At 37.4% G+C, this 72,089-nt stretch overlaps 1 protein-coding gene and 2 long non-coding RNA genes across 7 annotated transcripts; 1 reads left to right on the forward strand and 2 right to left on the reverse strand.

Annotated features, from left to right (window-relative positions):
- Positions 1 to 5,722: 5,722 nt before the first annotated feature.
- On the forward strand, positions 5,723 to 23,325 carry LOC145065460 (receptor-like protein kinase ANXUR1). Of its 5 annotated transcripts, XM_079012444.1 has the most exons (5): positions 5,723 to 5,904; positions 20,365 to 21,320; positions 21,416 to 21,639; positions 21,723 to 22,181; positions 22,654 to 23,325. In XM_079012444.1, exons 3-5 carry the CDS (start codon positions 21,559 to 21,561, stop codon positions 22,852 to 22,854), a joined length of 741 nt encoding a protein of 246 aa, XP_078868570.1. In that variant the 5' UTR covers positions 5,723 to 5,904; positions 20,365 to 21,320; positions 21,416 to 21,558; the 3' UTR covers positions 22,855 to 23,325. The 5 variants fall into 5 exon arrangements, 2 of the variants coding, with proteins under 2 accessions (XP_078868570.1, XP_078868569.1); XM_079012443.1 differs by lacking the exons at positions 21,723 to 22,181; positions 22,654 to 23,325 and having other exon boundaries at positions 21,416 to 21,709; XR_013688429.1 differs by lacking the exons at positions 20,365 to 21,320; positions 21,416 to 21,639; positions 21,723 to 22,181; positions 22,654 to 23,325 and adding an exon at positions 6,450 to 9,765.
- A 106-nt stretch (positions 23,326 to 23,431) lies between these two features.
- On the reverse strand, positions 23,432 to 25,435 carry LOC145065462 (uncharacterized). The gene is made up of 5 exons (XR_013688432.1): positions 25,073 to 25,435; positions 24,706 to 24,968; positions 24,175 to 24,319; positions 23,970 to 24,076; positions 23,432 to 23,610 (listed from the first exon to the last, which is right to left on the reverse strand). It is a non-coding gene; the product is annotated as an uncharacterized LOC145065462 (long non-coding RNA).
- Positions 25,436 to 26,487: 1,052 nt separating this feature from the next.
- LOC145065461 (uncharacterized) lies at positions 26,488 to 27,804 on the reverse strand. The gene is made up of 4 exons (XR_013688431.1): positions 27,468 to 27,804; positions 27,218 to 27,370; positions 26,803 to 26,947; positions 26,488 to 26,620 (listed from the first exon to the last, which is right to left on the reverse strand). It is a non-coding gene; the product is annotated as an uncharacterized LOC145065461 (long non-coding RNA).
- Between the last annotated feature and the right edge of the window lie 44,285 nt (positions 27,805 to 72,089).

Consider the following 72,089-nt stretch of genomic DNA (forward strand, 5'->3'; position numbering starts at 1 on the left):
AAAATTCTTAGTTTGCTTAAACTAATGCTCTGATACCAACAGTGACATCCCCATTTTTACAGTCATTTTAAAACTCTTTAGTTATGCTTATTTCATACATAGTTTATTCATTAACGCAGAATTTGGTTTTGTAAAAGTATTTCCTAAGAAATGTTTCCATTGATTTGTTAAGGCTAGGGATGCCATAATTGATACAAGAAACATAAGCATTAATGGAGACTTACCATGTCTCAATATACTAACGATCTACATCTCCTAAAATCTCTCAGCAGATACATACATCATTATCTAAGAATATTTAATTACCTGCAATTCAAATAAAATGAGTGGGTCAGGTTGGAAAACCTAGTAAGCACATAGGGTTTTTCAATCCATAATATTATATTCTTTTAATCATATAATCTTCAACATTTAAATATCCCAATTACCCTATTCCCGTTATCCTTACTTTCTAATCCTATTATGATGATCTCAAGGGATCATTCATAGGGATCTTCGTCCACAACCATCTATATTTCCTAGATAGTTAGACACGACGATATGTTGGTATATTGGGTAAGCACGGAAGTACAATAGTACATTCGACAAACACGACAAACATGACAATACAAATAGTACTTCAGACAAACACGGTCAAGCCACTGCTTATTAATTTACATAGCTCTTACTAACCATCACACCTGTTATCCTACACAACCCTATCACAACCTCTCATTTATTATTTTTACACAATCTATTACTACCCAATCATATTTTTAAGTATGACATACGATTAGATCAAATAACAATCATATCATATAGTATGAACATATAAAACATAGCAAAAACATAGCACAAAGCATTTAAACATTTAAAATAATTGCATCTATATGTTAGTTGAAAGTAACTATGTTGTAACGTCCCAAAATTCAAGACTAAAAATTTCTTTTAATAAGACATTACGTTAAGCAAATTCATCATTTCAAAACATAAACAAAGTATTAGTTTCCAAAATACATATTCTTTATCAGAGTAAACATTCCCAGGCTGTCCAAACTATGGTGTGTGCCATGCGATCACCCCGAGCTCTTTCCTCTGCTACCGGAAGTACCTGAAAACAAAACTGAAAACCGTAAGCACGAAGCTTAGTGAGTTCCCCACCCTACCACATACCATGCATAACCACATACTGCACATACTGGGCCATGCCCGCTATCCTGGGCCTCACCCCCTACCTCGTGCCTCGCCCGCTACAATGGCCCCGCCTGGCTTCGAGCCCCGCTCGGATACATATCTGTTTCACTTAGGCCTCGCCTGTCACAGGGCCCCGCCCACTAACATATAATAGCACGTAAGCATATCACATCACATCACATAATCTAAACACATACTAACGGATCCTGTTCTAAGGCCTCGCCTATCTCTGGGCCCCGCCCTTGTCCTGCTACTGATGAGTCATGGAACCCCGTCCATACTCTTGCTGATAGTGAGGTACGGGCCCAGCCCACCCTCACTCCTTCCCTAACCTGGGCCTCGCCCCTGCTCTGCTGCTACTGAGATGTGGAAATCCATCCACACCTTACTATTGGTGAGATACGGGACCTCGCCCACACCCACCTCCCTACCAGGAACATACAAGTATCACACAGACAACGAGTATAAACTATCACATAAACCATTCCTTGGGCACCCGCCCTCTATCATTGGACCTCGTCCCGAATATCATACTAGCATACTGTGCCTAGGGCTAACCCCCGGGTCTTCTACTCATAACTACATGGGCCGACATTGTGGCCGTAGACCCATTCATACAAAGGGAAACTCACCTGCACTGGCTGAAGTGGCTGATGAACCCACTAGCTGCTGCTCGGCAACTCTCTGAACTCTTGCTCCACTCGCTCCCCGAGCTACCAATGACAAGCAACACTGAGTCTAACTGACCCCCGAAAGACAACCAAGTCAATTCTGGTCTAAGTCAAAGTCCTGGTCAAAGTCAACCTTTCCAGGTCAACCCTACTCGCCGAGTCCACTTACTGACTCGCCGAGTTCACATACTCAGGGTCCTTCCATTCGCGACATGACTCGCCGAGTCAGTCCATGACTCGCCGAGTCCAACGATTTCCGAGTCCTGACCTGACCAACTCGTTGAGTCTCCACCCGACTCACTGATTCGAGTCTCAACTCGAAGGGTTTGGGGGCTTCACGACCTGACTCACCGAGTCCAAGAACAGACTCGCCGGGTGCCGGGCAATCTTCATCCAACTCGCCGAGTTGTTCCTCTAACTCGTCGAGTTCATGCCCATCATCAACCGACTCGACGAGCTGTTCATCCCAGTCGTCGAGTTCCTTCTCATCTTCATGCTACTCGCCGAGTCCACTCGAAGGACTCGCCGAGTTCATTCAGATCTACATACATGCAGAGGACTTTTGAGTCATGCATGGACTCCAAACTGTAGATCTACCCTTCCCAAGCATATTCCCCACGTAAAGTTGCAAACTTTACGTGTAGAGATGGAGATCTAGGCAAAATGCACCATAAACTAGGGTTTAAGGCCAAGGGGCTTCAAAATCGACTCAAGGGCTGATACTTTATGCTTCTCCAGTCCATAACACACTTGGATCTGAAGTAGCAACTCCAGATCCGGCCTCTAACTCAAAATAATAACATTATGGCTAAAAGCCCCAACAACCACTCATAGATCTAGGTGCAAAAAGGGTCCAGGAACTAGTTTATACCTCCAAAAGCTCAGAAATGTCTTCCCAACCCCGGATCTACAGCCCCCTTCTTGCACTCTCAAGATTCTTCTTCTTTCTCCAAGCTTAATGCACCTTCCAAGGCAACAAATGGCTCAAAAAGAGGATATGACGGCTAGGGTTTGGTATCCAGGGCTAAAGAGGCAGTAAGGAACCCTAGGAAGAAGATTAAGACGTTTATATAGGCTCCAAGTCCCGAATTTAGGGATTTCCACGCACAGACCAGACTCGCCGAGTCACATTGGCCGACTTGCCGAGTCGGTCACTTACTCCTCGAACCGGATCCCGCTCTGACTCGCCGAGTCGCCCCTTAACATTAAGGTTTTCTTTCCTTTCTTGGCCTTCAAAACTTTGGGTGTTACATATGCACTCGACAGAAGATTTCCATTTCTTTTATTTTACATAAAGGGTCCTTAGGTTTTATTGAATCTGACTTTTTGGTCTATTTTTGTTTTTTTGATACATATTAAAGAATTTTTGTAGTGTTTCTTGTGAGAGAATTGACTTATTTTACATAAATGGTCTTTAGGTTTTGTTGAATTTGACATTTTTGGTCCATTTTTGTTTTTTATATATCTTAAAGATTTTTTTAGGGAAATGGCTTAATTTACATGAATGGCCTCTAGATTTTGTTGAACTTGACACTTTTGGTCCGTTTTTTGTTTTAAAAAAAAGGTTTTGGGCGAAGCCCGAATCACCTACTAGTTATATTTAAATTAATAATTTAACTATATAATTTTTGTACTTATTTAAAACATCAAACAATATTTTTGTTTTTAAAGGTAACAATATAACTTTTGTATATATAATGTTACTTTTAACTATTGTTGTTGTAAGTTATTTAAAATAACATATTTGGAAACTCTTAATTATTTTAATTTGGTTTCAGAAATTTAACTATTTAAAAAATTATTTGATGAATATTTTTATTTTCTTTGATTTTAATTATTTAAAACAACAAACATTTTTTTTTGTTTTAAAAGATATTATAATTTTTTTATATAATATTACTTTTAACTATTCTTATTGTAAATTATTTTTAAGCTGCTTATTTGAAAACTGTTAATGATTATAAATAAATAGTTTCATGATATTTTTTGTTAATATAGAATTACAATTAGGTCTAACACTATAATTTATAACCTTTAACTATTTATAAAATAGTATCTCGTTTTTTTTTCAAGTTTAACTGAACTAAATTGACTTAAGTTAACCGTTTAACATTATCTTGAAATTAATAATTTAACTATTTTGCATAATATAAAAAATTATACAAAAGTTGTAACTTTAGAATGACAATTGCTCACATACGACAATATATATAAACTAATAGGTTAATTATAATATGTAAAAAGTTAAAATCATAATTTTATAAATAAAAGTAAAATATGATATTTTAATATTATAGTTTAGTTAATTTATGATCAGAATTTAGTTTTTATATTAATTTAACATTATTAACCAATTTATAATAATTATTAAAAAGAAATTGAAAAGTAATGAAGGTTTCAAATACATGTGATACAAGTAAACATGTTTCTTTTGTGAGTATATATAAATATAGATAGATAGTTTGATGACATGTTGTAACAAACTATTTAAAAGTACAATTTATTTGACTAATTTAGATTTATTTTATTAAATACCATAAATATCAATTAATTACTATACTTTAAAAAACCATTCAGTTATAATAATTTAACCATAATAACTTTTGAAAAGTTGTAATATTATGAAGGACTTTCAATTCAGTTAAATACATGGTTTAATTTAAATAATTATACTAACCAATATGGTATTAGCATGATGACAATGATTACAAATGATTAAACTTATAGTTTTTCTAATTATTTATCTATAACAATAGTTAAAATAATACTAAACAAAAAATAACATATGAAATTACTTATGTAAAATCTACATGTAGAAATTACTGAAATAAAATTGTTCAGTATATATATATATATATATATATATATATATATATATATATATATATATATATATATATATATATATATATATATATATATATATATAAGTCATAACAATTTGAATTTTATTTTATAAATTGCATTCAATAAAAAGAACTACTACAAATTTTCAATTTTGAACATTATAATAGATGTCTAATTTTTTTATATGGTTCAAAATAATAAAAATATTATATAGTAAAAGAAATTATTTTTCCACACTTAGTGACAATTAGTTTATTTATAACAATGTATATTTTCTAATTCAAATTTCAACAACATTACAACTAATTTATTGAAATTCAAATTAAAATTTCTGTACAACAATATACCAAGCGTTTATATATGTATTAGTTTGAATAACACATATTCTTTTAGTACTATGTAATTTATTTGATGAACAACATGTTAGAATTCGTCTAGTTTTAAATATCCAAATGACTATCTAATAAAGCTTATTTATTTATTATATAAATTTTTAACAAATTCTGCATATAAAATTTGTTTTCTTTGTTTTATTAGACTTTTAGATATGTAAATATTAACGTAAACATATAATGTATTATTGTCTCGAGTTTTACCTACGCATGATGAGCTTTGGGGTGTGTTTGACGATGTAGGTGGGGTTCAATTATTGTACATACTAGAGGTGCACAAACACCGGTTTTAAATCAGTTCCGGTTAAAAAAACATTTTTCTTAGAAAACAGGTTATAGGTTTCGGTTTTGGAAGAGAAATTTTGTAAAGAATTGTTTTTTTCGGTTTAAAAACCGGTTCGGTTCGGTGTTTTTAGAAAAGCCAGTAAAAAACCGACAAAAAAACCGGCAAAAAACCCGGTTTTCAGTTAATAAAAAAAATCGGTCCCTTACCAGCAGTTTGGTTTTATAAAAACCGGTTCGGTTTTTTTCGATAGATTTAAAAAAAAAAACAGTTCTGAATGTGAATCCTTAATTTAGTACAAACTTTGTATATAAGGTTCGGTGCAATAATTTAAAGACTATGTGCATCATAAAATTTTTCTATCACTTACTTTCTCTTCAATTATTGTACTACTCTCCTGCAGCTTCATGTAAATCCTATCAATTTTCTATCACTTTTTTTCTTTTTTTCTTTTTTCATTACCGCTCTTTACATTTTCATCTTCATTCATCAATTCGGATCACCACCAATCATCCTCAAAAGCTTCAAATCTGATCAGGTTAGTTTTGGTTTCTGTTCTACTCCTGTTATGGATGTGAATTACTGGATGTATTTCATTAAGAGATCTGCTTTTAATTAGTTATTATTTTTTTTTTTGTGGAAATTGATTTTTACTTTTTAGAGCAACTCAACTTCCGAAATCTGAAGTATTAAGCCTTGAGTTTTTGAGCGCTATATTTTGGGTTTTAGTTATTTTTTTTTATTGATTTATCAAGTCTACTTTACTTCCTTTATAAATGAAACCATATTTGAAATTTCCGTAGTTCTGATATTCTTGTAAAATTAGCACAACATGCTTTTAGAGTTTTGGTTCCAAAAAGCTTTTCGTAGTTTTATACGACTATAACTTTTAATCTGTATCCCAATATGGTTCTGATTAAAGTTTTAAATTCATGAAAAATGTTTTTCACTCACAAATCTACTGTGAACTCTTTGGGAGGAATAAAGTTATATGAATCCATGAAAAGCGTTTCTCGAATATGAACCTTTAACATATCCTCTTCCATTTTATTCCTATAATTTAACTTTAAGAACCAACGTCAGCGGTGGATGCGCTTAAAATGGATCTGCTGCTGTGTTAGAAAAGAGGGTAGAAACAAATAATGATTATCATTGGATTCTTCAAGGATTGTGTTAGTTCGCTTTCCCAATCGATATTTCTCTACTCTGGGTTACCAACTCGCCTAGGGTAGTCCTTAAAAGATCCATCGATTTTCTAGGCACATAATATCAATCAAGAACTAGAGAGAATTTAGTGTGTAAAATTCGTCTGTTTCAGAAACAATAGAGAAAACAATGTAACTCCACATTCGATCTTAACTGCATTTGGATAAGACAATTTAGGGTTGAAAACCATACATAATTACATTAGAACCCCGCATTTGATGTCAATGCATTTGGTACATCTGCCAAGGGGTGTTGCCCCTTGGATCCCCACAAGGGGAAGTCATTATATTACTTTTATTTCTCTTTGATAATATCATTTCGAGTTTTTACAAAATTTGAAATTTTATTAAAATAATACTTGTTCTTAATAATAATCAAATTAATCAAATTCATGCTTAAAATATATATTTATGTCTAATAAAATATTGATGAATTGTATTCCTAATAGAAATATTATTTTAAAAATACAACAAATCCATGAATCTATAAATAATTCTGAGAAAAATCTCAAAGATTCCTACAAACCTCATAATCAAGGTACGGTTTTAAACAATAACTATATTTATGATGTTAGATATTTTATAAAAACTAGTATTAAAATTCGTTACAAGCAAATACGTCATCTAAAAACAAAATTATTTGTATTTTAAAACATATAACTTCTAAATATTAATAAGCATTCATTTGTATTATTATTTCTATCCTTAGTATGACTGTCTTTATTTGTCACCATAAACATTATATAAATAATCATCATTATAAGTTATTCAAGCTATAAGTATGAGTTTTTCAGGCCTAAACACAAATAAACAAGAATTAAAATTTATTCGTAAAACATTAAAACAGTCTAAAAAATTTCTTCTAAATTTAAAAATAGACTCTAACATATCAATAATAAATTGTATATCTAATATTGAAGCAATACATATAATAAATAATAGTATAAATTGGAAACAAGAACAAATAAAAAACCTTGAAGATAAGATAACAAAATTAATTTGTTAAATAAGTTTTAAGAAAATAAAAAAAAAAACGTTAATAATAACTAATTCACTAAGAAAAAGAAACTAAAAATTTTATTATATATGGAAACTTTACAAGAAAAAGTAGAAACACTAACTAAATTGTTTGCAGCATTAGAAATTCCGTCTGAAATTCAAGAAAATAATATAAAAGAAAATAATTCAGATAATGATAATGCAGAAGTAATATATAATTTTTCTTCAGATGATGAAAACCCTTATTTAAATCCATATAGAGATTCACAACACAATTTTGGATTAAAACGAAAACAATCATATGTTGAAGATGATTATCAAAGTCAATATATATATGGACCACCTTCGTTAGAAGAAAATTTTTTATATAGACAAGGAATGGTCAAAAATAAACAAAATAAATGGGAAAAAATACCTCCACAATATATACCTAAACTATTTACTTTTCCAACAAATTCAGATATTCTTTTTATTGATTGTGAGCAAAATCCCGAAGCAAAAATTCAAGAATGGAGTAATAAAATGGGAATTCAAATTCAACTAACTGAAGAATTAAGAAATCTACATCCAAAAAAATTTCTTAATTATATTATACATAAAACACAGGGCAATGCATATCGTTTCCTTTCATCTCTCGATGAAACAGAGACGATGATGATAGCTACCACTGACGCCATGGAAACATTTAAAAATGTATTAAATCGGCTTATTCAAGAATTCATAGGAAAACAAATAGAAGATAAAACATCTCAAGAAGCTTTTCAATTAGAATCATTATGGCATCTAACTAATTTTACGAATTTGTAACATGTGTTATTTAGACCCATTTATATGCGAATATTCTGAACATTATTATAATCTGGATTTTACTAGAAAAAAGATAGCATTAGACATGTTTTACCAAAAATTACCATCATTAGTAAGTCAAAGTGTAATAAAAGATTTCCAAGAAGCATTACAACAAAATAAAATTGCAGATACCTTAGGAGCAAGGATAAGTATATTAAAAGCATGGATGCAGAAAAAATGTTTAGAACAAAAACCAACACAAGATGCAAGAATTGATTTATGCTGTGATACCCTATCTAATAAAGTTAATCAATATGGTTGTAAAGATAATAAAAAACAAAAATATAAAAAGAAAATTTGGAAAAAACAAACTTATAAACCTAAATATAAACAATATTATAAACAAGGTGAAAGAAAATATTTTCGAGACAGAAAACAATATAAGAAAAAAAATATCAATCTAACACAAATTACTGTCCATCTAATAAAAAAGATTGTAAATGTTGGATATGTCAAGAAGACGGGCACAAAGCCTACGAATGTCCAAAAAAGACTAAAAAAGAGAAAGAAACAAACTTACTAAAAATTGCATATGATCTCGGTTATGAACCTATAGAAGATTCAGGGATAGATTCAGATATAGATATTTATGCATATACAACTGATACTGATTCTGATTCAGGTAAATAGTCCTATGAAGAAAGCATTATTGGGTTTAGAACATGAGGGAAACCTCATATCTAACCTATCCAAAGTATACATTGCTAAAGCATATATTGGTATGAAAATACCATCCAAAGTAAACAATGATAAAGTATACAGTGATATGAAAATATCACCAAAGCATACATTGATATGAAAATTCTCATATCATCATTTAAAATATTAAAAGCAAGCAACATTCAGTAATCATTCAGGTACCCAAAAGGCGCAAATATTCACTCAACAAAAATATTGAAATGGAAGCCATCATGAAGCAAGTCAAACACCAGCTCAAACAAAACGAGGAGCAAAAGGCATCATTAATCAGACAGCTTGAAGTAGTCAAACGTGCAAAAGAGCAACTACAAAAAACAATACAAATTCTATCATCATGTTCAGCATCTAAAGAAGAAGCAGCCAACAGCTCAACAACAAAGCAACCAAAAGAAGAAATTCAAGAAATATCATCCGATGAAAGTCAACAAACCATGACGCCAAACCATGAGTGTCTAAGACTTGAGTTGAATCTCAAAGTTCTTCTTCTGTTGAAATAATTGTTCTATTTCTGAATAGCAGAACCTTATCCAAACATACCCAAGATTATTCATATAATCATTCTTATAATTTAAACAACGCATCCCGACGAATCATTCATGTATAATCCTATCCTAACTTTTTCTATTAATTCCGTTATGTTTTTAAAATTGGTATCAGAGCTAAGTTTCATTCTTATCATTATGAATATTAATACGTTCGTTCATAAGAAAAAATATTCATTATGCATCATTATAAATGTTATTACATTCATGCATATCATTTGTCATAATTATCATAAAAATTATAATAGTCATAATACACTCTACTATCATTATCATTTTTAAAACTATAAATTTTTATCATAACTTTAATAAAAAAACGTAGTTAAATTATTGTTTTTATAGAATTATAATCACGAGTTTTTCAAGTTTAAATATTAATAAACAAGAATTAATTTTTTTTTTCGTAAAACACTGAAACAATCTAAGAAATTTCTTTTAAAATTAAAAACAGATTCTAAGATATCAATAATCAATTGCATATCTAATATTGAAGCAATACATATAATAGATAATAGTATAAATTGGAAACAAGAACAAATAAAAATCTTGAAGATAAGATAACGAGATTAATTTGTTAAATATGTCTTAAGAAATAGAAAGATCACTAATAGTAACTACTTCGTTAGTAAAAAGAAACTAAAGATTTCATTTACAAAATAAACACGACTTATTAATATGGAAACTATACAAAAAAAAGTAGAAACATTAACTAAATTATTTGCAGCATTAGAAATTACATCCGAAATTCAAGAAAATAATACAGAAATAGAAAATAATTCAGATAATAATGATGCAAAAGTAATATATGATTTTTCATCCGATGATGAACATCCTTATTCAAATCCATATAGAAATTCACAAAATAATTTTGGATTAAAACGAAAACAATCATATGTTGAAGATGATTATCAAAGTCAATATATTTATGGACCCCCTTCATTAGAAGAATATTTTCTATATAGACAATGAATGGTTAAAAATAAACAAAACAAATGGGAAAAATACCTCCACAATACATACCCAAATTATTTACTTTTCCAACAAATTCAGATATTCTTTTAATTGACTGTGATCAAAATCCCAAAGCAAAAATTCAAGAATGGAGTAATAAAATGGGAGTACAAATTCAGTTAACTGAAGAATTAAGAAATTTACACCCAACACATTTTCTTAATTATATCATTCATAAAACACAAGGTAATGCATATCATTTTCTCTCATCTCTTGATGAAACCGAAACAATGATGATAACTATTACTGATGCTATGGAAACATTTAAAAATATATTAAGTCGTCTTATTCAGGAATTCATAGGAAAACAAATTGAAGATAAAGTATCACAGAAGCTTTTCAATTAGAATCATTATGACATTTAACAAAACTACGAACTGTAATATGTGTTATCTAGACCCATTTATATGCGAATATTCTGAACATTATTATAATTTAGATTCCACTATAAAAAAGGTAGCATTAGATATGTTTTTATAAAAAATTACCATCGTTAGTAAGTCAAAGTGTAATAAAAGATTTTCAAGAAGCCTTACAACAAAATAAAATTGCAGACACTTTAGGAGCACGAATAAGTATACTAAAAACATGGATGCAAAAAAGATGTTTAGAACAAAAAACAACACAAGATGCAAAAAATGATTTATGTTGTGAAGCCCTTTCTAATAAAGTTAATCAATATGGTTGTAAAGATAATAAAAGACAACGATATAAAAATAAAATCTGGAAAAAACAAACTTATAAACCTAAATATAAACAAGGAGAAAGAAAATATTTTCGAAATAGAAAACAATATAAACAGAAATATCAATCTAAAACAAATAATTTCCCATCGAATAAAAAAGATTGTAAATGTTTGATATGTCAAGAAGACGGACACAAAACTTATGAATGCCCAAAAAAGACAAAAAAGGAAAAAATAAACAAATCTATTAAAAATTGCATATGATCTGGGATATGAACCTATAGAAGATTCAGATATAGATTCAGACATAGATATTTATGCATATATAAATGATTCTGATTCAAATGCAGATAAATAATTCTATGGAGAAAGTATTATTGGAATTAAAACGTAAGGGAAACCTTATATCTAACCTATCCTAAGTATACATTGAAAAAGTATACAGTGGTATGAAAACACCATCAAAAAGCATACAATAATAAAGTATACAGTGATATAAATATATCACCAAAGCATACATTGATATGAAAATTCTCATATCATCATTTGAAATATTAAAAGCAAACAAATATGAGCACACATTCAGGTACTCAAGAAGCGTAAGTATTCAAACATCAGGCATATTTACATGGAAGCAATTATGAAGCAAATACAACACCAGCTCAAACAAAAGCAGGAGCAAAAAGCATCATTAATTAGACAGTTTGAAGCAGCCAATCGTGAAGAAGAGCAACTACAACAGACACTACAAATTCTATCATCTTATTCAGCGCCTAAAGAAGAAGGAGCTAGCAGCTCAACAACAAAGCAACCAAAAGAAGACATTCAAGAAATATCATCCGATGATAGTCAGTCACAAACAATACATAAAACAGAAAAACAACCTATGACATCAAACAAAGAAGAATACCCACCACTTCAAGCCGATCATAAAAACATAAAGAAATGGTATGTAATTTTCAATGGAGAAAACAAAAGGAATATATGACGATTGGGGAATTGCTAACTCATATATTCTTGGAAAAAATGTCATTCACAAAAGTTACAAAACAAAGAATGAAGCAGAAGCCGTATACAACGAAGCATACAAATCAGTCATAAAAGATAATGTTGAATGTTCAAAAACAGTTCTCCTTACACCACAAAAACCCATATCCAGTTTTACCCCACAAAAACCTGTATCCATCCCAAAGTCTCTTAACCAATTAAACGCAAAAATTGCCCTGGACGACTGGCTATTGGATAAAAGCCCATCTAAGAATGGACTTCGGAGTATTTAATGAGACTATTTCATAGTTGAGCAAATTTTTGAGTAGTTGGTTTTTTCATGGCTTCTTTTTCTTTGGTTGATGGAATGGATTCAAGGGCAATTTTTGCGTTTAATTGGTTAAGAGACTTTGGGATGGATACAGGTTTTTGTGGGGTAAAACTGGATATGGGTTTTTGTGGTGTAAGGAGAACTGTTTTTGAACATTCAACATTATCTTTTATGACTGATTTGTATGCTTCGTTGTATACGGCTTCTGCTTCATTCTTTGTTTTGTAACTTTTGTGAATGACATTTTTTCCAAGAATATATGAGTTAGCAATTCCCCAATCGTCATATATTCCTTTTGTTTTCTCCATTGAAAATTACATACCATTTCTTTATGTTTTTATGATCGGCTTGAAGTGGTGGGTATTCTTCTTTGTTTGATGTCATAGGTTGTTTTTCTGTTTTATGTATTGTTTGTGACTGACTATCATCGGATGATATTTCTTGAATGTCTTCTTTTGGTTGCTTTGTTGTTGAGCTGCTAGCTCCTTCTTCTTTAGGTGCTGAATAAGATGATAGAATTTGTAGTGTCTGTTGTAATTGCTCTTCTTCACGATTGGCTGCTTCAAACTGTCTAATTAATGATGCTTTTTGCTCCTGCTTTTGTTTGAGCTGGTGTTGTATTTGCTTCATAATTGCTTCCATGTAAATATGCCTGATGTTTGAATACTTACGCTTCTTGAGTACCTGAATGTGTGCTCATATTTGTTTGCTTTTAATATTTCAAATGATGATATGAGAATTTTCATATCAATGTATGCTTTGGTGATATATTTATATCACTGTATACTTTATTATTGTATGCTTTTTGATGGTGTTTTCATACCACTGTATGCTTTTTCAATGTATACTTAGGATAGGTTAGATATAAGGTTTCCCTTACGTTTTAATTCCAATAATACTTTCTCCATAGAATTATTTATCTGCATTTGAATCAGAATCATTTATATATGCATAAATATCTATGTCTGAATCTATATCTGAATCTTCTATAGGTTCATATCCCAGATCATATGCAATTTTTAATAGATTTGTTTATTTTTTCCTTTTTTGTCCTTTTTGGGCATTCATAAGTTTTGTGTCCGTCTTCTTGACATATCAAACATTTACAATCTTTTTTATTCGATGGGAAATTATTTGTTTTAGATTGATATTTCTGTTTATATTGTTTTCTATTTCAAAAATATTTTCTTTCTCCTTGTTTATATTTAGGTTTATAAGTTTGTTTTTTCCAGATTTTATTTTTATATCGTTGTCTTTTATTATCTTTACAACCATATTGATTAACTTTATTAGAAAGGGCTTCACAACATAAATCATTTTTTGCATCTTGTGTTGTTTTTTGTTCTAAACATCTTTTTTGCATCCATGTTTTTAGTATACTTATTCGTGCTCCTAAAGTGTCTGCAATTTTATTTTGTTGTAAGGCTTCTTGAAAATCTTTTATTACACTTTGACTTACTAACGATGGTAATTTTTTATAAAAAGATATCTAATGCTACCTTTTTTATAGTGGAATCTAAATTATAATAATGTTCAGAATATTCGCATATAAATGGGTCTAGATAACACATATTACAGTTCGTAGTTTTGTTAAATGTCATAATGATTCTAATTGAAAAGCTTCTGTGATACTTTATCTTCAATTTGTTTTCCTATGAATTCCTGAATAAGACGACTTAATATATTTTTAAATGTTTCCATAGCATCAGTAATAGTTATCATCATTGTTTCGGTTTCATCAAGAGATGAGAGAAAATGATATGCATTACCTTGTGTTTTATGAATGATATAATTAAGAAAATGTGTTGGGTGTAAATTTCTTAATTCTTCAGTTAACTGAATTTGTACTCCCATTTTATTACTCCATTCTTGAATTTTTGCTTTGGGATTTTGATCACAGTCAATTAAAAGAATATCTGAATTTGTTGGAAAAGTAAATAATTTGGGTATGTATTGTGGAGGTATTTTTCCCATTTGTTTTGTTTATTTTTAACCATTCCTTGTCTATATAGAAAATATTCTTCTAATGAAGGGGGTCCATAAATATATTGACTTTGATAATCATCTTCAACATATGATTGTTTTCGTTTTAATCCAAAATTATTTTGTGAATTTCTATATGGATTTGAATAAGGATGTTCATCATCGGATGAAAAATCATATATTACTTTTGCGTCATTATTATCTGAATTATTTTCTATTTCTGTATTATTTTCTTGAATTTCGGATGTAATTTCTAATGCTGCAAATAATTTAGTTAATGTTTCTACTTTTTTTTTGTATAGTTTCCATATTAATAAGTCGTGTTTATTTTGTAAATGAAATCTTTAGTTTCTTTTTACTAACGAAGTAGTTACTATTAGTGATCTTTCTATTTCTTAAGACATATTTAACAAATTAATCTCGTTATCTTATCTTCAAGATTTTTATTTGTTCTTGTTTCCAATTTATACTATTATCTATTATATGTATTGCTTCAATATTAGATATGCAATTGATTATTGATATCTTAGAATCTGTTTTTAATTTTAAAAGAAATTTCTTAGATTGTTTCAGTGTTTTACGAAAAAAAAATTAATTCTTGTTTATTAATATTTAAACTTGAAAAACTCGTGATTATAATTCTATAAAAACAATAACTTAACTATGTATTTTTATTAAAGTTATGATAAAAATTTATAGTTTTAAAAATGATAATGATAGTATAGTGTATTATGACTATTATAATTTTTATGATAATTATGACAAATGATATGCATGAATGTAATAACATTTATAATGATGCATAATGAATATTTTTTCTTATGAACGAACGTATGAATATTCATAATGATAAGAACGAAACTTAGCTCTGATACCATTTTTAAAACCTGACGGAATTAATAGAAAAAGTTAGGATATGATTATACCTGAATGATGCGTCAGGATGGGTTGTTTAAATTATAAGAATGATTATATGGATAATTTTGGGTATGTTTGGATAGGGCTCTGCTATTCAGAAATAAAACAACTATTTCAACAGAGGAAGAACTTTGAGATTCAACTCAAGTTTTAGACACTCAAGCCTCACTTGTTTATTTCATACGGGCAAAGGCCCTATTTATAGGCTCAAGGGAGCCGGTTACATAATTGAGTTGCAATCGTTTGATTGCAAAACGACATACATATTTACAATATAGCCCCTAGACTATTGAGGGTTATACACTTTATTTTAATTCTACCGACACAATATTTATGTCACATTCTACGGACAAATAATAACGACAAATACAAATAATTCTATCGACACAATATTTACATTAATAATATAATCTCTTCCACATTGAAAGGACAAATGTCTTCAATAATAATGGCTTTTACGTCATTGGTTGCGTCATTCCCCCCCCCCCCCCCTCTCCCATAACCATGGACTTACACAAAAGCAATTTAACAGACCAAAACTTGCATATAAATGAAAATGTTGAATCGATTGAATTTTCATATTATTAGTTTACACGTTTCAAATATTTGAGAATCGAGGTGTCCTAAGGATTAAACCCGCCAACCCATTTGAATACCTTATAAAATACATACAAGCTTACAATTCTTAGCTAGTTTAAATAACCTGATACTATTATTAAGTTGTGTGTCATAATCCTCTCATGAATGTATAAAGGCCATGTCCACAATGTTTTGAAGCGTAGCTACACTTCACAATCAAATAGGTAATTCCTTTATATCATGTACTTGTAAAACACTTTTTCAAAGGAACTATTAAGAAGTTAAACTTTAGCCTTACCTACTATAGTACCGAACACGTATTTGGGATGATTCATTATGTGTTCCAATCTACAAGTGTGAGGTTTCCACATTGTATTAGAAGGGAATTGAATGTCTCATCATTATAGAATTAAATGGACCTTAAAATCCTCCCAATAACAAACTTGTGCAATAAGTCTCTTGCCAGACTTTTAGTCAAATGATCTGTTAAGTTCTATTGTGCTCTCACAAATAAAACTAAAACTACATCATTCATGATTAATTCTCTAATCATGTTATGTCTAATATCCAAGTGTCTAGACTTGCCATTATGCACTTGGTTATATGGATTAGCCAAGGTAGCAACACTATCACAATGGATAGAAATATTTGCAATCGGTTTTGGCCATAATGGAATCTCATGAATAAAAAATTCTCAACACTCTTCTTCTTTACCAGCAACACCTAACACAACAAATTTAGATTCCATTATAGAGATCATAATGCAAGTTTGCTTATTAGAAGTCCAAGAGATGGCTCCTCCCCCAAGTAAGAATACACAAACACTTGTTTTTGAATGATCCTCTAAGTATGAAATCCAAATTGCATTTGAATACCCTTCTAGGACCAAAGAATATCCCAAGTAACTTAAACCATAATCATCAGTTCCTTTGAGATACTTAAACAATCTTGAAATCACATGCCAATGTTGAGTACTAGGATTACTAGTATATCTACTCAATCTTCTCACTGCATATGTAATATCAGGTCTAGTTCTTGTCATTGCATACATCAAGCTCCCAATAGCCTTTAAGTATTCCAATTATGAAATAGGCTTGCTGGTATTAGGCATCAATTTCACACTAGGATCCATATGAGCACTCATTGGAGAACAATCACCAAAGTTCAACTTATTGAGAATTTTCTCAATATAATGTTATTGTGTCATAACAATCCCTTTGTTCATCCGTTTAATCCTTATCACAAGGATTACCTCAGCCTCCTCCATGCCCTTCATGGAAAACTTAAATTCCAACAATTTCTTTGTGTCATGTATTTGATCTTGGTTTGTACGAAAGATCAACATGTCATCTACATACAAACAAATAATGACACCCGAATCAATCACATCAAACTTACTATAAATAGATTTATCATATTGGTTTAATACACACCCACTTGATAAAATCGCATCATCAAACTTTTGTGCCATTGTTTAGGCGCTTGTTTCCGCCCATACAAAGAGTTCACAAGTTTACAGACCTTATGCTCGTTCCTGGGCATAACAAAACCTTCTGGTTGTTTCATGTAAACTTTTTCATTAAGTTCACCATTCAAGAAGGTTGCTTTCACATCCATATGATGAATGATCAGATTTTGTATAGCCGGTAAGGCAATCAACAGTCTAATGATAGAAGTTTATGTCACTAGAGCATAAGTACCAAAATAGTCAATACCATGTTTTTACCTAAACCCTTGAATGACTAACAGAGATTTAAACTTATCAATGGTTCCATCAACTTTTATTTTATTTCTCAATATCCATTTGCATCCAAGTTGTTTAGAATCCGGAGGCAAATTTGATAACATCCCAAGTGTTATTCTCGAAAATTAAAGATATTTCATCATAAATTGCATCCTTAAAAAAACGACATCTTGAGACTCCATGGCGTATTAAAATTTCTTATGATTATCTTATATGGTATAGTAATAAGCATACTGAGAGCCAATTTCATCTCTCGATCCTTCCACTAAATGTACATGAAACTCAAAACCAAGACCTTTGGCTATTTGGCCTATTTTGCTTTTCTAGATCTCTTGTTTTTTCGGGTCAACAACATCATCTAATTTTCCTGGATTTGGCACTTTACTGGTGCTAGGAATCAGATCCTTAGGCCGAATAATTGATGAAAACCACATTTCATCAAAAACCGCATCACACGATTCAATCACGATGTGAACAGACACCGAATAATTAGGCTTCATTGTATAGAACCTATAAGCCTTGGAATGGTCAACATATTCGATAAAGATACAATCAATTCCACGCTCACCCACATTCTTTCTTTTGGGTCCTGTTAACTTGAATAGAGGCTTTGTAGTGTACACAAAACATGAGAATCGGAATATTTATCAAGCGTAAAATAGGGGAAGACGGCGGGGTGGATGACTTACGAATCTGAACCTTCAATTACTTTCCTTCTCTGTCATGGGGTTGCCGAATGATTCACCAAAGATGAGGGCTACTGTTTGAAAGTAGTGGACGGTAGGAAGAGACACTGCTTAGAGGTGGGTTTTAGGGTGCTAGAGGTGGAATTGATTCGACTATTGAAATCACATTAGGGAAAATAAGAAGAACGATCCCTTTGTATCAAGATGAAGCATGTTTCAGTTTCATCAAAATGACTGAAGGTTAAGGGTACGAAGGGAGAAAGTTTCAATTGTTATCTTTATCAAATTTTCACTACCTAATTTCTCATAAGGCCTACGAATTTTCCAAAAAACAAAAAACTTATGGAATTTTACTCAATCGCCCTCCACTTACCATTTAATTAAATAAAAATTATTTAGCTTTTAAGAAAAACCAAAATTAGTTTTCTTAATCACAGCCACTAATTTTCATGATCTAAAGGTTTATATAGGTTCTTTTGTTCTCATATTATTTAGTGTTTTTATTTGAACCTAATTCTCTCTCTCTCTCTCTCTCTCTAGCTCTTCGTCAGAAACCACCACAATCGTTGGTTTCCAACATAAATGGTGGTGTCGATGGCGGTGGTTTTTGACGATGCCTATGGTGGTTTTTGATGATGGCGGTGGTTACTAAGGATTGTGGTGGTTTCTAACAAAGAAGTATAAAGAGAGGGAGAGATGGGGGTGAGAGACAGATAGATAGATAGATAGATAGATAGATAGATAGATAGAGAGAGAGAGAGAGAGAGAGAGAGAAGTAGAGTCTTTAATGTGTGGTGGGGGTTGGGTTTAATAAAGTATATAGGGTTGATAAAGGATTAGGGGTAAATATTCTAAACTACAGGAACCGTTCGTATGATTACTCTAAAAATAATTTTAGTGATGCCATATCATGTTTTTATTAGTTTTAGTATTTGTTGTCATAATCATGTATTTTCTATTGAACACTCACATATATATATATATATATATATATATATATATATATATATATATATATATATATATATATATATATATATGTGAGTGTTCAATAGAAAATATATATATGGTTCTAAAAAGCTCGACATGGTTTTGCCATTGCATGCCATGGCTTCAAGTCATTTAACAAAATGTCGTCTTAAGTCATTTATGTTTATAAAATGAATAATAGTCGAAAATACATATAAAAATATTAATTATATACAAAATTGTCAACTTAAGTCATGTCTTACAAACGATGTGGTTTGCCAAGGTTCGTAAAAACTTGAGACTTGACATTGCCGTCAAAGTTACATCTTACGTTATTTAGAATCTTGGTGTGTTATATATATATATATATATATATATATATATATATATATATATATATATATATATATATATATATATATATATATATGTGTGTGTGTGTGTGTGTGTGTGTTTGTATGTGTATGTGTGTTTAATGTAGTCTTTCATGTCCATAAAAAAAAAAAAAAAAATATTAAGAATCCCATATTTAAAACAATTAACTTCCATAAAAAAAAGAAAAAGAAATAAGAAGTATTAAGAAGCCCATTTTTATAACAATTAACCTATAAGTATAGAAAAAATTATATTTAGGATCACATTTTTTTCTTGCAGAGACATTCAAAATTTGGCACCCTCTCAAGGCTTACCTGCTATGAAATTAACAAAATTTGGTGGTTACTTTATCCGCCTCTATTTTAAACATAATTAGTGGTTGCAAACAATTCTGCTTAACATGTGTTTAAGATCTCATTTATTATTCAATTGACAGACATGTGCAAGAGAGTTTAGTTGCATTTTAGCTGTACATCTATAATGACTCTCATGGAAGGAGTACAACACTTAAAAATTTCACGTGACGACATAAAGTTGGCCACCAATAACTTTGACAATAATAATTTTATTGGACGAGGTGGATTTGGGAAGGTCTACAAAGGCGAAATCACCCTATCTGGGCAGCTCAGCACTGTTGCTGTAAAGAGGTTGGACCGTGCTATGGGACAAGGGGACCGAGAGTTCTTGATGGAAATTCAGATGCTTTCGTGCTATAAACACAAAAACCTCATCTCTCTTATTGGGTTTTGTGATGAGGGTGGAGAAAATATCCTGGTGTATGAGTATGCAAAATATGGAAGCCTTGACAAATATATAAGTGACTCTAACCTCTCCTGGATAAAACGTCTCCAAATAAGCCTTGGTGCAGCCCGCGGTTTAAATTACCTTCATGATGATGTGGGACCCCAACATAGGGTTCTGCACCACGATATAAAGAGTTCAAACATTCTCCTAAATGAGAATTGGGAAGCGAAAATCTCAGATTTTGGATTGTTAAAAATAGGCCCTTCAAATGTTGAGTTCACTTTTCTCGTCACTAGTGCTGTTGGCACCTTCGGATATGTTGATCCACAATATGTAAGAACCGGTATTCTAACAAAGGAGTCTGATGTGTATTCATTTGGCGTAGTGCTATTTGAAATATTATGTGGAAGGCTGGCACTTATTGAAAAATATCAAGATGAACGTAGGTTTCTTTCTTCTCTGGCCCAAGTGTATTGTGAAGACAATAGATTAGACGAGATCATTGATCCCAATCTCATGAATCAAATGAAAGTTGGTTCATTAAAGTTGTTCTCAATGGTTGCATATCAATGCTTGAGAGAAAATCGAAGTGAACACCCAACGATGGGTTGGATTGTTGAAAACCTTGAGAAGGCATTGGAGCTTCAAGTAAGTTTCATAAGAAAGACTCTCAAATTAATGTTATTTTAACTCTCTATTTCCACCTTTGACCTTGAATAATTATATATTTCCTTTGATGCTAGGATTTTAGCAAAGGATTTATCGAGTAGGAACTTGGGGAAGACGAAGAAGTGAAGATCCTCAAAATAAGTGGTCTTTTGAACTTGAGAAAGGCCATAACCTGGTGAAGATAACTATTGGCCATGGTGATGGAATAAACTCTCTTATGTTCACTAGTGAATATGAAGGTGTTTTGCACGATTCCGACAAGTATGGTGGTTTGGCCGGTGGAGAAACAGTTTCCGAGGTAAGTTGATCTTAATTCTACAAATCAATATGTATGTCTTTTTGTAACATAATCTTTGTGCTTGGTGGCTTAATATTAATCAGGTAATATTGGAAAGTGATGAGGAAATAAATTGCATTAACGGGACCATTGGGTCTCGAGATGGTTTTACTATAATTTCGTCACTGTCCTTTCAGACGAACAAAAGGACCCATGGACCTTTTGGTCGAGCAACGGAAACCGTTTTCTCTATACCATGGGACAAAGGCTTGTTAGTTGGGTTTTATGGCCTTTCTGGTTATTACATTGATAGCAATATTGGTATATATGTTGAACCTAATGTGGACGAAGTGGTCAAGGTTGGAACATGGGGAAGAATTCTCCCTGGAGAGCCGCATAACATCTGGGATCTACAACTGGAGAACAATCAACATTTGCAGAAAATAACCATTAATCATGGCGATAGCATCAACTTTCTCATCTTCACCACAAAATATAGATGCTTAACACACACCAAGACGACTGAAGTACGTCAGTGGAATCTTTATGAAACAGTTTCGGAGGTAAACATTTCATAACGCAGACAAGTTAACATATGAAATCGTTAAAAAAAATTATTTGGATTTTTGGAAATGCATATATAAAAAGCATGATTGTTATATGATCCTCATAAGCATTTACTACACTGTTTGTAAAGTAATAAAAGAAACTGTTTAAAAAACTACAAATTGTGATAAACTTTTGGTAAAAACTAAAAACATTAACAAGATATAAATCAAAAATACATGTCTAGAAAGATTGTTATGGTATTTTATTAACCATAACATTGTGCCAAATGTCAGATATGCATGTGTAAATATCAAATATATCATTATGTCTTATGACACGTATAATCTTAGTTTTATCATGAATAACGTACTACATCATTCTATGTATTGATCCTACGTAATCTACTATTCATTTTCTAAATTTCTCCATTTTGCTATAATTTTCTAAGTTATACGTTGTTTGTTACTTTTTCCATTGTCCAATCAGGTAATATTTGATTATAATGAAGAAATAAATTCCATCAGCGGAACAATTGGGTCATCAAGAAACGGATTCAGAATAATAAAGTCGATATCAATTGGGACAAACAAAAAAACCTATGGACCTTATGGTAATACAAGAGGGGAGCATTTCACGGTATCATTTGATGATGGTTCTTTTGCAGGATTATATGGCCTTCACTACTAGAAAAAGGTTAATAGAGTACGGTTGAAATTATGAATATAGTACGTACATAGCAGGCGTACTAGTAGAGGGGTGTATTAGATTACATGCATAATAAAGTACGGCTATTTAACCGTATTATATGTATCCTATACCATCCCATACAATCATCTAGTACGCCATATATAAACTTCTAATACACCAAAAACAACCGTGTCTCAAGTATCATCTAATACGCCATATATACACATCTAATACACCAATAAACAACCGTACTTGATGTCTTATTCATTCCTATTCCTGGCTTTGCATTCCAGCCTTATTCCAGCCTTTTAAGCAGCCTTTCCAGCCCATTCTGGCTTTGCATTCCAGCCTTATTAATCAGCCAATTCCACTCCATGGATGCTGCGGAACACATGGATCACCATTCCAACTATTCCAACTGAAACAAACTCTTTAATTTCTGCAAAGCTTTTACCATGTGAATTGTAACCAATTGATCAATCTCTATAAAATACAAACCTACTATATGATTCCATTCCAATCATAAGAAGTGGGACATCATTGATCATGTTTTCATTTTAAGAAACAGAAAAAAAAATTACAATAACCATTTAGTTCATTAAACATAAAAACATTAATATTCTTTCAGAATTCAGACTACAGTCTATACAATCTAAAAGTTGTATACCTAGTTCATTAAACATAAAAACATTCTTAAATTTATTAATGTCACACCTCTGACCTCTATTTACCCTTTGTGGCTAATTCAGTGTATGCCTACAAAAACAAGAAAACTTAGGATTCAAAATCTCAAATAACTTTTAATGAAGAAAACTCAAATTATTGGACATTCATGCCATTAACAACTTCATCTATAGCAATGCAAGGATGAAAACTTCTCCACAACATAAAAATATGAGCAAATACAACATGAAATACAAGGGATGTTTGTGTACCTCCATAACAACAACCTCCCTAACTTGAAATTTGCAAACTTCCACAATAAAACACAAAATATAGCATCCTACTTTTATATATCTCATTTTCCATAAAAAAAACTTTCGTCCAATTCCTCACTAGAAAATGGTTTTTTGAAAAACATAACCAATTATAACAATGTATATAGAACAACTAACCGTTAACTTGAAAAAGACTTCACTTTATCTCCAAAAGTTCTCAGCCATGTTTTAATTCGTTCGTCCAATTCCTCACTAGAAAATGGTTTTTTGTCCTTCCAAATGTTCTACAAACAAATTAAGATAAAAAATTTGTTATTTAACAAAGGTGAGCTTTTAGTACAATAAACAAAAATGCAAAAAAAATAACTAACAATATACTTACATTCGGAAATCCATGTTGTCGAAAAAGTACAAACTCATGCATCCAGTTCATAACGTAGTAACCACACTCCCAATCGGACAATTGTTGATTGCACTAAAACGATTATATACGTATGAGATTGGAATAGTCTCTGAATCTTTTGGTCCTGGACAGAAAATTTCAAAAGGATCAATGTGATTGAAGATTACACAGAAGATGAATTGAATTTGGGATCTAGAAATCTTTTCTCCTATTCATTTTTCTTTTTTATTTACAGAAGGGTAAAATGGTCATTTACTCATTTACTCACATAAAGAAAGTTGATATTATATGATTATATCTTGTATTTGTGAATCGGTTACTTGAATATTTTTCTGAAAGAATGATATCTGAAGAGACATTAAGGAGAAATCATGTCATGCAAAGAAGATATGAAAAACAGATAAAAAGAGTTTACTAATTTACAAATAACATTAACCACTTGTTTTCTAGCCTCAGATAATCAAGAAAAACAATGCATGTTATGTGGAACTGAATTTTGACAAATATTACCTGAGGAAAACGTCGAAGAGCCAATCCTAAGTTCCTTATGATGAATAAATCAACAATTACTATTTCAAGTACATAAGGCCTTTGTACCTTAACAGCAACCAAATCCCCATTTTCCTTTAATCTACCCTTATACACCTTCCCAAGTGAGGCTGCTGCTATAGGAGAAGTTGTGAGCTCTGAATAGATGTTTGGTGAAAGTGTATGATGAGATTATTTTGATGCAGTGCTCGGTAGATTCTCAATTGGAATTGATGATGTTCAACCTGGGGATGATTTGAATCACAACACAAACAAAATCATTTCACAAGGGAATAAAAAATGTGATAATTTCATACCCGATTTAATAAAGGAAACCTGAAGTGCCAACCTGGTTGCAATGCTGCTCAAACTGACAGCCTAAACTACCAACATGGCATCATCAAATCTAACATCATAATAGCGAGACTAACAAGTTCCCTTTTGTTATCTGAGGTTCCTAATGTGGTCATGCTAATCAATTTGTATCATAATGTACAGTGCAAAATGACTATTTTGCCCATTTGGATGCCACCGGAAAAAGAGTTGATTTAGATCAACATCCTGAGCTTACAAAGGGTATTGGGTTTCAACTGTTATAGAGAAAAATTTGTGTCTTCCGCCATATCAGTTGTCTTATCTTGCTTCAACGCAGCAACCACTATCGGTACTAATTGTTCCGACATCTCAGTCATCAACCTATCTTTGATCTTGTCATAAAAGTTGATATTCAACATCCTCGTCTCTAGCTTTTCTTGCATCTGTTCAACATTGGGTAACTCATGTTCTTTCTTTTTTCTTTTATAAATCATTGATTGCTTTAATCCGATATTATGACCAACTGCCCTCGTGCGACCGAAATGTTCCCGTCCTAGTACCTCCGCCAGTAGATCAGACCGAGGTCCAAGCTCCAACACTCCTTGAGATAACAGAATATCTTTTTGGATCTATAAAAATGCAAACAATACAACTGTAAGAGCATTTTATTTAATAAAGAACTTTCAAAGGCAACTATCTTACAATCTTATCTGCTAGAGGTTCGGTCTCTGGCGTTATAACCAACTGCCCCGATGCATTGCATTTTCTCCTGGCATAGAGAAAATTCCTTGCCCGCTTGCTTGATATATTGTGACCTTTTATTGTTACACCAGATGTTGCCTCTTCATCCCATTTGCTTTCATTACCACGATACCCGCTTGGGCCCAACCGAGGATGGTTCTTGTTTTTATTTGCTGCCTCCCTTCCTTTTCTTCTTAATTCCTTTACAAATGAATTGTCCAATTAGAAATAGTAAAACATAATAATATTATAAACTCAAACAGACCTCAAATTCTTCCGTGGATTTTAGAACAATAAACTTTTTCCACATTGCTTTGTCAAGGTACGGGTATTCTTTTACTGGATTGACACCTTTTTCCCACAACTTAAGAAGCGCCGACTTGTAGGCCTTCCATTGCGTGTTGCAATCTCTAAGTACTTGTGCTTTATGATTATCATCTTGTATATGCCAATAATTCTGCTTTTTTAAATAAAAAATGAAGATAACAATTATTAGGTAAATGATATGATACAACTTGTATGATAGAAGAGAATAACATGGCAGGAAATTGTGATTGCTACTATTAAATGATATCAAAAGTGTGTTGAAATGAGTTTTATCTTTATGTTCAACCACAATTGATCCTTGTCACATTGATCCACTAAATCCCAACTATCTATAAGGATAGAAATCATCTTCCTCGTAGTCACTCCACGATAACTGGTGAACTTAAAGCGGTTCGGTCCAATAGCTCTACCGGATTGATCAAACTCAACTGTTAAATTTGATAGATATTCTTTGGAATGATCTCTGATCAATGTCACACTTCTCTTTTTCTTTTCTTTACTGTCCATTGTATGCCTACAAAAGCATAAACACTCGTATAATTAATTCTAAGAGTCTTGAACACCAAAAAAAAACCAAAATTTTATATAAAATTGAAGATGCCCAAGGTAAGTTTATGCTCTTTTCAAAACAAATTCAATGCTTTATGTACTCTTGATTCATATATTAACTCAAATAATGTTTGTTAATATGTATACCTTGCTTCGAGATGTTTCGTTTTGGGTTTATCAACACTTCTTTTTCTGGTTTTTCTTTCTACCATACGGATCCTCCTGCTCTTGGTTGTTTGCACTAGTACCTCATCCATATGTGATGGTAAATTTCCAATGTATAACCTCAGACCTGTTGATAAGAAAATGAGCATAAAAATGATCATAGAAAATAATGAGGGTAAAGATATGTTAAAGATTATGACTTAATCTAACTAATGAGAAGATGATGAAATAATAATCGATACCCCACAGCTAAAGGCACTTGAAGTGAAATTGAATCAGTCACATATGCAAAACTTGCTACACAATTATCTTTAGAACACACACACACACATACATTTGAAACATGATACATTTAAAGATGCCACATGGGTTTAGAGCCAATTGGGTGTTATCTTACTTGAAGTTTGCTGTGATGATGAAGTATCAGAAACCTTAGCTAATGAGCGATATTGGACTTTATAATAACACGATCAGCAACAAAAAATGGGAATTGAAGACCTTTGCCTCGTGGTGTCTCCATGAACATTGAATCACCATAATTAACCCTGTCCTGATTCCATACAATACAGGTTACTACTATTATGTCTGAAACTAAATTACCAAATTACCTCTTTAACATGGAGTTCCATAAAGAAAAATGGACAAACCTGATCTGATCTCTCTCTTCTTCTTTTAGATGAATGGTGAACTTGTGATTCTTCTTCCCTACGAAATGCTGATACTGCAGCTCTCACAGCTATAAGCATATATCTTGGTCAACATTTGATGAAAAATCTTGCTTTTCTAAATATTGGTTTCTATATAATTAAGCAATAAATGTGAACTTTAACAAAATTATAATGTCAAAATCGAATAGTTATAGAGGAGGATGTGTGATCATTGAGTGGTTTTGAAATATTCTTAATATGAAATCTGCACTCAATGGATGCCTGATTATAGGAACATTAGATGGGGCTAATATTGAAATCAGGAAGGAAGTTGGAGAGGACAATTTTTTCTTTTTGGAGCAACATCAGATGAAGTTCAAAACAGAGTCGATGATGCTTTCTAGGGTTATCAACCAGAAATATGAAGTAATATTTCGTACACAGAGAAGACATTGTCATAAACACAACATTAATCAACGAATAAATCAACTACACCCAAAGTCCGAGCGTACCTGTAAACAACGTGAAAGAAGGAGGCAGAAGCGGCTGTAGGTCGGAGTAGGAGACTTCGTTAGTCTCGTCGACTGGAGACCGGAGGTGGAGGCGTCGTCAACCGGAGGCGGAGGCGTCGTCGACCGAAGGCTGAGGTTTCGTATAAACAACTCTAAGTAATAGAGCGAAAATGGCGATGAATTTGTTTGGTCATATGCCGGAAGCGTCTCAAAGGGAGAAAGCGTCTCAAAGAATGAATTCTGCTGCGGGGCTTAATCAAATGAACTTATTTAATTTTTTATTTCAAGTATTTTTACTCATAAAAATATCCTATTGAATTTAATTGCCTCATGGTATTTTCTTCCCTTGTACTCGACATGGAATAAAAGTTCATTAATTGTATTTAAAAATAATCTATAGAGTACACTGTAAAATATAAACTACAAAAGATTCATCCTTTTTACAATAATAATCTAAAATTTCTTATTCTAATTAAATTGGAAAAGTTATTTTGTTTATGACCTTTGGTTATAACAAGCTTTCATTATGTTTAATACAGAAAATAAAACAAAAATTTTAAAGAAAAATCATTTGAATGTAATCTGTTCATTCCATTTGACCATTTTTATGGTCCAAACTTTGCATGTAATCTATTGAAACTTGACCCTGATGTTTGGTAATTTTTTAAAATAAACCGATAACAAACCTAAAATAATAAAAAATAAAAATAAAAAAAGTCACTTGTGTTACCCCACAATTCTTCTTACAAAAAAGGATGAAAATACAGAAAATAAAAACGATAAAATACAGAAAATAGTCAAGTGGCTGAATCAATAAACTGAACAAGAACTGCTACAATTATTATTATTAAAAATTGAGGGGTAATATTGACCTTTTGGCACAGTTAGTCTACAAAACTGCAGCTTTCTGAAGGATGAGGGCAAAATGGGAATTCGATTATTGCTTGAACTGGTTGCCCAAACCTTGGGTCATTCCTAAGCTCTGTCCAAGATCGCCCATTTGTGCTTTCATGGCCTATAAAGGGGCAAAATGGTCAAATTAAAAATATATTACCCCAAGGGTAAAATTGTACTTTTATATCATCATACAAACTTGTACACTTTTTTGATGCACATCTCTATATGTTTCTGTTATGTACCTCTCTTTTCTTTTCTATGACAAGAATGGAATCAGTCATTCCATTCCCCTATCAATTCCATTCCTTTGAGAATAATGGTTTTATATCATCATACAAACCTGTACACTTGTTTCAGTAATTGTAGTTTTTCAACTTAATCTGTCTTTAAGGAGTGTCTTCACTTGTTTGAGTGCAAATTCTGTGATTGGTTTTGCTTCTCTAGCTCCTTGGTAGTCAACAGGAGGTTTTCCAGGGACAAATACTTTAATAGTTGAAAACAGGATCAAAGTTGTAGCAGCAAGGATAAAGGCATTAAAGTTGGATTTCTAACTAAAGAGGAAGTTGATCATGTTTATGTATTAGTCGTACTTAATCAAAATGGGGGCGTATTTTTTTAGTTATTTGATTTTGTTTCTAGTACATCTCATTGACCGTATTAGATGCTGCAATTAACCGTATTAGATGTTGCAATTGTGTGTATTATATTTATTTATCCCTTTATAATACGGGTTTTTTTACAACCGTATTAGATGGGGGTGTACTCTATTACCAATTTTCCAGTAGTGCTTGCTGGAGGTTATCTTGATAGTATTGGTGTCTATTTGAAGACTATAGTATGAGACGAGGGGAAAATATATTTATGTTTTCATTAGATTTATGATGCATATTATGTGGGTCGAGTCTTTGTTAACATCTTTATATATTGTTTTTATATTATGGATTTGATAATCATGGATCTATTATGTTGTGTTTGAATGTGTTATAAAAATGCATTGCATTAATTTCATATACCTATTTCAAATATAGGAGAGAGGTCAAAAGTGAGTAGGACTGTAGGAGCTCATACGGGAGCAGGAAATCTAAAGGAAATCTGAAGTTAGTGGTATTTCAGAGAACAATAATACAAGTTCTTAAACACCAAATGTCACAAGATCCACTAGAGAAACTAGAATCAAGTTAGACGCTTTCCATCACCTAACTATTTTCTATAGTTCAAGAATCATGAGCCAGAGCCTTGTCCAAAGTCATTGAGAATAGAAGACTCCTTGTAGTGGAAGAAAGCTATAGAGGATGAGACGAGTTCACTTGAAAGAACCAATTAAATGTGGTCTTTGGTAAAGTTACTAGCAAAGAATAAAGCACTACAAATCAAGTGGGCAATATTAATTTAGGGTAGGGATAAACATGACGACAATAAAATATACAAGGCTATATTGGTTGGTTAAAGAGATTCCAATAAAACAAAATGATATGTTTCAAATCTTCTCTCCGGTAGTAACTATGACTACAATGAGATTAGTTTGAGCATTTTGGTTGTATAGGACTTGCATATGGAATAGTTAGATATAAAGATAACATTCTTACAAAGAGACATTGAAGATGTCTACATAGAACAAACTAAATAATTCTAGATATCCGGAAATGAGAAGATAGTGTCTAAGCTAAAGAAAAGCTTGTAAGGATTATTGAAAGCACCAAGTTAATGGTATTTAAAGCTTGACAGCTTTATATAACTAATGAGATGGGTATACGATATGTGAACTTGATCACTATTGGTGTTATAAAATAAATGAGCTTTGATACAACTTGCTATAAAAAGATCAAATATTAATGCGGAAAAGCGTAATAAACCAACCACACGAACACTACGATATAAAGTGGAAAACTTAAATTGGGAAAAACCACTATGAAAATGACACTCTTATTAAATGGTTACATGGCTAATAAATCTCTAAGGAGAGATGGGAGAAAATAAGATGTTAGAATGAATGATATAAGACGTTTGTATGACTTTATGTAATAGTCTTACAAAGATTCCTAAATAAACCCTAAAACCTAACAAATATGAAACATTCTTATTAGATAGCTAACTTAATATCCAAGTAAATAAGGTTTAGTATAATTATCAACAAACTCCTTTTCAGACGAATCTGATCTTCAACAAAAATAACCTTCAAACTTTAAAAGACATAATTCGGAAAATAAGCATTGCTAAAGCCTCTAAAGACTAAACTCTCTCAAATGGCATAGCCAAAAAATGGTAAAAGAGCAAATCAATAAAATGCCAACATATACGAACCTTTAAACTTAACGTAAATACTTCAAAAACACCTTTAAGTTGTTCTAAACACAACACATTAAATACAATTGTAATGATGTCAAACCGCTTGTGCAAAAATGGTCTTCATGTCATAGCAATAACATGCCCAAGCATACACTTGCGAATTAAAATTGGTATCTTGCTGAGATAAAGCTTTATCCAAATTAGAGATGAGATATTAAAAAAGTAAAAAATTCAAATCGAATTTTGTAAGACATAACAGTTTTCTGACCAATTATTGACTAACGGTCAAAATGCCTCATGATATTGAAGTACCGGAAAAATACTCTTTGGTATTAAAGTCTTGAAAATGCCTTATAGTATTAAAGTCTTACAATATTAATTTTTTGAAAATATCTTACAAAATTATTTTTTTGAAAATAGCTTACAATACTAAAGTCTTAAAAATCCATTGCGGTATTAAATTCTTGAAAATATATTACGGTATTAAACTCTTGAAAATATCTTGTTGTATTAATTGTTTGAAAAATACCCCGTGGTATTATAATGTTTGAAAAGCCGAACGACTTTCATGTTAATTTTCTTCAGAGTAATAAGATCTCGGGATCCAAACACACACATAAAAAAACAAAAAAAAAAAAAACAAAAACGGCAATAGAAAAACAATAACCCAAAACTCTAAGAGAATACAATCCACAATGAAGTTCCGTTACTTATGGATGATTCCAAACATGCATCTCTCTCCTCCAAAAGAATCTAGTGTATCCTCACAACGAACTTGAGCAAAAAGATCTCTTACCTTTACTTACCAAAGAGTAATTTTATTGCCATGGATTGGAGAAACAAATCACTTTGTAAAGGGTGGAGATCGTAAAGTGGCTGAATAAAAACGATGAAAGTGCTCAAGTGTCTCTAATATGGGCTAAGAACATAATCTGTGGACGATGTACCCTCTCAGAATCTCACAAACGATCTTCTCCTATCAAAACTTATAACTTCGGAAAATTCCCAACTCACAAATTGAAACACATAGGAATCGTCAATGACTGAAAACACGTTGATGAAATCTGATGCTTCACCCTCTATTGATCACCGCCCGCACGAACTACTCACACCGACTCTGCAATTGGTTAATAAATCATCTGCTGCCCCACCTGGAGTATAGATCACATTCTATACCTATCCCCACAAATCCCAACCATTGCACCCTGAACTCAGCGACCCAACCGCCTCGAATAAATGATTGCAAATCTGGAGAAACTCCCTAGCCATAATAAACTCTCTGGCCAACGGCCATATATCGTGGATTCATTCATCCTCCCTTAGGCACATACCCATACATCGAATCAGAAATTCTCAACCGCCGGAACTATCCTTATAGGCCAACCACCTCGAATTTACCATTACAACCTCGAAGAATTCCTAACCACCACAAGGTCTCCAACCAACGGCCACCTGTTGTGGAGACTCTCATCCTTTCCTGAACACGTACAACATTCATTATCTCGCTCTGCACCTCACCTCGACCACCAATAACCCTTGTCTCATGTATCTGTACCGTAGGTCTCTATATCCAGTTCTCTAACCATTCTTTGAACAAATCTCTGATACTCTCAATAAAATACCCGGTTCTCCCCCACTTAGGGTTCAAACCATCACCATTTGGCACACCAACAATCCATTCCATAAACTGTTTTACCAGGTACATCACACATACTCTTGGAAAGTACCACATAACACTCAATGATCATTCCGATGGAAATCAAGCAACTCCGGATATCCCGTAATCTAGACAAAATCTCATAATCCTCCCAACGTGACTGCCTCTAGTCATCTTGAATGCCTCAGACCGACACATCGTCGGATACTCTGACTGTCTCGACATAGTCCTAACTATCAATCTGGAAATAATGCACTATTACACACCTCGTCTCTGATTCCTCAACCAGCCTCCCACTACAAGAATCATCCGAAAATCAAGAGACCTCACTCTCACAGTAGATACACAACATAGACAACGAGGGCCACCGCCCCGATATACTCCTCTTTATCACCTGGAACTGCTACTAAAAGTATGCCTCCCTCAATAAGACACCTCCTTGTTTCCTTCCACATTGGTACCACTAATAACTCTCTCATGGTATAAAAATACCTTGCCGCAAACACGCTGCCCAAATTCTCTGGTGAAAGTTTGCAACCAATGCTACCCCACAGGGTTAACTTCCAAGCATAGAAACCGGGAGCTCAATATCTCTTCTGCTTCTCACGGGAAACGGAAATAGCACAACTCTGATCACAGAAGGTGATGTCTCATATATCGGTCAATTGCTCAAGTCAGACCATAATCCTCCATAAAGCACCATCTCTACTCATCTCTGAGTCTTGCGACTCCAACTGGCATCTCACCAAAAATCTCTCGGAAACTGACTCGATTTCCCTCTCACGGTATGCTCCATTGAAACTCGATCAACATGGCCCTCTGGCCCCACACTCTATCACATCTGATCCCAATCTAATTAATCACATTGGATAACTGGTAAAACCCAAAGCACTAACCGCCACAAATCATGGTACTCAAACCATGTTATCTCCTCTCAATCTACTACGAATCATGGTACCCGAACCATGTTATCCCCTCTCAATATGCTACAATTCATGGTACCCGGACCATGTTATCTCCTCTTAATCTGCTACTTAGAACCTCTACTTTCAGTAGTACGGGCCCATACTACCTGCCACATCTATCCATATTTTCCACACAGATCATCCCAGATTTCCTAAGTAGCTACTCAACTTCTCGATCACCAATATCGTTACACATGCTCGCCCTCCAGCGCATACTCTTCCCCAACAGCATACTCATAAGACTCAAATTACTTACTAGGCTCCCCCAGGTTCTCACACTTCTCTACCATCAGCTGCTGAAGAACACCTTATAATGCCATCCATCTAGCTCCTGAATATCGTCATATTCACTCGGTAGATGACTCCCATTGTCAAGAGTTCCACAAAGCACAAAGCAAGCAGCATTCGGGCATCAAATAACCTCCACCGATACTAACACACCACTCGAGCACACAACTCCACTTGCCCTACTCATGACTCAAAGGCATCACTGAACTCAGGCTGTCTCACCTCTCATGGTATCTAATTACTCTTCTCAATACACTCCTCAAATGCTCATCTAGGTATCTCTCCTAGATTATCCCTCGACTCGGAACTCCCTCACTAAATGATTCCTACTAGATACTCTTACTCAGCACATACTCGGGGCACATGACAGATAGCAACAATACCTAGACTAAGGCATCACAAATCAGGCATCTCAAGCCCTAAACATGATGTACCTAGCCTGTCCTCTAGCATGCATAATGATATCTCATAACATCTCATCAATATATTATAAAGTCAACAATTTTTGTTATTTTGGGAAATCACCGTTCGGGCTCTGGCTGATTGTACACGCTGCTCCTTCTCGTTTTCTCTTAGAAACTCTTACTCGTTTTTATAAAAATCTTTTCTTTTGAAAACTTTTCTCAGATCCTCAGTTTGAGTCCAAACATATCCAAAGGTGTATCCTAATCCCTCAAACCAAGGCTCTGATACCAACTTGTAACACCGTAACTTTTCGACTAAAATTTTCCTTTAAAATCGCATAATTCTCATAACATTTCACAAAAATCTCATTTATTTAATTTACAAATCAAAACTCCATAATTGTTAGATTAAAATCCAGGATCTTCAAAACATAACTCTTTCTCTAGTGTGTACAATCAAGCAGTGCCTTCCCGCGATTCTGAGAATAACCTGAAACACATAACACATAACACAGTAAGCACGAAGCTTAGTGAGTTCCCCAAGATACCACACACAAAGCTCATTATCTATTCGAGGCTATATCACTGTAGGACCGTCCGGTCAATGTGTCTCAGTGGGACCCTCCAGTCCCACGGTTCATTGGACCCTCTGGTCTGGTCTGTAAAGCTCTGCATAGCATAATTCGCAAAGACATAATACACAACATACAACATAGAGCAGGATAACATAATACTCAAATGTAAGCACATAAGACCCTCCGTTCACACATAAGTACCACTCTAGGTAAAGTATAGTGAGAAGACTCACCTTGCTAACTGCAAGCAATTATCCTCGAACTCAAATCTCGAACCAGCCACCGCTTAACACATAAGGTAGTTATCTCTAATCAATACTCAAATTCTCAAATCTAAGTAAACTAAAGGTTACTCTTTCTCTCTCTCTCTCTCTCTCTCTCTAACTCTTGAAATGGGTAAAAGACCATTTTACCCATCCATGATCTCCATTACTCATTTATGCCCAAACCCAAAACTCAACAGAGGTCAAAATCGAGTTAAGAGTCCTTGTTTGACCTGACTCATCGAGTGAACGCATGCAACTGGTCGAGTCCACTTGTATCCTCTGAAGTCTCGTGAAGTTTCCACACAGCTCGTCGAGTTGACCCCCAACTCAACGAGTTATCGCTTGGTCATGAATACCGGGATGGACCCGAATCAACTCGTCGAGTCAGCTCATGGACTCGACGAGTTCATACAAACTCAATCCTCATTCAAACGATTCTCAGCAGATCTACAACCCCACACTCCAAATCTACCATCCTAAGGCTCGAATAGAATGTAAAGTTGCAAGCTTTACGTTCATACATGGCATATAAGGCTCATAATGCCAAAACATGCTCCAATAAGGGCTAAATGCAGAAGAGCTTGCTTCCAGCCTAATAAAGCTTGGGTCTCTGGACTCAAAATGCCACTCATAGTCCAAATATGAGGTTCTAACCTCAATCCTTACACAAATCACTCCATGACACAAGATAAATGGAAGAAAACCCTAAAAGTTCCCTAAACAAAATCTCATAAGGAAATAATCAAGCTAGCATATTTACCTAAAACTTGAAGCAAAACTCTGAAGAATCTCTTGATCCAAGCCAGGATGCTCTCCAAATCCCCTCTCAAAGTTGCACAAGAACACCCAAATTAACCTCTTTCTCTCTCAAATGGATGGAACAGATCTAGGGTTTCCTACAGGGCTCTCTGGAGATAAGGGAGGCAGAAATAAGGGCTTAAGGCCCTTTAAATAGGACACAAACCCGGAAAATTAGGGTTTCTCTGCCCAGCACCTACTCGGCGAGTCGGCTCTTTGACTCGTCGAGTCCATTCATTAGAGCCACACGTACAACTCAACTCTACTCGACGAGTTGAACTCACAACTAGTCGAGTCACTCCATAAACCTCAAAAATTAAACACACAATGATATGCCTGAAAGTCAGTATGTTACATCCACCATGAAAGAACCAACGACGTTGGTAAATTGGCTCTAAAAGATAACAGTGTTGGTGCTTAATAACCAAGAAAAATGACCAACATGTAACGACCAAGGAAACAAGATCAACTCGAAACGGACAACGTCGATACCACTTGTTATAAAATAAATTAGCTCTAATAGCACTTGTTATAAAATAAACGAGCTTGGATACCACTTGTTATAAAAAGGTCAATTATTAATACGGAAAAACGTAGTAGAACAACCACACAAACACCATGATATAAAGTGGAAAATCAAAATCGGGAAAAACCACTATGAAAATGACACTCTTATTAAAGGTGTAACATCCCAATATTTGTCGTTTATAGTCTCTGGGGATGGAAGGGTAAAGCCACGAAAATGTTGGATTAGTGTCTAAGTTCTTAACTATTTTGGTATGTACTAGACCCGATGGTGCATGGTCCTTTTGGGTTGCGTTCACCAAAGCAACTTGATAGGATGAATTATGAAGAGAGAGAGAGAGAGAGAGAGAGAGAGGATTGAGTATGATTTATTAATATATTATGAGAATAATATATTAAAGGAGAAATCATATTGTTTAATTAATATTAGTCAAGAATTAATAAGAATTAATTTTGTGGCTAAAAGATATTAATTAAATAAAGGGGACGAGATCTGTCAATTGTGTGATAGTTGGATATTAGGCTAATGGACTCCATAAAGGATGGAGTGGACGAATTCTATGGGGAAACCCATTTGAAATCGTCCAAGGCCTCTAAAGAGGGAGTCCATGGGTTGCTTAGGGCCTAAGCAATCAAATTAGGGTTTCCTTGTTAGATAACCCTAATAGCCTCACTATTTAAGGATCCCTAGGGCACCAAAAACGTGGCCAACTTATTCCTTAGGGTTTCTACATGTTTTTTGGGTGCCTCCTCTCTTATCATTCTTCATCCTCTTGCTCTTGGTGTTTGTGAGCCATTAGAGGAGTGACACTTGTGACTCTAAGCTTTCTAAAGTCATTACAAAGGAGGATTTGAGATTGTTATTGCTACATAACAATCAAGGAAACCCCAATCTTATGTTAATATGATTAATTGTATGCTAGATCTAGGGTTTATAGATTGGATATTCAATTGCATGTTCATTAGACAAACTAGATCCAAAAGCTATTAGGGTTTGCATGTACACCATAGGAATGATGTTTTGCTCAAAACCCATCAGTGGTATCAGAGCCATGGCTGTTTGTTTGATGTATTTGATGCTAATATGAATTATCCTTGCTTAAAAATCAAAATTTAGGGTTTCTGGGGGCTGAACTCGCCGATTCCATGCCTGACTCGACGAGTTAGCTGGTCAGAAAGAGGGAAAATCGGGATTTTGTGCTCTTTTGGCTGTGGGATAGTTACCAAAACGTTTTTATTGATATAAATCATATTTTTATGATATTGGGTGATTATCTTTGCGAAAATTAAAGATAAATTCATATTAGTTAGATAATTATTTCCTTATATGGTTAGATTTAATTATTTGAATTATTTGGTGAATTATCTTGCAAGAATTTGGACTAGGTCAAATTAGATAACCACCAATTAATTGTTAATTGTCTTATTTGAATTTTGTGATTTAGAATATTCTTAACAAAGTTTGGAAAAGTTTCAAATTAATCTCTTTAGGTTTATAGTTTAAATTTGAACTTAAAAGTTTTGTTTTTGAAATTTAAATAAGTTAAACCCTAATGTTTTGAAATGTTTCAAAACTTTCCCTCAAGTTTTGGAATTTAAAAGTTGATTAAAAGTTTAATTTAGAAATGTTAAATTCTAAAACCCTAGTATTGCTTTGAAAAGTTCAAATCACACCCTTATGGTTTTAATAATTAATTAAGGTGTATAATTAAAAAAGATTTAATAAACCCATAAAGTTTTGATTTACATTTAATTAAATTAAAAGTATAATTTATTAAACTAGACCACCTAGTATTTTAAAAGTGTAAAATACACCCTATACTATATATACCATTAAAAGTCTATTATTTTATATATGTATGAGTAAACAGTCAGTCTTACCGTTAGTATGTCTCATTCACGAAGATAGTCTATAAGGGGTGTTTAAGTAAATTCCCTATAAAATGGCGATTGAATGGGTATCACTCTTACCCACCGCACTCTTGACTAGTGGAGGGTCGTTAGCCGAACGGGTAGGATAGGACCGAAACCTTCCATTATATAATGAAGTACAAAAGTAACTAAATGCTTTTACAAAATTCCCAATCTTAGTTACTTTAGGCAAAAGTGAATTGATGCAATTCCATGAAATTACACTTTGTGCCCTTGCAAAGACGTTAGTGGAGCGTGTGTGGTTAACCGGCACACTAAATGGTTCTAAGCAAAGGTAGCAAAGGGTGACTCATTGTTTGTCATAGTTCGGTGGAGCGTGTGTAGTTAACCAACACATTGAATATGTGACTGTAACATTGGGGGCACCATGTAAGTTTGCATGGTTATTCACACCTTGTTTTGTGATCCTCGGCATCCCAGTCACAAATCGAGGGGCATATCGAGATTCAAACATGTCATTGAAAAGTTCAATGAATCTCAAAAGATCTAGGAATTTTCAATAGATTTAAAACTTAAATTTCTTTTTCGTTTTTCATGGTGGAAATTGGTAAATCGTCCTTTACCTACCTTCAAATATTCTGCAACTAGATTACGACATCTCTCTTCTAGGTTGTAGAGTATTGTGTTGGATCCTAGCCTCGATGTTTCATTTGGGTGTCACATCGAGGATTCTAATCAACTTAACTTGAATTTTCTCCTGTTTTGTATATGTCAAAGTATGACAACTATGGTCTTCGCAAATCCCATGGAACAAGCTTTCTACATGAAGATGATATTCCACGATTCGATCGAGGAACAAGAGATCATGCTTCACTTCCTCCACCTCCTCCAATTATTCTCTCTAACCCACAAGTTCGAAGGCTTGAAAAGTTCAAGCTCACCCAAGCCCTTTTGGCAAGTAAACATGGAAAACCTGTGTGTACACGTCTTAGAGATAAAGTCACACATTGATAGGTTAAGGATGTTGGGTGTCGAGATTTTAGGTAAGGTGGCTGTTGACTGGGTTCTTCATTCGCTTCCTGAATCATATACTGAGTTCGTTAGAGAGTACTATATGATGGATCATGACGTGACCCTCATTGATTTGACCTATTTGCTTATAGTTGCTGAATTAGCAATGATTTGGCGAGCTGGTCGAGCAAATTTGTGTGGTGAATCAAACTCCCAAACTTCAATGGATATTGAAAATGGTGACACTGGAGATCCAGAAAAGGTAAATTCTGATATAGTTCCTTGTGCCATTCCAAAAGAGTCCACTTGCTTCTATTGCCAAGAGAAGGGGCATTGGAGACGAAGCTGCCCTATTTACCTAAGAGATCTAAGAGATGGGAGAGTCAAAACGTATGGCTCTACTTTAGGTAAAATCCATTAACCAACTCTTTTAAGTTCCTATTCTAGATTCTTGATACATTATGTGATAAGATTACATTTTGATGTTTTGTAGGATCGAAGAAAAGAAAGCAAGCTTAAGGGAAGAATTGAGCTGAATCTAATCGTGAAGAAATGGATTTCGATCGCATTGCTTGAAGATTAGATTCTTAAGCTACTACTTGGAGTTAGAATAGATTGCTTAGGAATATGTAACAACATAGTTTTTCAGTTGAATTGCATTGTAAGGACAAATTTTTCCGCAATAAAATAAATTTTGATTTTATATTATTTATTTATCCTTGCAATGGCGTGTATGAAAAATTGATGTTTGTAAGTTTCTATTATTAGCAATAATGGATTTGATTCTTAATTATGTTATTTGTGGAAAGGTCAAGAATTTACCAAATAGGAAAAGTTTCTCATCACCCAAGTTTCAATTGGACAGAAACTTGGAATCATACAACTTGGTTGCATGATAAATGAGAAATTTCATATTTGGAAATTAGACTAATTCGTTGACAAAGTGTCAAGTGAAGGACTAGGAGATCGAGTTCACAAGGTTGTGTGTTGATCAAGTCCACCACAAGAGTGACAAAGATATTCGTCATGATTTACTAAGGTTAAGTAAATATGATTATACTTATAAGATTAAGTGTAATTCTGAGTTGATTGAGAGAGTTTCAATCAATAGCAGAACAAATAAGAAGAATCAAGTAGACAGATAGATAAAAGTTTCTCTATTCTAAGAAGAAGGGAGAGTACCTTTTATTATGTTTTATGATAGGTCTTAATGATTAAGAACCATATCTCAATTGATCCTCTAAGTGAGTCTTAGTGCAATTGTATGTCTAAGAAGAGGAATCAAGAATTGAAGAAATGGTTAAATCAAGAAGTCAATCATACTTCGTTCCAAAACAAGTCTTAGAGCTAAGATTGTAACATTGAGTGACAAGTCTTAAGAAGGTTTCTAACATTCATCAAATATGGAATTTGAAAAGGTTATCTTATTTTTGCACATTTGAAATTGGAAATTTGTGATGTCTTGGATAAGACAAAGACCAACTAGGACCAATTTTGTGAAGTGTTTTGTCTTGATAAAAGCTACACTAACTCTTGAATATTTGTTTGTCAAGAAATGTTTATTGACAAGAGAATCTTATATGTCAAGGAGTCAGTGGGAGTCTCAATGGTCTTGAAAGGTTTCAAGAACAAATCAAGAATAAACCTTATCAATCATCACTAGCACACGACTTGAGGTTTACGACCTATCGTGCTAACATTATTTTGTTTCTGTGCTATTCCAATTGAGTTAATTATGCATGTGAGTTCTATGAGTTCTCATTTGAATGCATAAAAGGCAAGCACCTTGATCAATGAAAAGTACATTGATATGAAAGGGTGAGGTACTTAACTACTTGGAAGACATGGTGGGCACTCGTGTTACCATAAGGTAAGAAATCAAGATTGAGAAAGTTCAGTCCATATGAGTTTGGATTTGTCGCAAACTTTGGTTTTGACAAATTCACATGGATAGGAACACATACACCATAAAATCTAAATGTCATAAGATTCCCTCCTTCATGAAAATGACTGTGAGGAAATGCTTTCACTAAGAGAGATTTTAAGAAGATAGTGATTGTGAAAATTGTATTCTCGAATTCGATTATGGTAACGGTATCCCTTTCCATAATTCGAATTGTGAGATTTGGAAATTAGTCTAAATTGATTAGACACACATATGAGCTATCTAAGGCAAATGTGTATAAGCTTAAGAAGCTTAGATAAAGGTGATGGGTTTTGAGCATTCTAACACTTCCTAAGTGTACATGCAACCCTAATAAACCTTGGATCTATGTTTGTCTAAGATACATGCAAATAATTATTTTTCCAAGGCTTATATCCTAACTAGCATGGCATGGGGAACTTGAATCAAATAAAGCTAGTAGAAACACTTACCTTGTAGTTGTAGTTGATTCCTTGGAGTTTTAGAGCCTAGCACCAATAATGTGGATGCCTCAAATGAAAGTCACAAATCACCACAAACTTGGAACTTTGAGAGAATAGTCACACTTCTCTTGAAATCGGCCCTCACCTCAACATGTGTCAACTAGTGTGATTTCAAGAGCCAAAGCCTCCTTTATATAGTGTGGTGGATTAGGGTTACATCCATGTAAACCCTAATACCCATGTCTCTTCATTTCCATGAGATCCATGGGTTAAAGCTCCATGGAGTATCCATGGACTTCTCCATCCAAGCCTAGCCCATTCCAAATAAGCATAAGCCCACACTATATAAATATAGAAGCCCATATTTAATTAGTAATATCTTTGATCACTAAATTAATCCTAGATTAATTATAGATCACTACTAATTAAATAATATGATCTTATATTAATATATTAGAACTTATAATATATTAATAAATCATAATTGTACTATTCTCAAATATTATCCATAAATTGTTCGGGTGAAGTGCAACCCAAATGGACCATGCCGGGTCGGGTCAAGTACATACCAAATATAGTTATGGACTTAGACACTATATCCAATAGTCTCCCACTTGGATAAGTCTAGTAACTATATTTGCAAGTATAACTTCAGGAACTAATCCGCAATCGTAGCTCTTTAAACTCTGTTGAACTAGAACGCGCCATTTAGATAAGTGATCATATAATCCTCTGTTCTAGATATCAGCCGGACAAATACATGGAACATTGTCTTGCTTATTGTCCAGCATTTGTTTCCTGATTTCCGATTTGTTTGACATAGAACTCAACTGAGCACATCAATTTAGTTCTGACCGGGCCCGGTACATAGGTCAAAACAAAATCATCGAGGGGCCCAGATATCAGCTTCTAATCCAAGAAGGAACAGATAAACTTCGACTCATATGTTTGTTCTACCACTCATTGAATTACACACAAAAGCACGTTTTATAACATCGAGTTACCAATGCGTTTACGTACAATCAATGCATAACCAACTCGTAAGTAACAAATCATATCTCTAGTTTTGAAGACTTATATGATATTACCGTCTCACGATCACTCGAGATAAAATTCCATGAAGTGATTCCAGTGAGCGTGGGTTGAGTCCAATGCTCAGAACTTATGAGCACTCATGATTGTTGTAGCCATGTCCAACACCTTAGACCTCTGCAACCAATCATGATAGTCTTGATTCATACCTACTTCCGACATATGACCGACTGTGGAGGTTTGAATAATATGATATACCAAACATAATTATTCTGGAAGTCAAAACATGCAAAAGAAATATAGTAAAAGATCGACAAGAGATAGCAACACTTTACTCATAAATAAAACACCTTTTATTCATCATCAAATGTCAATTACACTTTACAAATTTCTGGGTTATCTAACTACTAAAACTTATATCATCCTTCAGCCCTATGCTCCGAGCATGCTGGAGATGCTTAACTCTACTCAGTCTCTTCGTGAGGGGATCTGCCGAGTTCTCATCCGATGATACCCTCTTTGCCATGAGGAATCCTTCTTCAATTCGATGTCTGATAAAATGGTATTTTCTGTCGATGTGTCTGGATCTCCCGTGATCCCTTGGTTCCTTGGCTAAGGCAACCGCACTATTGTTGTCACAGAAAATCTCCATTGGCTCTTTTATAGCTGGTACAACTCCAAGGTCTCCGATGAAGTTCTTTAGCCATATCGCCTCCTTTGCTGCCTCGCTCGCTGCTATATACTCTGATTCACAAGTGGAATCAGCCACTGTCTCCTGTTTGGAACTCTTCCAAGAAATTGCTCCTCCGTTTAGGGTAAAGATCCAGCCTGACTGAGAGCGGAAATTATCCCTATCATTCTGGAAGCTAGCATCACTATACCCTACAACTCTCAAGTCATCACTCCCACCGATGGTAAGGACCCAGTCCTTAGTCCTTCGCAGGTACTTGAGGATATTCTTTACCGCGGTCCAGTGTTCTTTGCCAGGGTTCGCCTGATACCTGCTAACCATGCTCAAAGCAAAGGCTACATCAGGTCGAGTACACGTCATGGCATACATGATCGATCCTACAGCTGAAGCATAAGGAAATCGACTCATTTCTGCTATCTCAGCCTCACTACTAGGGCTTTGTGTCTTACTCAATCTGGCGTTACACTGAATGGGTAACTCACCTTTCTTGGAGTTATGCATGTTGAATCTTTTCAACACTTTGTCCAAGTAGGTACTTTGGCTAAGTCCAATTAGCCTTTTACTCCTGTTTCTCAAAATCTTTATCCCTAGGATATAGGCAGCTTCACCAAGGTCCTTCATAGCGAAACACTTCCCAAGCCAGGACTTTACTTCCTGCAGGGTTAGGATGTCATTTCCTATGAGTAGTATGTCATCCACATACAGTACCAAAAAACTGACTATGCTCCCGCTAGCCTTGATATAGACGCAAGATTCATCTTCACTCCTCGAAAAGCCAAATTCCTTGACTTTCTCATCAAAGCAAAGATTCCACCTGCGAGGTGCCTGTTTCAATCCATAAATGGATTTCACACTCTATTAGGGTACTCGTTGCTGACAAAACCCTCTGGCTGACTCATGTAAACATCTTCAGCCAACTTTCCATTAAGGAAAGCGGTTTTGACATCCATTTGCCATATTTCATAGTCATGAAATGCAGCTATGGCTAACAGAACCCGAATAGACTTAATCTTGGCTACTGGAGAAAAGGTCTCATCATAGTCCACTCCAGGAATTTGAGAGAAGCCCTTTGCAACTAGTCTAGCCTTATAAGTGTGTACTTTACCATCCATGTCGGTCTTCTTCTTGAAGACCCATTTGCACCCTACAGTCTTACGACCTGGTACATTCTCAACCAAGTTCCAAACTTGATTGTCATACATGGATTGTATCTCGCTATCCATGGCCTCTTTCCATTTAGCAGCCTCAGGGCCTGCCATGGCTTCCGTGTAGCTGTTAGGTTCATCCAGACCTACTAGTGTCTCATCACTAATAAGTGTCTCACCTTCCGCAGTAATATGGAAACCATAGTAATGCTCAGGTGCATTCCTAACTCTCGTGGAACGCCTCAGAGGTACAGGCTCATAAACTGGCTCAACAGGAGTTTCCTCCTCAAGTTGAGGGCTAGTGTTTGAAGTTCCTTCACCGCTTGATTCTTGAATTTCTTCAATATCAATTTTCCTCCCACTGTCTCCTTGGCTTATAAATTCTCTCTCTCGAAAGACTCCTCTTCTTGCTACAAAGACCACATTGTCACTAGGTCTGTAGAAGAGGTAACCAAAGGATTGCTGTGGGTAGCCGATGAAAATACACCTCTCGCTTCGAGGTTCGAGCTTATCATGAGTCTCGCGTCTCACGAAAGCCTCACAACCCCAAATCTTGATGTGGTCTAGCTTAGGTACTTTGCCAGTCCACATCTCGTGAGGAGTTTTGGCAACTTTCTTTGTAGGGACAAGATTAAGAATATGGGCGGCAGTCTCTAAGGCATACCCCCAGAATGAGATTGGTAGCGTAGCTCGACTCATCATGGAACGAACCATATCCAACAAGGTTCGATTACGCCTCTCAGCCACACCATTCAACTGTGGTGTCCTGGGAGGTGTCAATTGTGAGACAATCCCACATTCCCTAAGATAGTCGAGGAACTCTGAACTAAGATACTCACCTCCTCGATCGGATCGAAGCATCTTAATGTTCCTGCCCAATTGATTCTCGACTTCCTGTTTAAATTCCTTAAACCTCTCGAAAGTCTCTGACTTATGCTTGATCAAGTAGACATATCCATATCTACTGTAATCATCAGTAAAAGTCAAATAATAACGATTAGCATCCCTTGTGGCATGTTTGAATGGTCCACACACATCCGTGTGTATAAGGTCCAACAAACCTTCACCCCTCTCACACGAGCCTGTGAAGGGTGACTTTGTCATTTTTCCAAGTAAGCATGATTCGCAACTATCATCTGACTTTAGGTCAAACGACTCCAAGACTCCATCCTTTTGGAGTTGGCCTATGCGTTTCTTGCTTATATGTCCAAGACGACAATGCCATAATGATGCTTTATCCAAGTTATTATTATTAGTAGAATCAATACACAAAACATTATTTCCTAAGTTATCTACAACAGATACAGCTTCATACACACCATCACAAGGTAATGCTTTAAAATAAAAAAACATTATTATAGAAAACATCTATAGAACCAACTTCATTATTAAATGAAAAGGTAAACCCTTGTTTGTACAAAGCATGAAAGGAAATAATATTTCTTGCCATTCCTGGAGAATAACAACATTTATTCAAATCTAAATTAAACCCACTACTTAGCGATAAAGTATAAACTCCAATCTTGGTAACAGGTAAAGCTTTCCTATTCCCCATGATCAAGTTTATTCTTCCTTGCTCCACATTCTCACTTCTTCTTAGTCCCTGCAAGTCACAACAAATATGAATACCACAACCGGTATCAAGGACCCAAGATTTAGAATGGGGTGAGTTATTAGAAATGATAATGTAAGTACCTGCATGGTTGGGTTTGACTTTCCCATCCTTCACATCCTGCTGGTACTTTGGGCAGTTCCGCTTCCAATGAGACTTTTCATGGCAATAGAAGCATTCAGCCTCTTTTGGGTCAGAAGAAGGAGTGACGAAATCTTTCTTGGTTCCACTTGAAGAAGAGCCATCAAGGGTCCGAGCCTTGGTACCCTTCGAGGATCTCTTTCTCTTCCTTCATCGACTTTTCCCAATTGCCAAAACGGAGTTGAGTTTGGAGTAGGAGTGATAGCAACCGACTTCCCCTTAAGACCTGATTCTACGGTCTTGAGAAGTCCCTGAAGTTTGCTGAGTGTGACCTCTTCCTTATTTATGTGATATGTCATGCGGAATTGATCATAGCACGATGGTAAGGAGTGCAAAATGATATCTATTGCAAGATCCTCAGGGAAGTTCACATTAAGCTTCAGCAAACAATCCACATACCTTTGCATTTTCTGCATGTGGCTCGTGACGGATTCCCCGTCCTTCATCATGGTTGTTATCATGGAGCAGATGATTTCATACCTCTCTTGTCTTGCACTTTGATGGTATCTTTCCATCAAATCTTGGTGCATTTCATAAGGGTAGAAATCCTCATAAGACTTTTGGAGTTCCGCTGTCATCGTGGCCATCATGATGCAAGCCACTTTCGTAGCATCCCTTTCATGTGCCCGAAATTCAGCGATCTCCTGAGGAGTTGCAGTAGTCTCATCAATCTCCTTAAGCTCCTTGTCAAGGACATATTCTTTGTCCTCGTAGCGGGTAATCATCCTGATGTTTCTGATCCACTCATTGAAGTTGGATCCATCAAAGGTGACTTTCCCACACAAGTTCATAAGGGTAAAGGAGCCATTAGGATTAGAGCCAGAAGCAGCATTGTTTGAAGACATCTAAAAAGAAGAGAACAAGATTAGTTTAGATATAAGAGAGTCCTTAATAAAACACCCAAATGTAATATTAAGGATAGGATCCAATCACAATATAATATAACTTAGAAGAGGTATGCCGTAATCTAATTGTGTGATAGTTGGATATTGGGCTAGGATCCAATCACAATATAATATTAGGATCCAATCACAATATAATATTAGTCAAGAATTAATAAGAATTAATTTTGTGGCTAAAAGATATTAATTAAATAAAGGGGACTAGAACTGTCAATTGTGTGATAGTTGGATATTGGGCTAATGGACTCCATAAAGGATGGAGTGGACGAATTCTATGGGGAAACCCGTTAGAAATCGTCCAAGGCCTCTAAGGAGCGACTCCATGGGTTGCTTAGGGCCTAAGCAGTCAAATTAGGGTTTCCTTGTTAGATAACCCTAATAGCCTCACTATTTAAGGATCCCTAGGGCACCAAAAACGTGGCCAACTTATTCCTTAGGGTTTCTACATGTTTTTTGGGTGCCTCCTCTCTTATCATTCTACATCCTCTTGCTCTTGGTGTTTGTGAGCCATTAGAGGAGTGACACTTGTGACTCTAAGCTTTCTAAAGCCATTACAAAGGAGGATTTGAGATTGTTATTGCTACATAAAAATCAAGGTAAGATCTAAACCCCAATCTTATGTTAATATGATTAATTGTATGCTAGATCTAGGGTTTATAGATTTGGATATTCAATTGCATGTTCATTAGACAAACTAGATCCAAAAGCTATTAGGGTTTGCATGTACACCATAGGAATGATGTTTTGCTCAAAACCCATCAGAAAAGCCTAAGGGCTAAGTTGTAATTTTGGGACTACGAGGAGTACGTTGGACGTACATAAGGGTACGATGAGCGTACTAGGTGCGCCCTAGTACGTTGGGCATACACTCGTGTACGTTGGGCTTACTCATGTCAGAAGGAAACCCTAATATTTAGGGTTGGGGGCTATATAAACATCCTAATGGCTCATTTCCCCCACCACTTTCAACCTCCATACCCTAGAAACGTCCCAAACCCTAATTTTGTGTATGAGTGTGAGTTGGTGTATATTTTGAGCTCTTGAAGTGAATACATTGCATCAAATAGTTGGATAAGGAAGGCAAGCTTGTAGATCTAAAGTTGTGTTGTGCCCTAGAAGCTCCACAAGGTAAAAAGCTTCAAACTTTATGTTTGTATGACATAGATCTATCCATTCTAGCTTTATGGAACAATTTCTTGTCCCAAAAACTTTTATATGGTGCATGATGCATTTTGGACAAGAGAAGTTGTCGTTTCATACCCTTGAAGAGGTATGAGGTGGTAAAAATGAGGTCCCAATGGCTTAAGACGTCTCATATGTGTAGTAATAAGGTCTTAATGGATTAAGACCTTGGATTAAGAGCTTTCTGGACGACCAACATGATAAAGTTCGAGGCTTTATGGTTCCCAGACATTTTTGGTCGATGGATCTGAAATATGGGCTTAAGTGCTTAAGCCATTAAGCACTTAGGAGAGTTTTGGTACAGATGCATGTACGCCCCACGTAAATCCAGTACGCCTAGCGTACTGGGTCAACAATCCTGATGGTGGTCAACATCTGCAAGAGTACGCCCAGCGTACTAGAGGAGTACGCCCCGCGTACTTCCTCTATTGGGCTCTTGTCATTTGGGCTTCATGAGTTGGGTTGTTTATGGACTAGCTGGACTCTCTGATTATTTGGATTTGGGCCAAGTTTTGATAATGGATCTTGCATTTAGGCCTAATTAGGGATTTGGGCCCAATTTGGTAAATTGGGCCAATAATGGGCTTTGCATATGTGGACCTTTGGATCATGGTTTTAGTTTTGGGCCTTGGCCCAAATTAAAGAAAAGACAAAATGGACAATATGGACCCTTAATCAAGATTGATAACCCATATGTTGACTCAGCATTTGTTATTTTGGATAGTTCGGGATTTTTGGCATGACAGCACTTTGGCGGTTGGTACTTCAGTTCAGACTGGCAATGCGATGTGAGTTATCCTCACTATATCAATAGGGTCTAAGGCACCAAGGTTGACCCTTTATTGGAGTTGTATCCGGGTATTTGCTTGATATGTTTATTGATCTGCTAAATTCGTATCCTGTTATATAGGATGATGCTATGTTAGTGACCTGGTTTAGGTCGGTATCCTGGTATATAGGATGATGCTATGTTAGTGACCGGTTAGGTCGGTATCTTGGTTATAGGATGGTTGCCGTGCTAGTGATCTGTCGGTATGATTATCTATTATATACATGTTAGTGTATGATATTTATGTGCACATGATTGATTGATTGGTATGGGGTTGGGTTGAGGCAGGTCCTGCTTCATGTTGTAGCCTATAGGCCAACATACCCAGGGCGGACCGGATAGACTGCAAGCCCAAGAGGGCACATAGTTAGGCCGAAGGCCCGACGAGCGATCCGGATAAGCTGAAGGCCACGAGAGGGCAGTCAATAGGTGCCAAGGCTCAGAAAGTGGGCCAGATAGACTGAAGGCCCGGTGCGGGCGGTCCAGTCATATTATAGACTCAGAGAGTGGACCAGGTGGATTGAAGGCATAGTGCGGGTGGACCAGTCACACTATAGACTCGAGATGCATGGTTGTTCTGTGTTTGTTTATATGATATGATTATGGTTATATGAGGTTGGTATTATGGGGTAACTCACTAAGCCTTCGAGCTTACATTTATCGATTATTGTTTCAAGTACAGCGGATGACTGCGGGAAGGCGAAGGCGTGACCGTACACTTCCTCATATTTTGATTTGGATTTTTGGGATACTTTGATATGAAACTATTTTGGAAACCTTTTAGTAATAACTATTGGTATTTGAATTGTTTTTAAAAGTTTAAATTTAGCATGAATTTTATGGGTGTTACATGTTGGTATCAGAGCCTTGGTTTGAGTGGATTAGAGGAACACTTGTGTGAATCCAGTCTCAAATCAAGGAAAATATTTTAAATGATTTTAAACCCACAAGGCTATCTTCATCGAACTCGCCGAGTTGACCATGCAACTCGTCGATTCCCTTCAGTCATTTCTCCATTCAGATGATTTTAAGCCATCCCCAAAGCTCCATATTGCAGATCTAAGCTCCTAAGGCATACTTACTATGTAAAGTTGCAAACTTTACGTACATGAAAGGTGCTAATGGCCCAAATCAAGCTAAAGAAGAGGTTCTAGGTAAGCTAAAGGCATTATCTTGCTAAAGGCTGAATCTTTATGATTATAAGGACCAAGATGAGCCTAGATCTGAAGTTGCAGCTTCTGATCATGGCCCAACACCCGAAATGAAACACCAACATGCTAAAATGGCCCCAAATGTCAATATAGAAATATCTAGCTAGAAAGAGATCAAGGTAACAACCACTTACCTTCAAGTGATTCTAAACTGGAGTAGAATTCATATCCACAACCGTTCCTTGCCTCAAACTTCTTGATCTTCAAGCTCCTTTCACAAAGATCTTCCTTCCAAGATTAACAACACATAAATATGGAGAGAAAACACGATTTAGGGTTTCTGAGCTCAAAGGGGATGTAAGGGAGGCTAGTGACCCTTAAAATAGGGTGCAAAACCCTGGAAATTAGGGTTTCATCCTCCTGCTCCAACTCGTCGAGTCGTGTCCTCCGAGTCATCGAGTTGGTCACTTAAAACACGCGACCAAATTCGTTCCTACTCGACGAGTCAGGGCATCCAACTCGTCGAGTAGACCTTTAAAAATGGAAATAAAAGTGTAAAGTTCATACCTGGGAGTTGGGGTGTTACAATTCTCCCCCACTTAAACTACACTCATCCTTGAAGTCCGCTACGGTGAACAACTTCGAATAATGCTATCGCATCTTAGCCTCCGGATCCCATTTCCACTTGGATCCTCTCATATGCTCCCATTGTACCCTTACTAGAGGTACTCCCTTGTTCCGTAGAACATATACCTTCCTCTCAAGAATGGCTATCGGCCTCTCCATGTAATTCAGACGCTCTTCGACCTGTATGTCATCCAAGGACACCACCACCTCCTCATCTAATACACACTTTCGCAAATGTGACATGTGGAAAGTGTTGTGGATCTGACTAAGCTCCTCCGGTAGCTCTAGTCTATATGCCACCTTGCCAACCCTAGCAATGATCATGAACGGCCCGATGTATCAGGGACCTAGTTTCCCCCTCTTTCTGAAGCAGAACACACCTTTCCAGGGCGAGACCTACAGGAGTACCATGTCACCGACCTGAAACTGTAACTCAGATCAGCATCGGTCGGCATAGATCTTCTGTCGAATCTGAGCGGTCTGTAATCATTGTCTAATTTGCTGAATCTTTTTGGTAGTTTGCAAGACTACCTCTGTCCATCCCATCACTCTATGACCAACCTCACCCCAATAGAGCGAGGTGCGACATCTCCGCCCGTACAACAGCTCAAAATGTGGGGGGATAATGTTGGAATGATAGATTTCGTTGTAGGCGAACTCTGTGTGGGGTAGGTGGGAATCCCAGCTCCTACCGAAGTCAATGACACAAGCCCTCAACATGTACTCAAGGGTCTGTATGATCCGTTCACTCTGGCCATCGGTCAGTGGATGATAAGTTGTACTAAAGTGCAGCCGCATGCCCAAATCCTCGCGGAACTTCTGCCAGAAGCAGGAGGTGAATCTAACATCATGGTCGAAAACAATAGAGACCGAAACTCCGTGGTGAGAAACGATCTCACGGACATACACGTCGGACAGCTTCTCGGTCGATGAGCTCTCCTGTATGGCAAGGAAATGGGCACTCTTGGTCAATCGATCTACGATGACCCATATAGCATCAAATCCCTTCGTCGTCCTCGACAACTTGGTAATGAAGTCCATCGTGATCTGTTCCTATTTCCACATGAGAATCTCTAGAGGCCGCAGCTTGCCATGCGGCCTCTAATGCTCAGCCTTGAGCATCCTGCATGTCAAGCACCTCTCGACGTACCAAGCGATTTCTTGCTTCATGCACGGCCACCAGTAGCTCAAACTCAAATCCCGATACATCTTAGTGGCTCCCAGGTGAATAGAGAAGTGAGACTTATGAGCCTCCTCCATAACCATATGCCTGACCCCACCAGACATCAGATCCCATAACCAACCGCATCGGGTCAACAATCCCTGACCATCCTCCACAAATCCGTCATTATTTCCCCTGATCCTCTCCGGTTTCTAGATCTCTGGTTGCATGCCCTCAGCGGCTGAAGACTGGTTTGGTTTGAGTCAGAGGTTTCCCTAGGGCAAGCCTAGGATGAGGTAGTGCTGGGAGCAGTAGAGTTGGAAAAGGGACCTGGTGGAGTCGAAGCAGTTCTTGAGGAAAGTACGGATAGATGTTGAAGGTAGTATGGGCCCGTACAACTGAAAGCAGAGGATCCGTACTCGATTCAGGAAAGGCCGAGACGAGACCGGGAAACTGGTAGTGCGTGTGTTTGGTCTCGCAGCAGTGATAAGTATTTTGATAGGTGGATGTATTATATTTTTAGCATGGTACGTTGCGAGAGAGACCAGTGGGCGGATCGGGCGTCAGAGAGGGATCAGGCTCGGGTTCAGGAGGCGAGCAACTCGAGGAGCGAATGAGGGAGTTGATATCAGTTGAGGTTACGCGCAGCATACTAGACCAAACTCCTATGATCTTTGGCACGATCAAGGAGGGTATACTGGAGATCTTGGATGAGAGGTTGGGAGCCTTCCGTACCGAGATGATAGCTTTGATGGGAGCGCGTACTTTGACATTCTGAGAGTTCAGGGATTGCGGGGCACCAGATTATCATGGGGCTAGGGACCCCATTGCTAGCAGCAGATGGTTGGTTGATGTTGCCAACGCTTTCCGTACGAACCGGTGTCCTGAGGGGGACAAGGTCAGACTCGCCTCCTGTCTACTGAAGGACAGAGCGAGGGATTGGTGGGAAGAGATTGGTCATGCTTTGGGGGATGATGCCGCGTTGGACGCGATGACATGGAGTGATTTTTCAGCCAGATTCAGGGCTGAGTTTTCACCGATTATTGAGGTGCAGCAGTTGGCACGCGAGTTTCAGGATTTGACACAGACCACTGAGACTGTAGCGGAGATCACCGCCAAGTTCAGGGAGAAGGCTCTTCTTGTACCGCAGTATGTCACGGATGAGGAGATGAAGAAGGCCCAATATCACGAGATGTTGAGGGCTGACATCAGGGAGTTCGTGAGCAGGTCCGACTGTAAGACGCTGGAAGATATGATTTCTCGGGCCAGAGGGAGGGAAATCGATTTGGAGCAGATCCGGAAGAGGAAGCCGAATGAGGTTCAGGTAGCCACAGGCTCGGGAAAAAGTCCCAACGAATCGGATTCAAGATCGAAGGATTATCAGGACCGCAGTCGGTGTGGGAAGTGTGGCAGGGCGCACGGGGGCACGTGCAGGAGTGGTAGCGGTGGTGAGTCTGGCTGCTTCAAGTACGGTCAGACTGGTCATTTTAGCAGGGATTGTACTGTTACCACCACACAGGGATCAGACTTGATATGTTTTCACTGCAATCAGCGGGGCCATAAGAAGGCCCAGTGCCCCAGTTTGCTTCTGGCAAGACGGGTGATGGCACCTGCCCCTGCAACTTTGAGGATCACAGACGGCCGTCAGGGCCGCGCAGAGGTGCCTACGGTAGGAGGCAGGGCTTTTCAGATGACTACCTTGGAGACACGATCAGCGTCGGACGTTGCAGGTATGCGACTTCCGTTTTCAGTTCTTTTGTTTGTGCATGATTATATTGTTATGGTTCTGCATCATTATCGGTATGAGTATTTTAATTTTTTGCGGCTTGCTTGTGATCGAGTTATATGCCATCTACATACCTTGGATATTTGAATGGTAGTTAAGGAATGGGCTCTATTGGAGAAGGCTACTTAGGATGCAGTAACTGTAGCATGTCTGGGAGGGACTTGGTATGTCTCGCTAGTTCGGAGCTGTTTAGTTTTAGAAATGGACTGGTTAGATCCCTAGCTATGGTAAGCTTGGGGTTCCTCAGCAGATTGATTATGGAATGGTAGCAAGGATTGGGATTTCTTTTTGAGCATTGAGCAGTGAGGTGTAAGCAGGATCGAAGTGGGGGAGAATCCTCTGAGTGTACAAGGGTAAGAACACGCAGATCCAGAATGAGTATGCGATCTCTGAGAAGGAAAAGAAGTAGTACAGTGTTTGATGGATTGAGGAGTTCAGGGTTGGGAGTTTGAGAAACTCCCCATCGGTTAGTGCGTGTAATGGTGATGGTTAGTATGTGGTTGGGAATTCAGGTTGGAGGATCGCTTGTAGGACTCGAGTGAGTCGGAATGAAGATCTTGAGGACAGATAGCATGCGATGCTTTCGTGTTAGTAGATAGTGGCAGAGGCAGCATGTAGAGTATGGTAGAGCGGCGGGAGAGCCGCAGCTTTCTCCAGCAATGGTCAGTGGTGGAAGGTGTTGTAAGACTACGGGGCAGCCGTAGCATTCACTAGCAATCAGATATGGAAGGTGTTATAAGACTATGGGGGCAGCCGTAGCATTCACTAGCAGTCAGAGATGGAAGGTGTTGTAAGACTATGGGTAAGTCGTAGCATTCCATAGTAGCTTCGTTAGCGGAGTTGGGGCGAGGCCCTTATCTCCTAGTGATCAGATAGGGATCATGAATGGGTAGTGGATGAGAATAGTAGGGAGCTTGCATGTATACCCCCAGAGAGGTGAGACCTTGGGAGAGGCCGCTCCAGGATGTAGTTGGGTGAGACCCGTGGGCAAGGCCCGTATGAGAGTAGCAGTATAGGTGAGACCTGAGAGAAGGGTTGCTCAGTAGTATGGTTAGGTGAGACCTGTGGGCGAGGCCCGTGCGAGAGTGGTTATACAAGTGAGACTAGAAGGATAGAGGCGGGTGAGACCCATGGGCGAGGCCCGTGAGTTTTACTAGCACAGGTGTGACCTGGTAAGGACCTTAGTGTCAAGATAGGGGATCGAGGATCCCAGGATTGCAGTGCCAGAATGGCAGAATAGATTGAGCAGTTATAGGTAGTCGAAGTTTCTTCGAAAGTCGCTGGGAGCGACTAGGAGTTGTGTTGGGGCTAGCGACCGGTGGGAGCCGGTAATCCAGATATTGATAGATTGGTAGGGACCAGGGTGGTCTCGGTTCATCCGGAAGGCAGATAAGGAATAGCAAAAAATTTCAGTCAGTAGCAGTGCTGGTAAGCAGTCTATGATGGAATTCTGTTAGTTGATTGTGGGGTGCTCGGCACCAAATTATAGTAGAGAGAAATGCCCAGTGGATACTGGCGGTAATGACCCGTACTGGATGTAGCGGGAGTAATGGATTTGGTGAAGGATAGGACCTTCATAGTGACAAAGGAAATAGTTGGTTATGGAACATTTCCTTGGGAAGGCAAGAAAACGCACAAGGAAGGGAGGGGGTGAACCCCTATGGGTCCAGTTGAAGTACTCGGAGAGTACCAGAAGGATTGTTAGTTGAGTAAGTTGTGTTTCCAGAATGTTCAGGGTCAGGAACCCGAGATTATTATCCGCAAGGATTAATGTTAGTCAGAATGACCGGGCGGAAGGCCAACGAAGGTAGTCAGCGGATGTTAGGTCTACCAAACAGAGTGTTGAAAGCAAATTGCAGTGCGTTTGGCCATCAAGAAACTTCGAGGACGAAGTTTAGTTTAAGTGGGGGAGAGTTGTAACACCCATAATCAGAAAGACCAAGAAAGGAAAGGAAAACCCTAAGTTAACGGGCCAACTCGTCGAGTCATGAGCCTCCTCCATAACCAAGCGATTTCTCGCTTCATGCACGGCCACCAATAGCTCAAACTCAAATCCCGGTACATCTTAGTGGCTCCCAGGTGAATAGAGAAGTGAGACTTATGAGCCTCCTCCATAACCATGTGCTTGACGCCACCAGACATCAGAACCCATAACCAACCACATCGGGTCAACAGTCCCTGACCATCCTCCACAAATCAGGCATTATTTCCCTTGATCCTCTCCAGTTTCTAGATCTCTGGTCGCATGCCCTCAGCCTGAGCCTCTCTAATTAAGCCCACAATTGGAGAATCCACAAATATCCTCATACATATTGCCGAAGTGGAAGATCCAGTTGACTTGCGGCTCAAAGCATCCGCCACCACGTTCGCTTTACCTGGGTGGTGAAGGATCTCACAGTCATAGTCCTTGACTACATCTAGCCACATGCGTTGTGTCATGTTCAGGTTCGGCTGATCCATGATGTGTATCAGGCTCTTGTGATCCGTGTATATGGTACAGCGGGCCCCGTAGAGATAATGTCTCCAAATCTTGAGAGCGAATACCAACGCTCCCAACTCCAGATCATGAGTAGGGTATCTCTTCTCATGCGGCTTCAGCTGCCAAGATGCATAGGCTATCACTCGTCCTCTCTGCATGAGGACCGCTCCCAATCCCGTGATGGATGCATCACAGAACACCACAAAATCCTCGACTCCTCCCGAAAGAGTCAATACTGGAGCCTCGCATAAACGCTATCGGAGGGTCTCAAACGCCCTCTGCTGCTCGGGGACCAACCAGAAATCCACTCCCTTCGTCGTCAGACAAGTGAGGAGTATTGCGATCTTGTAGAAATCTTGTATGAATCTGTAACACCCATAATCAGAAAGACCAAGAAAGGAAAGGAAAACCCTAAGTTAAAGGGCCAACTCATTGAGTCCAAAGAGGAACTCGGCGAGTCCGAGCGGGATCCGGGTCGAGGAGTAAGTGACCGACTCGGCGAGTCCGGTCTGAAGAGGGAAACCCTAAATCCGGGACTTTGTGCACTATTTAAGCACCTCATTCTCTTCCTTAGGGTTTCTTTACAGCTCCCCTCATCCAGAACATCGAACCCTAGCCACCATATTTGTTTTTAAGCAAAGATCTAGCATTGGTGTTGTGATTTGAAGCTTGGAAGAGAAGGAAGTTCATAGTGGTGCAAGAGGAAGCCTTGGATACAAATTTGGTGTGACTTTTCAGAGCATTTGAAGGTAAGAAGTCATTACCTTCACTCCTTTGCTCATAGTTTCCTTTTTGTCATGAGATTTGGGGATTTTATGCCATGTCCTAGAGCCAATTGGCGTTAGAAGTCCAGATCTGAAGTTGTACTTCAGATCTAAGTGTATTCTGGCCTAGAGAGTCATAAAGTATCAGTCTTGGGGGTGAAGGTGAAGCATGGTTGTCTTAAACCCGAGTATGTGAGTGTTTTGGGCCTAGATCTCCTTAGCTACACGTAAAGTTTGCAACTTTATGTGAGGAATAGGCCTTGGAAGAGTGGATCTATAGTTTGGAGTCCCTACATGACTCAAAAAGCCTCTGAATGCATGAAGGACTGAATAGACTCGGCGATTCCTTCGAGTGGACTCGGCGAGTAGTATGAAGATTAGGAGGAACTCGACGAGTTTGATGAACAACTCAGCGAGTCTGTTGAAGTTTGCCTCGGAATCGGCGAGTCAGGTCGCGAAATCCCGAACCCTTCGAGTTAAGACTCGAATCAGTGAGTCGAGTGGAGACTCAGTGAGTTGGTCAGGACAGGACTCAGAAATCGGTGGACTCGGCGAGTCATGGGTTGACTCGGCGAGTCGATTCACGAACGGAAGGACTCTGAGCATATGAGCTCGGCGAGTCAGTAGGCAGACTCAACAAGTAGGGTTGACCTGGAAGGTTGACTTTGACCAGGACTTTGACTTTGACCAGAGTTGACTTTCGGAGGACAGTTAGACTAAGTGTTATATTGGTATTGATAGCTCGGGGAGCTAGTGGAGCCGCAGTTCAGAAGAGTTTTCGGGCAGCAGCAGAGGGGTTTCAGCAAGTTCAGCAAGTGCAGGTGAGTTTCCCTTTGTGTGAATGGGTCTAAGGCCACAATGTCGGCCCATGTAGTTATGAGTAGAAAACCCGGGGGTTAGCCCTAGGCACAGTATGCTAGTATGATATTCAGGACAAGGTCCAATGATAGCGGGCAGGTGCCTAAGGAATGGTTTATATGATAGTTTATACTTGTTGTCTGTGTGATACATGTATGTGCCTGGTAGGGAGGTGAGTGTGGGCGAGGTCCCGTATCTCACCAATAACTGAGTGTGGATGGTGTTGATAGCCTCATTTTATTTACTTTTTTTTATAGTTTTTTTTATCACATTCCATTCTCATTTTAGTTAATTTCCATGCATATTTTCCTTTTTGTTATTTTTATGACCATTTCGGGTACTTTCTAGTTTCTTGAGCATTATTGAAAATTTTAAGGAAACTATAGGAGCGGGAGTGTGCGGGATCTTTTGGAAGGCGATTGGACTTGAAGAGCAGTGGGGATGTCGTGCTTGATAGCTTTGGAGGTGATCCAGGGAGTAGGCTTGTCAATCGCTTGAAGGAGCAGAAGTGTTGAACTTTAAATTTGAAAGGGCGCGAGAGAATTCTTGAGTGTGCATGATCGATGTTTAGGAGTTTGTGGAAGTTTTGAGTGATGTGGAAAGACAAATTGGGATTTAATTGAAGAAATATTGAAGCAAAATGGGCTAGGAGTTGATTGGATTCGAACTGAGCCAATGGATTAGCTGTGGGGGGGCAAGACTTGAAGAAGCCCAAAAATTCCGTCGAAGTCACGCGGCCCGCGTAAGATTCCCGCGGCCCGCGTGGATTCCTGACAAGGGCAATTTCGGGATTTTACTTAGAGCTCTATATTGGGAAGGTTGGTGTGCCTCTTCAGCCTTATCTTGGAGGTCCGAGTTTGACACTTTCTCTTTGGAGTTTGGAGCACTTTTGAAGGCCAAGAACACCTCAAGAATATCTTCTTTTCATATCTTGATTCTTGTCAAATGTTTGGTACAATCTTATCTAACCTTGTTTACTTGAGTTTAGTCATGCTTGGCTAAACAAATCTTGGTTGACTTTTGTTGAATCCTTTGAACTTTTTTGAATATTGAAGAATCCATGAACTTGTTCTTAAATCTTTATGGAAATGTTTGTGTTTTAACATATTATTACTACTTGTATGTTTTAGTTCATGGGTTCAAATGTATTTGTGGTGATTAGTTGGCTAATTTATTGATTAAGTAAAGGATCCTCAAATTAGCAAGCAACAAATGATTTTTGTGTTGTTTTTGCTTCACACAATCATAAAAACATTTCCTCCAACATGGTGGTGAAAACAATTGACCCCTCTTGGATTTGGTGACTTTTTGGTTCTTAATGCTAGTTGACTTTCACTAATTACATGCTTAATGGAAATTGTGACTTTGACTAACGAAATTGTTATGAGCTTCTCTAACCATTTTAACAACTAAGAAAAGTCTAGGTAATCTCAAGCTTCTTGGATTACTATAGCCAAATTAAGGATTTAAATCAAGTATTACATCATTGGATTCTAATGATATGTTCATCAAAAGTCAAAGTGAGGAAACCTTAAGTCAACCATTCTTCTCTTATTGATTTTACATCAAACTCTTATTTTTGTTGTAATTGTCTATTTAAATAATAGTTAATTCTAGTTTGTTTCAAGTATTTCAAAACATCAAAACCCCCATTTTTAATTTATTGTCATTTTCCAAGTATTTTTACAAAGAGATTTTTCATAGAGTTATCAAATTGAACCAATCTTCGTGGATTCGATCCCTTTACCACTATACACTATTTTAGTGTGTAATAATTAGGGTTATTAATTTTGTTGGCCTCGACAACCACCAGGTGTTCCACATCTCATTAGCAGCAGAATAGGGGCGAGGCTCAAGTTAGGGAAATAGTGAGTGGGGGTTGGGCCCGTATCTCACTATCAGTAGGAGCAAGGACGGGGTTCCATGACTCATCAGTAGCAGGACAAGGGCGAGGCCCAAGATAGGCGAGGCCTTAGGACAGGATTTATTAGTACATGTTAGCTTGTGTGTTGTGATATGATTATGTGTTAGTATATGCTAGCGGTCGAGGCCCAGTGACAGGCGAGGCCTAAGTGAAACAAATTTGTATCCGAGTGAGGCTCGAAACCAGGCTAGGCCTGGAGCAGCGGAGCCGTTGTAGCGGGCGAGGCCCAGAATAGTGGGCGTGGCCCAGTATGTGCAGTATGTGTTTATGCATGGTATGTGGTACGTTGGGGGAACTCACTAAGCTTCATGCTTACGGTTTTCAGTTTTGGTTTCATGTACTTCCGGTAGCGGAGGGAAGAGCTCGGGGTGATCGCATGGCACACACCATAGATTAGACAGCCTGGGATGTTTTCCTATGATACTGAGCATATGTTTTGAAAATTAATACTCTGAATTGTGTTACGGTTTATGATATCCTTTATGAATATGGTTTTAGAAATGATTTATAAAAGAAATTTTTAGTATGGATTTTTGGGACGTTACAGAATCTCTGGTAGTACCCTACCAATCCCAGAAAGCACCTGACATCCGAAGGAGATTTCAGAACCTCCCACTACATAACCACCTCGATGTTGGTCGGATCGACCAAAATCCCCTCCTGGTTAACGAGGTGTCCAAGGAACTAAACCTCGCATAACCAAAACTCGCACTTCGAGAACTTGGCATAAAGTCGTTCCCGCCTCAAAACTCCCAATAACTCCTGATGGTACTTCTCATGCTACTCTCAGGTCTTGGAGTATACCAAGATATCGTCTATGAATACAATGACTGATCGATCGAGCATTGGTCTGCAGAACCGATTCATCAGGTCCATTAATACTGTAGGCGTCATGGTGAGCCCAAACGGCATCACGACGAACTCGTAATGTCCATAACGAGTCTGGAATGCGGTCTTCTCCACGTCCTCCTCCCTAACCCTGACCTTATGATACCTGGACCTCAGGTCTATCTTGGAGAAGCATGATGCCCCCTGCAATTGATCATGAAGATCATCTATTCTCTGAAGTGGGTAACGATTCTTCACCGTCAACTTGTTCAACTCTCGGTTATCAATGCACGTCTGGTGTGAACTATCCTTCTTCCTGACGAAGAGAATCGGTGATCCCCATGGGTAACTGCTCGTACGGATGAACTGCTTGTCCAGTAGTTCCTGTAGCTGTGATGACAGCCCCTGCATCTCTGGTGGTGCCAACTGGTATGGCGCCTTGGCGATAGGGGACGCACCTAGCACTAGGTCGATCCTAAACTCAACTTGCCTCTCCAAAGGTACTCCTGGTAACTCCTTCAGGAACACATTAGCAAACTCCCTGATCACCGGAGCCTTTGCAACTGAAATCTGATCTTTGACCCACGTATCCACAACATATGCCAGATAACCCGCACACTCATGCTGAATGTACTGTCGAGCCCTGGCAGCTGATCAAAACCCTGCTCCCAACCTGGCACCCTCACCATAGACAATCAATTCTCCCCCACTTGGGGTTTGAACTACTACCCGCTGACTCTCGCAGTCGATCATGGAACCGAAATGACTAAGCCAGTCCATACCCACAATCACACACACATCCCCCCTGGGAATTGGAATCAAGTCGATCGAGAAACACACCTCGAATATCTCCAACTCACATCTCTGATAGACCGAAGAAGCAGAAACCTCATGTTCGTTGGCGATAGAGACTCTCAACGGACACTTTAGCTTTCCTACGGTCATGCTGAACTCTCTACTAAAAGTCTGAGATACAAACAACCGAATCGCCCCCGAGTCAAATAAAACCAATGCGGGCTAGGAGTTCACTAAAAACGTACCTAATCACAGGTACAAACAGATACGCATAAAACATATATAATCGGTAAGATAAGATATAGAAACATACCAGCAACTACATTTGGTGCTGCCCTGGCCTCCTCTGTTGTGAGTTGGAAGGCACGTCCCTGAGCCCTCGGGGGCTCTGCTCTACCCAGTCTCCCATTTGTAATCCTCAGTGTAGCTGGCACGGGAGCAAGCGCCGGCTTGGCGGCGAGTAACGGATAGTTGGCCTTCAAGTGGCCAACCTGATCACAGTGGTAACATAGCCTCATACTCGGAACCGAGGCGGGTTGGCGACAATCCTTGGTTAATTCCCCTCCTTGCCACATTTGTGGCACCCGCTACCTGATCGACAAACCCCAGAATGACCCTTCTGACCCTCGGTCCTAGAATCAGCGGTTTTAGACCGCTTCGGCACCGGTTGTGACTGTATCGCGGCCTGCCGCTGCTCCTTCAACTGTAGCTCAATCTCAAATTCACACTGCCTAGCGGCCTCCTATAACTCTAGTAAGGTATCACATTGTTGGGTAGAAACAAACTGACTGATGTCGGTCTTAAGCATGCTCAAATAACGTGTCATTTGAGCCTTCTCAGAGGCAAACTCCAGGTAGAACATCTCCCTCTCGGTGAACATGCGGGTGATCTATGACACTGACTCACCATCCTGTCTCAACTCCGAAAACTCCTGAGCTAACCGTTCCCGCTTAACCCGTGGAATGTAATGAGCATGAAACATATCCCTAAACTGCTCCCAAGTAACTGCAGCTCCCTGATCATCCGAGTACGACCCAATCGTCAACCTCCACCAGTCCTTTGCCCCAAACCTCAGCAGGTACAGGGCTCATCTGACCTTCTGGTCAGTAGGACATGAACAAGTAAAGAAACACCCCTCCACGTTAGAAACCCACCTCATGGCTTTGATGGGGTCCTGAGTCCCATCAAAATTAGGGGGCTTCGTGTTATCCAAGTCCCTATACTAAAAAGCCCGACTGGCTCCTCCCCCTGCCACAGGTACAGCTGATGCAGCTGTTGCGTCAGCCGTCTCTGCAAGGGCTGCGTAGCGCTCGTCGAAATACTCGACCATGGTGCTCTTAATAGACCCAAACATCTCCAGAAGTTGTGCTAGGAACAAAGTGGCAACCTCATCGTGCAAGATCTCTCGAATCCTAGCGTCTAGCTCATCTGTCCTCATCTGACCCACAACATCGGGTGTTGTCGGTCCCTCCTGACCGCCATCTCCTGATCTTGATCCTGATCCGGATCCAACCACAAAGTGTCTCGTAACCACCATTCTGAAAACATACCAGGAAGATATCAGATACTCTGCATAAACAACAGGGAACCAATTCCCAACTAAACCCTAGGGGTTGTGACTTCCTTGCTACGCGTATGGGTCCCGTGCTTTCAGTAGTACGGGCCCGTTGTGACATCCCTAATTTCATGGCCAGAAAAGACCGATTTGTTTATGCTTTGTTTTATAAATCAGAGTGATCGTTTAAAGAAAACGGTTGCGGAATTTGTTCCCAAAATAAGATATGATAAAAACTTATCAAAACATTTCTCAAAGAGAATGTATTTTCATTAAATAATAAAACATCGGGATGTCATGTTCCGATACAGACCAAAAGCATAAACAATATAAAATAGACCTTACAACAGTTATTTATAACTGCTGATCTATAATCCAAAACCTCTAGTCAAGTCCACCAACTTATACTCTTGTGTCATTACCTGTAATGCAAAGAAAACTGAGTGGGTCAGGCTTGGGAGCCTGGTGAGCATATAGGGTTTTCAACCCACAATAATACAATTATTATATTCAATTATCAAACAACCAACCCAAATACCCATCCCCATATCTACTTTATTTTCTCAAGGGTTTACCCTAAGAATCCACTATTCTTCATTCATTTATTCCTAAGGATTGACCTAAGGAATTGACACAGAGTCCACCACTGCCAAGGTCCATAAATTACGACTGGTAAACACTTAGTTCAACATACTTAACAAACACCTAGTTCTAACACTCCTAGTGAACAATTAATTCAAAACATCTGGTGAATACTTAGTTCTAAAACACTTAGTGAACACACTTAGTTCAACAACACCAAGTGAACACATCTAGTTCAAAAATACTTAATGAACACATTGAGTCCAAAAATCCCAAGTGAACACATAGAGTTCGGAAATAACTAATGAACACATTAAGTTCAAACACCAAGTGAACACGTAGAGTTCAAAAAGACCTAATGAACACACTGAGTTCTAACATACTTAATGAACACATATAGTTCAAAATACCTAATGAACACACTGAGTTCAAGGACACCAAGTGAACACATATAGTTCAAAATACCTAATGAACACATTGAGTTCAAAACACCTATTATTTCTTCTCACATCAACTATTTCATCTACCCATGTTCTACCCAACATATTTGTAGATGCAAACACATATAAAGTTTAAATCTTTTAAAACATGTATAACACATTATTTCAACATTTATCTCAAGTAAACAAACAATGTATAAACACCTAGCACATACTTCATAGCAAATACTTCATATCTATGCGGTAGAAGAAAGTGAATATACATTCACACATATAACAACAAAATACACACATAACACGTATTTCGTATAAAATACTTTGTATTTATGCGTTAGAAGAAAGTAACCACACACTCACACATATAAACAACAATATACTTAATATATTCAAACAATACTTGTATTATTATCGTGTTTATGAAAGGGACTATACACTCACACATATAAACGACTTTATATTATACACATAGCATGTATTTCATAACAAATACTTAATATTTATGTGTTAGAAGAAAGTAACTACACACTCACTTGATCAGAAGATGATCGGACAGCACTACGGCTTGTAGAAGTAGTATTCTTCGGTGAAACCGGGATCACTTCACACACCGGGTTTCTCGCGGGCAGAGCTTCGGCTCGGAAACTCTTTTCTTCTTGGGATCTTCGGTGCTTCGGGACTTGCTTCGGGTCTCGGGGTTGATACCGGGGTTTCGGGGTACTTCTGGCACGCAAATCGAGGTAAAACGGGAGAGGGAAGAGAGAAAATAGCAACCCTAAACGGCTGGCCCTTCAAATCTATTTATAGGGCAAATTTGGCCCTTGCCACGTCGTGGCAACCTTTTTCCACGTCGTGGGCTTCGTCGTCACTGCATGCGTCATCCCAAGTTGCGTCTGGGGGCCTCCCGGAGGTGTCAGGAGATTTGCCACGTCGTGGCACTGCTTGCCACGTCGTGGTCTCTGACAATTTTGGGGTTTCGCGCCCCGAACTTCAGAAATTCATAACTTTCGCATACGAACTCCGTTTTCGACGTTCTTTATATCGCCGCGAAGGTGAGATTATGCTCTACAACTCTCGTTTAGACTCCATTGGCTAATTTTGACTTTATTTTTAATATATTATAAGTATATTACTTATATATTATTTTTAGTAGGCCGGGACAGGAAAACTCCGTTCGAAATTCATAACTCCTTCATTTGAACTCTGATTCTGTCCGTTTTTCCATCGTTGCACTACTATCGATGAGATCTTCAATTCTCATTTAGATCACTAAGGATAGATATCTATCTACCTTAAATTCACTATTTACGTTGCGCTGGGTCGCGCTAGGTCGTGCCGGTTCTGTCGCGAAACTTCGACAGGTCATAACTTCTTCGTTATAACTCGGATTTTGGCGTTCTTTATATGCACGGAAACCTTGTGACATATACTACAACTTGGTTAAGATTAATCCTTCTAAATAACCTTCCATCAAAAAGTCATTTTTGATGATTATCGTCTCTAAATTGACTAGCCCTGATTTACGGGCGTTACACCCGTACTACCTTCCATACCAACCCATATTTGTCTCAAGTATCATCAAAACACCCTAACAATATACATATGCATGGTGGTCGATCCATCCTCACTCCTAGAAGAAAGCTAACTATCTCATAACTGACCTACCATCCTCAAACAACCCACCCATGAAACTTCCACCATCCCTTCAGCACTCATGTATGCTAGCCATACATAACGTTGGACCCTATAGACTTTCGAATACATGATCCTACCCTAAGCCCTTCATCAAACAAGAACAGGAAATAAGGCCAAACATGTGACAACCCGACATTTCTTCCATTATTTTTAACCCACCTCTGTTAATAAAATTTAATTTTTATTAAAATTTCCGTCAACTTCTTGGGTTAAGTAAATTAACTAAGGTTATAGTTATAATTACATACGAGTCGGAAAACCAAAAATCACGCGAAAAACTCACGATTCCTTGAAAAACAACGAGTTCACGGCCAAGACGAGTTTACGGCCGTAAACTCGTGTACGGCCGTAAACCCGTTTACGGTTGGTGCCAGGTGGACCCCACCACCGACCATACCCCTGGCCTATAAATATTGGACCCCCACCATCATTTGAACTTTCTTGGCCGGAAACACCTAATTTCTCTCTCTAAACCTCTTGACCGTAAACACCAAAAAGCCATTCTTTCACCCGAAAAACGTCGAAAATCATCATTTGGGGCCGTTTGGGAGCATCTGGATCACTTTTTCATTGAAAACAAACACCCTTGTTCTTGAGTTTACGGTCGAAATCCTTCAGATCTTCAAAAGCCGCAAACTCAGTTTACGGCCGTAAACCCTGTTCACGGCTGTAAACCCAGTTCTCGGTCGTAAACTCTATTCATGGCCGCAAACCCAGTTCACGGCCGTAAGCCCCATATACGGCCGTAAACAGTTCTTTAGTGGTGAAAAGCTTGCTTCGTCCCTCGATTCAACTAAGTCCCAGTAACATTCAGTAACTGTAACCAAGTGTTTACCTGACACTTTATCTAACGAAATCACTAATTTAGATACGTATATGTATTTATTGATATTAGGATTCCATTAAGTTCCACATGCGTCGATTCAAGGATCTTCCAGTTCAATCCTTTGCAACCAACCAACTGTGAGTTCATACCCCTACGCTTTTATAGTTTTTAAAATGTTTTCAGGGGGGATACAAGCCAAACATAAAGGTTTTCACAAGTTAAAAACTAATGCAATTCCAACGATTTTACATCAAACATTTAGATTCTTTAACCCCTTTGTAATATGTGGAGCATAAGGGACGTTATCTAAACATAAATGCATAGTTTTCAGAACAGTACATGAACACAACTTACAAATCAAACTATAATAGGTATAGTTTAGGAAATTCATTATCGATTTTACAGATTCAAACACATAAACTATGACAGATTTAGTTTATCCATTACTACATACAGAAAACAAGAGTATTTGCTAAATAATTATCTTTGCGTATAATTATTTATACTCTACACCGTATACAAACGATTTCGAACACGAGAACAACAGAACAACATGTAAACTAGTTAATACAGGATTGTGAGACCTTCTTCATAGTACCCTTCGGGGTGCTGGTAAATCCTCTACATTTAGTATAACCAGATTCTCCTGGAGGGAGAGCGTGAGATTTGTGAATAGATCCATTCGGGACCGACAATCCCACACCTGAACTGTTAGCTACAGGTAGGCAGGCATGCCTGGGGTGACAAATTTTGTAACATACGACGCCTGAAGAAAACGTCATGGAGGTCATCAGTCACATTAGCATGGTTATACGAACTCACAATAGTATCAACTAACTTTTGTTTACGAGATTTCCTTCTTCAATAGTTTTATTCTAATTAATAAGACTACCTACTTACCTACACTGGAGGGCAATTCCAAGGATACAAGCTTTGGTTTTATTTTAAGTAATAAAACTACCCTACATAATGGCGGTAGCCAAGTTTTTCAAACGGAACATATTTTCATACTGGCGGAAGCCAGGGTTTTCGAACAGAACGTACTTCACATACTGGTGGTAGCCATCGTTTTCAAACATAACACACTTTCCTTATTGGTGATTGACCAGGGTTTCGATACAAACGATATTTTACTTATAATGAAAAGAAATCATTTGTACAAATTTAGTGACTAGTTTCCAATACAAATACATGCTTATGAACTCACCAGCTTTATGCTAATACGTTTTCAAAACCGCTTGTATTCTCAAGACAACGATAGACAGGTACCCGTGCCAGCTTTTGGAGAAGACAGAGCTTTTGGAGTCTCATCTCTTACTTTTGTTATATACTGATGTGTACAAACTATGTTTTCAAACAGATGTAGATATTCATATTGTAATGTAATGGTTGTGTTTACTTTGATTGATATTATACGATTTTTGTGATGCTACGCATGACGTCACCCGCCCCCGGACGTTTCCGCCGTCTGTTCTGACGGTTCGGGGGTTTGACAAAACCAAACATTCTCATGCTAAAATATCTTAATTATGTATAGTTGTGATGTGTACACTAAGCAGCTACAATAATGATGTCAATTTCATATAAGGAAAACTCTAGGCTATCAGACATCATATAATCAGGCAATTCTATCATGCAATTCTTGAAGATCCCTAGCCTAGTACTAGTATGTTGTTCTAACATATCACAATATCAAATAACAGTATAGTATTTTGGGGTCTACTTACTGGCTCCGGCTGATCGTACACCCTCATCCTCCTTTAACTATTTTGAAAACCTTTTTAAAAAATCATTTTGAAAATCTTTTCCTTAGTTTGAGACTGGATTCACACAAGTGTTCCTCCAATTCACTCAACCCAAGGCTATGATACCAACTTGTAACATCCATAAAATCATGCCGAATTTAAACTTTTTAAAAACATTTAGAAACCAACAGTTATTACAAATTTATTTTCAAAATAGTTCTATATTAGAGTATCCCATAAACATAGTGATAAAATGTGAGGAGTTGTATGATCACGCCTTTGCCTTCTCGCGATCATCCGAAGTACCTGGAACCAAAACTAAAACTGTAAGCCCGAAGCTTAGTGAGTTCCCCCAAAATACCGATACACAAAAAATAGCACATATACAAATAACAGCATGTAATGGGTCCACAACTTTACAGATTGGATTACCCCTGAGCCCACAGGGTGAGTCTGGCTTGTCTTCCGGGCCCACAGCTCATATATGGATTGCCACTAAGCGCACAGTTCGAGTCTGGTATGCCCTGTCCGGCACTCAACTCGTATCTGGAATGCTCCTAAGCCCACAGTATGAGTCTGTCATGCGTTTCCCGGCCCTCAGCTCGTATCTGGAATGCTCATGGGTCCTCAGTATGAGTCTGGCATTCCCCGCCCGGCCCTCAGCTCATATCTGGAATACTCTAGGGTTTGTTGGCTACCACATGGAGCAGTACAACCTCAACCCATCCCACATAATATGTCGACATATAACATAACTAATGCACATACAGATAATCAGATAGTAACACATGTAGCCCTATAGATCTACCAAACTTGCATCGCAACTAGCATGCATAACTAATTCATACTCAACATAATACCAACTGCTAGGATATCATATCCAATGGGTCGGAATTGGTGTCTTCGACCCCTTAGTATAGTGAGGGTAACTCACCTCAAAACTATCAAACTAAAGTGATAAGCTCAACTCTCGAATCACAGCCACGAACTCCTCAACCTATATTTACCATAAGATCATTTCCATAAATTTCCAATTTACCAAAATACCCCCAAAAATCAACTAGTCAACTTGTAACATCCTAAAATACAAGGCCAAAAATTTCATTTTTAAATAAGTTATTACATAAAACCATCAGTATAAAAACATTCATTATAATATCTCGTGACAAACCAAAGTGTCGGTAATAAAAACATATTATCATAAAACCATATCATAGTGTAATCCCAAAGATCTCATGTGCGGAAAATATAGTGTGTTGCGTTGTAATCGAGCCGACTCCTTTCCTTGAAAACAAAGTACCTGAAACCAAAACTGAAAATTGTAAGCACGAAGCTTAGTGAGTTCCCCAGATACCATATACCATACAAACCAATCGATCCATACATGCCATACATAGCCAAGAGCCATACATAACCAACATATCCATAATCAAGTAAGGTGCTATGTGCCAAACATAGTCTTGCTAAGGTGATATGTGCCAAACATAGTCTTGCTAAGGTGCTATGTGCCAAACATAGTCTTGTGGTTATGCCACGGGCCACACGTGGTCTTCCTGGTCAAGCCTGGGGCCATTCCCTGGGTCTTACAGACAAGTGCCAAGGGCCACCCCCTGGTCTTTCATGCAAGTATCACAAAGACAACTATACATACTACTCTACTAGGCTAATCCGCATATAGTGTGCTAAGAGCCACCTCCTGGTCTTCCATACACAATGGCATACAGTGCGCCAGGAGCCACCTCCTGGTCTTTCATTCATATTGCCTAGGGCTAACCCCCGGGTCTTCCTATCATACATAATAACATACTGTGTGCCAGGAGTCGCCTCCTGGTCTTTCATGCATAATGCCTAGGGCTAACCCCCGGGTCTTCCTATTATGTATAATAACATACTGTGTGCCAGGAGCCACCTCCTGGTCTTTCATGCATAATGCCTAGGGCTAACCCCCGGGTCTTCCTATCATACATAATAACATATTGTGTGTCAGGAGCCGCCTCCTGGTCTTTCATGTATAATGCCTAGGGCTAACCCCCGGGTCTTCCTATCATACATAATAACATACTGTGTGCCAGGAGCCACCTCATTGTCTTTCATGCATAATGCCTAGGGCTAACCCCCGGGTCTTCCTATCATACATAACTGATGGGTCGGCATTGTGGCCGTAGACCCATACAAACAGTGAGGAGACTCACCTCGCACTGCTGAACTTTGCTGATAAACCTCTGGCTGCTGTCTGACAACTCTCTGAACCGCTGCTCCACTAGCTCCTCAAGCTACTAATATCAATATAACACTTAGTTTCAAACTGAACTCTAGAAGTCAAACTAAGTCAACTCTAGTTAAATTCAAAGTCCTTGTCAAAGTCAACCTTCCAGTTGACTCGACTCGCCGAGTCCTTAAACTCAGAAGCTCTCAAAATACAACCCAACTCGCCGAGTCACCCAAGGACTCGTCAAGTTCAACGATCTCTGAGTCCTATCATGTTCAACTCACTGAGTCACCACTCAACTCACTGATCTGCGTCTTAACCTGAAGAGGCTGGGGTTCTGCGACCTGACTCGTCGAGTCCAAGAACAGACTCGCCGAGTCCAAGGCAATCTTCAACTGACTCGTCGAGTTGTTCTTCCAACTCACCGAGTCCATGCACATATTCATACAACTCGTCGAGTACACCCATGTGACTCGCCGAGTGTCTCCAGTTCTCAACCCATACAGTGGCTTTTCGAGCCATGCGGAGGCTCCAATCCATAGATCCACTCTTCTACAGTCTAACCCCCACATAAAGTTGCAAACTTTACGTGAAACCAAGGAGATATAGGCTCAAAACACTCTAGGTCTAGGGTTTAAGACAAAGGGGCTTCACCAATGACTCATTGACTGCTGCTTTAAGACATTCTGGACCATCATAACCCTAGATCTGAAGTAGCAACCTCAGATCTAAGCCCCAAACCCGAAATAGACCTCAGTCTTGCCAAAATAGTCCCAAATCTCATTCAAGAATAGATCTAGATGCAAAAAGGGTGAAGGTAACAGCTTATTACCTCCAAGATGACCTCCTACTGAAGAATAATCCAAATCTTTTTAAACCCCCTTGATCCAAGCTTCTTGATCTTCAAGATCTCTTCACAAAAACCACTTATCTAAGCTCCAAATTGCTTCCAAGGACTCTCACTCAAGATTTAGGGTTTCTGGATCTCAAAAGGGTAGCAAAGAGGTTGGGGAAGGGATGTAATGTCCTTTAAATATGGCACAACCCCCAGGATTAGGGTTTTTCTCGTCCAGACCAAACTCGCCGAGTCGGTCACTTACTCTATGCCCCGGATCCCGCTCTGACTTGTCGAGTTCCTCCCTGGACTCGACGAGTTAACTCTTGACTTAGAGCCTTTCCTTTCTTTTATTGGTCTTTCTGACTCTGGGTGTTACACAACTCTTGGTCAAAGTCAAGGTCTAC

The sequence above is a fragment of the Lactuca serriola genome, chromosome 8 (assembly GCF_051521515.1).
Source record: "Lactuca serriola cultivar US96UC23 chromosome 8, Lser_US96UC23_V15, whole genome shotgun sequence".
NCBI classification, from domain to species: Eukaryota; Viridiplantae; Streptophyta; class Magnoliopsida; order Asterales; family Asteraceae; genus Lactuca; species Lactuca serriola.

Coding starts and splice junctions, on each gene's coding strand:
- LOC145065460 (XM_079012443.1), top strand. CDS start 20,409: ATGACTCTCATGGAAGGAGTACAACACTTAAAAATTTCACGTGACGAC. Junction 21,321..21,415: donor AGAAGGCATTGGAGCTTCAA/GTAAGTTTCATA, acceptor CTTTGATGCTAG/GATTTTAGCAAAGGATTTAT.